This window comes from Taudactylus pleione, unplaced genomic scaffold (assembly GCF_031769625.1).
Source record: "Taudactylus pleione unplaced genomic scaffold, aTauple2 ptg000242l, whole genome shotgun sequence".
Classification (NCBI taxonomy): Eukaryota; Metazoa; Chordata; class Amphibia; order Anura; family Myobatrachidae; genus Taudactylus; species Taudactylus pleione.
This window is the reverse complement of record NW_028284644.1, coordinates 1,076,965-1,149,053: the sequence shown is the minus strand read 5'-3', so window position 1 is coordinate 1,149,053 and position 72,089 is coordinate 1,076,965.

The window sequence follows — 72,089 nt, the reverse complement described above, 5'->3', positions numbered from 1 at the left end:
CTTGTGTACTTATAGTCTGTGTTTGGTGTTCCGTGCAGGGTAAATGTTCAGTTATTGTTATACATGTCGCACTACACACACTGTAGGTTGTCATTTTAGTATGTGTAGTTGCGTGACATAGGTTTAGGCCCTGCACGGCTGTATTGTGTATCTCCTTACAGGGACCTGTAGGCGAGTGAGTGGACGAAGAGCAAGAGTGGACACGGTGAGAAATATCTGTGTGTACTGTCTCTCCCTGTTTGTTTGTCACTACCTATCCTTCCTTCCTTCTGGGCGAATGGTGAACCTTGCAACCCGGTTCAAGGACGGATTTTCACCTGGTGCGTGAGTGCCGATAGGTGAAAATTCGGGATCTGAGGACAAAAGTGCCAATGATGATCTTCACTTAAAACCTGAATTTATCCCTCGGTTCAGTAGGGCGTGTCGGTCAATGTGAGGAAGGATGGTACTCACGTCGTCTCCTTCCTCCTAGGTCATCATGTCCGTGTCCTATTTGGGAGTTCCAGGACCATCCGTTCAACACACGCCTGAAGGTGAGAGGGTGCGACGCAAGGTAAGGAACTGAAGTACACCTGCATGGCAGCAGGCACTGCACCGCACCACTCTTACAATAAGGCTGAGCATGCAGGGATTGGATGCTGCGGTCAGCTGGTCTTGGGAGCAGCGATCTGAGTGATGGAGGAGTCCAACATGGCTGCACCCATACTGTTGTTTTGGAGGGAACTCTGTCATACAGCCTATGTACTACCATGCTGAGCAAGCACACTGTGAGCAGAGCACTGTGGGGAGCCATCTCCATGCTCAGACAAAGAACACTGGGAGCAATGTGCAGCTTGAGCAGACCTCTGCATCATCTGGGATCGATGTGCCATCACAGCGTGAGCGGACCTCATCGCTAGCCGGGACAGACACTGCAGAGGTAAATAAGTGTTTTAAATGTCCAGAGCGTGACACTCCTTTAGTATGCAAGTGCTTGTAGAACTACAAGTGCCAGTTTACCCATGGCTGCTAGAAAGCGGTATTGTCTGCACGGTCTCTTTACATTTAAGAAATTTGAGAAGAGTCTATTCTTGCTTATATCTGGCTAATTACAAACAGCGCAGACCGCATGAATTTCAAATCAGAACTTTTCCGTTTCTCTATTTAATCTTAATGATACACTAATCCAGGGGTTCCCAACCACGGTCCTCAAGGCACACTAACAGTCCAGGTTTTAGGGATAGCCATACTTGAGCACAAGTGACTTAGGGCCTGATTCAGACCCACTTGCAAGCGGCTATCCGCTCGCAAGTGGGTCAATGGTGTGCACTGCGCATGCGCACGACGGAGGGAGCACCGTCGTGCGCATGCGCCAGACGCGACGAGCGAAGGAATTTCCTTCGCTCGTTGTGTCTGATCAAAGGGGGCGTGCTGTCGATGTTGATTGACAGCACGCCCCCTTTGGTGGGCGTGCCGGGGGCGTGCTTCCCAGATGGGGGCGTTCCCAAGGGAACGCCTACCGTCAGAAGCCGGCCCACTGACATCACTAGTGATGTCAGTGGGAGTGATTTTGGCTCTGATAGAGCCAAAATCACTCCGGGCCTTGCGGTTGAGAAACTCAACCGCAGGCTCCGGCTCACAGTGGCCATCAACCTGCACGCTCGTATAGGCTGTGAGTGGTGACCCACAGCTATACGAGCGTCCAGGAGGACGCTCCATAATTATGGAGGACGGCCCTAATTCAGAGCGTGTGCTCTGCTCAGAGCGTCCGGTCTGAATGAGGGCCTTAATTAGTACCTCAGTTATATTGATTTAACCATCTGTGCACAATCATTGATATCACTAAAACCAGGACTGTTAGTGTGCCTTGAGGACCGTGGTTGGGAATCACTGAACTAATCCTTTGACCTTTAGGGGGTATATTAACTAAAGTTAGAGTTTTTAGAAGAAAAGATGTTGCCCATGGCAACCAATCAGATTTTAATTAACATTTAGCTAGCACCTTTTAGAGAAAATTATAGCTAGAATCTAATTGGTTGCTATGGGCAACATCTCCACTTCTAAAAACTTTCACTTTAGTAAATATACCCCTTAGACTTCTGGCTGACTCTGTTTCAAACTGAGAAACTGCACATCTATATCTTTCCCTGCTGACTTTAAACAACCAGAAAGGCAGAAAGAGATTATTAGAGATTAGAAAATAAATGATAAAATGTCATAGTTAATCTATCAGTCTACTATACTATTAGAGTTTCCTCTTATTATTATTTAGATTTATTTTCTTTATAACTTTAAAAGCTATTGGTTAGTTACAATCCCAAACAAATAAAACTTTACCCAATACATGGTTGCACAAATGCATAATATCTGGTTTGCTTTTAGCAATTTAATCTTCTTCCTTGCCCAGGGGTTCTTTAAACCTTTGTCCGTTACAGCACTGGCCCAATGCCTGGCTGAATGCTCACATCAAAGAGAGAGGGACGGTCACACAAGAGATGATGACTCATATATAGAGTACTACTGATAGAGCTTAAGGGCACCCAGGACGCTATTTTAGGTTTCTGGGGTACAGCACAAGCCAAGATTTAAAATGAACATCGCAATAAAACCTCAGGCATTAAGGATTCTGCAGATCTATGCACAGTTATCAACTGATTCTCATCCACATTCAACGGGAGGCAATTCATTCAGATGAATTTCCACAATAAAAATCTAGTGCTTCCCATGAAAGCATCATTGGCAAACAGCCTTTCAAACTGAGCACACGAGACATGGAAAAAAAGTCTGTAAGTCTGCGTTATATTGGAGAGAACCGTATAATTTACAGATATGGGGCTAAATGTAATAGACTGCTAGTTAGTGCCGCTGCGGGAATACAGGCGAGTATATGCATATTTTTATAGCAGCAAGCATGTTAAAGGATAAACCAGCTTGGTTTAGCCTTCAGCATGCTTCCTGCTTTAAAAATACAGTCATACTCGCCTGTATTCATGCAGCGGTGCCGGCTAGCAGTCCAGTCTATTACATTTAGCCCATGAACTGCTGATTGGTTCGTCCAGTCTGTTCTCATATATGTGTCCGAAAATGCTTCTAAATTCCACTAATTTATCAAACCACTGATGGGAGACATTTCTTCTAATGGTCCATGGTCTTGTAGAATTGTGCTACTGTAGGTCTTACTGTTCTTTGTTAAGAAATTGGACAATTTCTATTATAGTTTAATTATAGACAGAGAATGGAAACAAATAAAGGTGAATATGCGGATTTCCAATTTAAAACCTTCTTTACAAACTAGTTTGCTTTTATCACAGGAAACAAATGATAGTTTTGTGTTTTAACAACTGTAACAATGTTTTCCTATGTTGGACATAAAGATGGAGCCACCCTCATCGTTGCCGCGATGTGCCCGCACGTGCACATGCATCGCAGCATAGCACAGCAATTGCCAGGCTCCGAGCACTCGCAGCCGGCGATTACACCATTAAAGTCTATGGTGTGCGCGTGCATATGCACGCAGCGCTATAGCTGCGGGCACGCTAGTCGCACCATCCATGCTGCGATGCGCTCGCATCGCGGCATAGATGAGAGTGGCTACATCAGTATTAAAGACAAAACCTTCTTTATAGAGAAATCATGGTGTTTCTCATATGACGTTAGCAGTCCCTCTTCTGCATGGAGATCTATAAAAAGGTTAAACTCAGACACTGTTCCCAGTGTCTGGCTGCGGAATTATGTTGTTGGTAGCACTTAGTGCAAGAATTGCTGAGCCCCAGGTGGTGATCCCATCTGCCAAGCATTATTTTAAATGGCTTTTTAGTTCTACCATTGTAGCTATATGGATTTTCCAATGTTATCACACTCTTTACACATGGGGAGTAAATGACAGAATTGCTATAGACCTCAATTTGCCATAGCACCAGGTGCTGTCTTGATGTTACTGAAGTCCAGCTTGCATAGATTAGTTGAGAATTGCAAATTAAAAAAATATGTATAATGCATGCAAAACATAGTGGGGTCAAATTATATTTTCACTTGCTTACACCTGATTTTCTATCATAGAGGGGTAGATGTACTAAGCCTTGGAGAGAGATAAAGTACCAACCAATCAGGTCCTGTCATTTTTCAAACACAACCTGTAAAATGGCTGTTAGGAGCTGATTGGTTGATGCTGTATCACTCTCCACTTTATCTCTCTAAAAGGCTTAGTACATCTCTGTTTATACTCCCTGCAGATGAACCTTCCTCATGACATTAACAGCCCAGATTGGCCATAAAAGTAAGAATTCATTCATGCATCGGTCCTTAATCGCCTATGAGGCACACACTGTATTTTAAATTCCTCTATATTCTTAGGTAAGTTGCATATTGAATACTTCACAACATTAACCAAATATCTAACTACCATCAAAAATAATAAACATAACCACACCAGTTTACCATGAGGCCCAGCCTATTTTCTGGTGGTCCATAGTATTTTTGATCCCTGAAAATCATTTCTTCTGAAAATCAGGATGGTTGGGAAGTATTCAAGTAAAGCCAGTTCCTTATAAATGCAAGGGTTGGGTATGAGCTCCCGGCAGTCGGGATGCCGCCGGTCAGAATACTGACAGCGGCATCCCGACAGAATCCCAACACCCGAGGTAAGTATATTAACACTAACCCCTACCCTAACCCTAATGCTCCCTCTCCAGTGCCTAAACCTAACCTCCCCCCCACCAAACCCTCCCCCCTTAGTGCCTAACCCTCCCTATAGTGTCTAGCCCTAACCCCTAACAACTAACCCCCAATACTTACCTTCAGGATGCCAGCGTACGGGATACTGGATCCGGGATCCCAACACTGTCAGAATTCCGGCGCCGGTATTTAGACCTTCGGCATGCTGCATGCCGGGATGCTGACTACATCCCCAATGCCTACTCTCCCGGGAATCGCGGGAGGCTTCAGATTTTTCAGGTAACCCTCCATGATCCCGGAAGAGTAGGCATATCTCCTGCATCCTGCCCACTTCCTATTGAGGTGTGTGAAATGTATGCGCAGTAGCCGCACGTGCATCAACAAAAGAGCAGAGCCAAGCGTGCGTCTGTGTCATAATTCAAGGGCCGGCTGGCTCGTCTGTTAAAGGGTGGTGTAAGCCCTAAAGTGCGCTTCACAAAAAATAAACAATTCTTTTTTTCTGTGTTTGTTTGTGAAATGTCTGCGCAGTAGCTGCATGTGCATCAACAAAAGAGCAGCGCCAAGCGTGCTGTGTCATAAGTGGAACCCCCACAGTGCACTCCCAAAAAATTTGAAAATTCTTCTTTTCTGTGTTTGTGTGCGCCTTAGCCGCATTTATATATCAATATAACATAAAAACTTTGTCTGATAAAAATAAAATAGGGAAAGATCAAGAATCACTAACCTCCTTCCACTTCCTGAAGCTGCTGCCACTAGTCATGACATAGACAATAAAATGCCATTAACGTTGTCTGCCAAGGTAGATGCCTAATGTCATAGTAGAGGGCATATAAAATCCCAAATGACAAAGTTCAGGAAAATGACCTGAAAAAAAAACATTTAAATCATCTGAGGAGAAACGTAAACTTGCCTATATGCCATTTACGACACGGAGTGGCAAAGAACGGCTAAGGTCTTTCCCTATGTTCATGACTAGTGGTTCAGCTTCACATGACGATGGAAGCCCTCCTCCCACTACAAAAATCAAACGAGTTAAGCTGGCAAAAGCACAGTGAAGAACTGTGCGTTTTAAGAAGATATCACAAATCCCCAAGGAGAGTTCAAGTGTGGTGGCGGTTGCGATGCCTGACCTTCCCAACACTGGATGGGAAGAGGCGGCTCTTTCCACCATTTGCACAGAAGACCACGGAAAACAACTGTGGTGGATGACAGAAGAATTATTTCCCTGGTGAAGAAAAACCCCTTCACAACAGTTGGCCAAATCAAAAACACTCTGTCCAGGAAGTAGATGTATATGTGTCAAAGTCAACCATCAAGAGAAGACTTCACAAGAGTGAATATAGAGGGTTCACCACAAGATGCAAACCATTGGTGAGCCACAAAAACAGGAAGACCAAATTAGAGTTTGCCAAACAACATCTAAAAAAGCCATTACAGTTCTGGAACAACATCCTATGGACAGATGAGACAAAGATCAACTTGTACCAGAGTGATGGGAAGAGAAGAGTACGGAGAAGGAAAGAACTGCTCATGATCCAAAACATACCACCTCATCAGTGAAGCATGGTGGTGGTAGTGTCATGGCGTAGGCATTTATGGCTGCCAATGGAACTGGTTCCCTTCTATTTATTGATGATGTGACTGCTGACAAAAGCAGCAGAATGAATTCTGAAGTGTTTTGGGCAATATTATATGCTTATATTCAGTCAAATGCTTCAGAACTCATTGGATGGCGATTCAAAATGCAGATGGACAATGAACCGAAGCATACTGCAAAAGCAACCAAAGAGTTTGTTAAGGCTAAAAAGTGGAATGTTATGCAATGGTCAAGTCAATCCCCTGACCTGAATCCAATTGAGCAGGCTTTTCACTTGATGAAGACAAAACTGAAGGGAAAATGCCCCAAGAACAAGCAGGAACTGAAGACATTTGCAGTAGAGGCCTGGCAGAGCATCACCAGGGATGAAACCCAGCGTCTGGTGATGTCTATGCGTTCCAGACTTCAGGCTGTAATTGCATGCAAAAGATTTGCAACAAAGTATTAAAAAGTGAAAGTTAGATTTAGGATTGTTTAGTTTGTCCAATTACTTTTGGCCCCTTAAAAAGTGGGAGGCACATATAGAAACCGTTGTAATTCCTACACCGTTCACCTGATTTGGATGTAATTACCCTCAAATTAAATCTGAAAGTCTGCAGTTAAATCACATCTTGTTTGTTTCATTTAAAAGCCATTGTGGTGGTGAATAGAGGCCAAAATATGAAAATTCTGTCAATGTCCCAATATTTATGGACCTGACTGTATATAGTGTTCCTGGCGAGATTATGTTTATCATGAAATGTTGCAACTGACATTTTAGTATCTGTCTGGTTATATACTTCATTATCCAGACTCTTGGAGTGCCACTGATATTTGGAGATTTATATATATTAGAAGGGCACAGTCGTGCCCTTATATTAAGGCTGCATGTAAAAAACTGCAATAGATAATTCCGGAGGGGGGGCATGGTGTCTAAGGGGCTACACCTCAAAAGCTATTGGAAGTGCCAAGCTGAAATTTGGCATGGGTGGGTAGAATTGTCGCGCTGTGTTGCATGCCAAATTTCAGGGCATAAACTTGAAAAATTAGGACTTGGGAGTAATCTAAATTTCCAACTGTCACATTTTTCTGACATTCTCAATTAGGACTACTTTTCTGCTGTAGTCTATGGGGGTTTATTGGGAAGGCATAACTCAGGGTAGGGGGCAAATTTAGACTTGGGGTTTGTTTTATTATGTAGCTATTGTGTCAGGGTACATGCTTTTGGGGTTCAGGTAAATTAGACAGTTATAGTTTTAAACTATTACCTCAACAATGCGCCATTGAATACATAGGACTTTTCAACTTGTTGTGCAGCCTCCAGCAGGTGTATTCTCTGTGGCTTCACTTGGGTGTACCAAGATGGCTGTCATTTGTGAGCTTTAGCAGTGGTGGGCTCGGGGGAAGGAAGCTGGCATAAGCTGCAGTGGGACCCAGGGGAAAGGCGCAGGGGGGGTAGCAGGAGTTAGCTGAGGCCAGGACCCCGGGACTGTAGTGGCCCATAGCGGTGGTGGTGCGGGCGGCAGTGGGGCAGGCATTAGGAATACAAACCCTAGTCTTTGCTTGGTATACTGGTTTGTAATTAAGGGTGTGCACCGGCAACTTTTCGTGTTTTGTGTTTTGGTTTTGAATCTGGATCTTTCTTCATGTTTTGGGTTTGGATCTGTATTTTTTTGGAAAACAACATAAAAACAGCTAAAATCACAGAATTTATTTTTTATTCATTCCTACGCTATTATTGACCTCAATAACATTCATTTCCACTCATTTCCAGTCTAACCTGAACACCTCACACCTCACAATATTGTTTTTAGGCCAAAAGGTTGCACCGAGGTAGCTGGATGACTAAGCTAAGCGACACAAGTGGGTGGCACAAACACATGGCCCACCTAGGAGTGGCACTGCAGTTTGAAAAACTAGGCGCCAAACAGTACATAATGCAAAGAAAAAAAAACAGGTGCAAGATGGAATTGTCCTTGGGCCCTTCCACCTGGTGGTGAATAGAGGCCAAAATATGAAAATTCTGTCAATGTCCCAATATTTACGGACCTGACTGTACGTCACCTGCAGTGCATTCATAAAAAGTTACTGTCAAGTTCAGAAACTTTGGTTAAGACCGTAAGCAGTAAAGGGATACCTAAATCCCTTTGTCCTGTTGTATCCAAGTGTCTGCAAACCACACTGTCAACTCCCTCCTCGTCAATTTCCTTCTTAGTCAGGATAGGAAGTAGTCCTGCAGGCCATGTCACTGGCATGACTTACTCTCCTATCTGGGATTCCTCCGGAGGATCCTGCATTGCTACGCCTACTGCTGCCACTGCTGCTGTAGCTACTGGGAGTCGTTCATCATCCCTGAGAGGAAGTAAGATCACCACTACTTTTACTAAACAATTGACCCTCCAACAGTCCTTAGCGAGGAGGATGAAGTATGACAGCAGTCATCCTGAAGCAAAATGGATAACTGAAGCTTTGACTGCTATGTTGGTGTTAGACATGCGTCCGGTATCAACCATTAGTGCAGTGGGATTTAGACAATTGATGGAGGCAGTGTGTCCGTGGTACCAAATCCCATCTAGATTCCACTTCACTAGGCAGGCGATACCGAGACTGTACAGAAACATCAGAAAAAGTGTCCTCAGTGTCCTAAAAAATGCGGTTGTACCCAATATCCACTTAACCACGGACATGTGGACAAGTGGAACAGGGCAGACTAAGGACTATATGACTGTGACAGCCCACTGGGCAGATGTATCACCTTACGCAGCAATAACAGCAGTGTAACCAGTAGCAGCATCTCAGAAACGCCAGCTTGTTCCAAGGCAGGTTACGCTGTGTATCACCGGTTTCAGTAAGAGGCACACCGCCGACAACCTCTTAGAGAAACTGAGGGAAATCATCGCCCAGTGGCTTACACCACTTAGACTCTCCTGGGGATTTGTGATATCTGAAAAAAACACCAATATTGTGTGGGCATTACATATGGGCAAATTCAAGCACATCCCATGTTTTGCTCACACAATAAATTTGGTGGTGCAGAATTTTCTGAAAAACGACAGGGGCGTGCAGGAGACACTTTGGGTGGCCCAAAAAATTTCTGCCCATTTTTGCCATTCAATGACTGCGTGCTGAAGACTGGAGCACCAGCAATCACTCTTGAGCCTGCCCCGCCATCAGAGGTTGTGACACAGTGGAACTCAACCCTCTATATGCTTCAGAGGATGGAGGAGCAGCAAAAGGCCATTCAAGCCTATACATCCACCTATGACAAAGGCAAAGGAGGGGGTATGCACCTGACTCAAGTGCAGTGGAGAATGATTTCCATGTTGTGCAAGGTTCTCCAGCCCTTCAAACTTGCCACACGTGAAGTCAGTTCAGACACTGCCAGCTTGAGTCAGGTCATAACCCTCATCAGGCTTTTGCAGAAGTAGCTGGAGAAAGTGAAGGAGGAGCTAAGATGGAGCGATTCCGCTCGGTATGTTGGACTTGTGGATGAAGCCCTTCATTCGCTTTGCCAGGATTCCAGGGTTGTCAATCTGTTGAAATCAGACCACTACATTTTGGCCACCGTGCTCGATCCTAGCTTTACAGCCTACGTGGTGTCTCTCTTTCAAGCTGACACAAGCCTGCAGAGGTGCAAAGACCTGCTGGTGAAAACACTGTCAGCTGAAGCGGAACATGACATGTCAACAGCTCCTTCTTCATTTTCTCCTGCAACTGGGGCTGCCAGGAAACAACTAAGGTATCCTAAGCAACCTACTGGTGGTGATGCAGGGCAGGCAGGACCAAGTTTGGACATCTGGTCTGGACTGAAGAACCTGGCAACAATTTCTGACATGTCTACTGTCACTGCATATGATACTGTCACCATTGACAGAATGGTGGAGGATTCAATCAGTGACAGCATCCAAGTAGGTATGTCAGACAGTCCGTACCTGTACTGACAGTAAAAAGAGGTAATTTGGAGACCCCTGTACAAACTGGCTCTATTTTTTCTGAGTTGCCCCCCCTCCAGTGTGTACTCCGAAAGAGTGTTTAGTGCAGCCGGGAACCTTGTCAGTGAACGGGGTAGGAGGTTGCTTCCACAAAATGTGGAGAAGATGATGTTCATCAAAATGAATTATCAACTCTTACAGGGAGACCAGCCTCCAGAACGTACAGAGGGACCTGTGGTGGTGGATTCCTGCGGGAACTAATTAATACTCTGTGAGGATGAGAATGTACACAACACTGAAGAGGGTAAGGAATCGTTGGATGAGTAGGATGAGGACAACAACTTGCATCCATAGAGCCAGTTTGTGCAGGGACAGATTAATTGGCAGCTTGTTTTGTGGGGGCCCAAACGAACCAATCATTTCAGCCACAGTCGTGTGGCAGACCCTGGCGCTGAAATGATTAGTTTGTTAAAGTGTGCATGTCCTGTTTATACAACATAAGGGTGGATGGGAGGGCCCAAGGACAATTCCATCTTGCACCTCTTTTTTTCTTTGCATTATGTACTGTTTGGGGCCTAGTTTTTCAAACTGCCATCCTGTCTGCCACTGCAGTGTCACTCCTAGATGGGCCACGTGTTTGTGCCACCGACTTGTGCACCATGACTCCCTGGCCCTTAACCCTCTGTGTGTCCATAACACACAAGTACTGTGGCTCTGCAGTGAGTAGCAATGTTTCCTAGATGTGCTTTGAACTGCAGTGTCTGTGCCGCTGCTCTGACGCTTAGTAATCAGCCAGCTCACTACAGCCTTTGGCCAATAACGGTGAAAACAATATTGTGAGCTGTGAGGTGGTCTAAGTTGACTGTAAATGACTGGAAATTAATGTTATTGGGGTTAATAATACTCTATGAACAAAAAAAGCGCAAATATGTGATTTTTGCTATTTTGCCAATTTTTGTAAAAAATCCAAATCCAAAGCAGGTTTGGCAAATCCAAATCCAAATCCAGGAAAAATTATCCGGGGCACATCCCTAGATATTACTAAGGGGTTTGAGCAGCTGCCAGGGGCAGATTGGGTATTTAAAGTGGCCCTTGAAAAAAATATGAAAGTGGCCCTGAGTGTGTGCACCTCAGACTCGTGCCCGAAAAAGTGGGTGTGGCCTCGTGCCAAGGGCTTTGGCCTAATATGAAATGCCATGCCCGCAAGCCACTCCACTTGTTTTTAGCATGCTTGGGATATGACCACCACTCCAGGAGCTGATGGGCATGCCCACAGTCCCTCTCTCCCAGTGGCGTAAGTTCATCCCAGATGCCCGGAGGCAAGTTATAATTTGGTGCCCCCCGTCACACCCGCTGACACTGTAATGTAGTAATTCGCATACAGACAGGCTATAGATAGATGAAGGCAGCAGCTGATCGTGTGACATGGAGCTCTCCACTACTGTGGTGGCTTCTCAGGTGTCCCGGGAAAGGGTGCAATGTATTGGGCGACTGTGATGGTACACTCCAGGTACATAGTTACAGCCCTAAGTGGGGTGTATATGTTGTGGACAATGGAGGAGGTGCCCCCTTCAGAGCTGGAGCCCGGCGGATGGCGCCTCCATTGTCTCCCATAGTTCTGCCCCTGCTCTCTCCAGTGAATAAGCACAGCAAGCTTGTAAATAACAATGAGTATTTTCTTACCTATATGATTTCTCTGCAATGGGGCTTCTCAAGAAATTGATCCTCCCTGGACAGGCAGTGTCTTGAGTCAGTATTTACTATTCATGCAGGAGATCACATGGTCTTGAAGCTACCTGTTTGCGTAGGAATATAGCCAATGTCATCCTCATTCAACAGATGTTCATTCATGATAATATATAGTAGCAAGTTTTGGGGCAGGACAACATGTGGGTTTCCCTTATCAAAAATGTTAGATTAGTAAAATATATTTGCTCATTTGGTACCATTTGCAACAGTAATATGGTTTCATTAGAATTGTTGTCTTACTGAAGGTTACTGTCCCCCAGTCTTTTCTTCTAATAGTACCAGTGGTCCTGCCATCCTATTTATGTGTCTCCAACACCATCACCTTGGTGTGTCTCCAGCCAATCTCTCCCCCGTGTGTACTCCCAGTGCTGTCCCCCTACACCTCTCAGCGAAATCACCCTGCTTCTCTCCACCACTATCATTCTGAGTCTCCCCAATGCCATCACCCTGCGTCTCCCCAATGCCATCATCCTGCATCTCCCCAGCGCCATCATCCTGCGTCTCCCAGTGCTATTATCCTGCCCTAAAGATCATCATCTCCACTTAGCACAGTCACCCCCTCCCCCACACACTGATTATCTTCCCTTAGTACAGAATTCCCCCCCACACACAAACTGTGCGGCCATGAAAGTTATTTTATTTCTTTGGTGTTAGGGCTCAGCCAGGGCCCCCCAACACCACAGGTACTATAAGATAAATAACATTAATGGCCCAGCATAGGCCCACAGGTAAAAAAATAAATCTTTCATGGCCCCTGGCCGGGCCCCAACATTACACAGCAGGAAAAAATTAACATTAACCTGGGAGTAGGGGTGCATAGGGGCTCCTTCCCTAAGGGTGGGTTTGCAGCAGTGCTCCTTCCCTGGGGGTGGGGGTGCAGCAGGGCTCCTTTCCAGGAGGTAAGGGTGCAGCAGGGCTCCTTCCCTTGGAGTGCAGCAGCAAGACTCCCTCCTACCCAATAGTTTGGCACTGGCATTTTTTTTTTATAGGCACCTGGCTGACTGCATGAGTCCACACTAGCCCCCACAGGCACAGTGCTCCGCTCCATCCTCCTCTGCTTAAGATGGCTGCGGGCGCGGCTGAAGAAGGATGGGCAGTGTCGTAGGTGCTGTACAATGCCAAGTGACCTCTGACATCATGACATGGTGCCGCGCACAGCCGAACAGTCAGGCAGTGTCTGAGCCAAGTACTCAGAGCTCAGCGCTGCCCGGCAATAAACAAGGCCATTGCGCATATGCCAGATGATGCCGAAATCCCGGGATTGGAACATCTAATCCAGGGATTAAAATCTCGGTAATTTTGAGGGCCAAATCCCGGGGTCCCACCGATCCCGGAATTGGCCTCCCTACTAGCCAGGCTGGCTGGCAGCAGCTGATGCTGGCCCTGTGACTTACCTGCTGGCCACGGACTTGCTCTTGCTCCGTGGTGCTGGTGCAGCTCCCTTCCTGCTGGGTGGAGACTTCAAGCCTCTTCTCCAGATAGAGGCAGGCCACAGGCAGCTCTACTAGCTGTGAGAGGCATCCGGCGCCAGGCTGACAGCCAGGTGATGAGTTTCGGGGGTGGGGCCACAGATGAGAAGTGACCCCATAGTCCAACCGTCCCACCAGGAATCTTCCCGCTTAAAGTAACAGTCAATCTGCCCCTGGCAGCTACCAATATGCATTGCAGTTCTAAGAGGTATAGATGAGACCAGCGTTTGGAGGGCATGCTGGTTCCTGTAGTGCCATTAGGAGGACCTAGGTATGACTCCAAAGTAAGCTGGCTCTCATTATAGATATGTTTGTGTATGTGCCATTATTATGTGGCCTTATATTTGGAAATTATATGCCCCAGATTGTCTGTTATAATTTTTAGGGATGAGTTTGCGGCGCGGTGCTCCATGTGTTGGTATGGCTGGACTGCTTTGTGGTGGCACACTATAACACTCTATTTAGCACTTTCTTAACACTTATTTTTCTGCTAATACTACTTTTATTTAGCATTTTAATTGCTCCCTTCACCTGTGTATCATCCTTTAACACATAGCTTTTGATTTATTAATATTATTATTAGGGGTGAGCGGGTTCGGATTTCTGAAATCCGAACCCCCCCGAGCCCCCCCGATCCGAGTCCGATCCGAATCAGGCTCGACTTTTCCCGCCTGACTCGGATCTGAAATCGAGGCAAAACGTCATCATCCCGCCTTCCGAGTCTCGCGGGTTTTGGATCCTATATAAGGTACCCACGTCGGCGCCATTTTCTCACTCGGCTGTGGACAGTGAAGAGGGAGGGTGGGAGTTAGGGCTGTGTAGTGTAGTGTAGTGTAGTGCTGCTGTTGTCCACTACTTCAAAGTCCATAGGGGCTGGCTGTGTTGTGCTGTGCTGCTGTTGTTAATAGGGGCTGTGTCCACTACTTCAAAGTCCATAGGGGCTGGCTGGACTGTGTTGTGCAGTCAGTTCTCCATAGGGGCTGTGTCCACTCCAAAGTCCTGTGCAGTGTCCCAGTCCTAAAGAGGTGCTGTAGTGTTGTCCAGGGGGTGCTCTGTCCATCAGGGGTGCTCCCCCCAAGTGCTAAACAAATAATATATTTTCTGTGTTTGTGAATTGTGTGTGCAGTAGCCGCACGTGCATCAACAAAGTAGTGCCAAGCGTGCGCCTGTGTCATAAGTAAAGGGCCGGCTGGCTTGACCGTTAAGGGTGCTGTAACCCCCGAAAGTACACTCCAGTCCAAACAAAAAAAAAATTATTTTCTGTGTTTGTGAATTGTGTGCGCAGTAGCCGCACGTGCATCAACAAAGTAGTGCCAAGCGTGCGCCTGTGTCATAAGTAAAGGGCCGGCTGGCTTGACCGTTAAGGGTGCTGTAACCCCCGAAAGTACACTCCAGTCCAAACCAAAAAAAAAATTATTTTCTGTGTTTGTGAATTGTGTGCGCAGTAGCCGCACGTGCATCAACAAAGTAGTGCCAAGCGTGCGCCTGTGTCATAAGTAAAGGGCCGGCTGGCTTGACCGTTAAAGGGTGCTGTAACCCCCAAAGTACACTCCAGTCCAAACCAAAAAAAAATTTATTTTCTGTGTTTGTGAATTGTGTGCGCAGTAGCCGCATGTGCATCAACAAAGTAGTGCCAAGCGTGCGCCTGTGTCATAAGTAAAGGGCCGGCTGGCTTGACCGTTAAAGGGTGCTGTAACCCCCAAAGTACACTCCAGTCCAAACCAAAAAAAAATTTATTTTCTGTGTTTGTGAATTGTGTGCGCAGTAGCCGCACGTGCATCAACAAAGTAGTGCCAAGCGTGCGCCTGTGTCATAAGTAAAGGGCCGGCTGGCTTGACCGTTAAAGGGTGCTGTAACCCCCGAAAGTACACTCCAGTCCAAACCAAAAAAAAAATTATTTTCTGTGTTTGTGAATTGTGTGCGCAGTAGCCGCACGTGCATCAACAAAGTAGTGCCAAGCGTGCGCCTGTGTCATAAGTAAAGGGCCGGCTGGCTTGACCGTTAAAGGGTGCTGTAACCCCCAAAGTACACTCCAGTCCAAACCGAAAAAAAATTATTTTCTGTGTTTGTGAATTGTGTGCGCAGTAGCCGCACGTGCATCAACAAAGTAGTGCCAAGTGTGCGCCTGTGTCATAAGTAAAGGGCCGGCTGGCTTGACCGTTAAAGGGTGCTGTAACCCCCAAAGTACACTCCAGTCCAAACCAAAAAAAAAATTATTTTCTGTGTTTGTGAATTGTGTGCGCAGTAGCCGCACGTGCATCAACAAAGTAGTGCCAAGCGTGCGCCTGTGTCATAAGTAAAGGGCCGGCTGGCTTGACCGTTAAAGGGTGCTGTAACCCCCGAAAGTACACTCCAGTCCAAACCAAAAAAAAATTATTTTCTGTGTTTGTGAATTGTGTGCGCAGTAGCCGCACGTGCATCAACAAAGTAGTGCCAAGCGTGCGCCTGTGTCATAAGTAAAGGGCCGGCTGGCTTGACCGTTAAAGGGTGCTGTAACCCCCAAAGTACACTCAAGTCCAAACCAAAAAAAAAATTATTTTCTGTGTTTGTGAATTGTGTGCGCAGTAGCCGCACGTGCATCAACAAAGTAGTGCCAAGCGTGCGCCTGTGTCATAAGTAAAGGGCTGGCTGGCTTGACCGTTAAAGGGTGCTGTAACCCACAAAGTACACTCCAGTCCAAACCAAAAAAAAAATTATTTTCTGTGTTTAGCCGCACGTATATATCAAATCGATATAACATAAATGGAGGACCAAACTTTCTCCGATAAAAATAAAATAGAGAAAGATCAAGAACCACTTCCTCCTAGTGCTGAAGCTGCTGCCACTAGTCATGACATAGACGATAACATGCCATCAACGTCGTCTGCCAAGGCCGATGCCCAATGTCATAGTAGAGGGCACATACAGTCCCAAATGGCAAAGTTCAGGAAAATGACCTTGAAAAAGACATTTAAATCAGCTGAAGAGAAACGTAAACTTGCCAATATGCCATTTACGACACGGACTGGCAAGGAACGGCTAAGGTCGATCCCTAGTATGTTCATGACTAGTGGTTCAGCTTCACATGACGATGGAAGCCCTCCTCCCACTAAAAAAATCAAAAGAGTTAAGCTGGCAAAAGCACAGCGAAGAACTGTGCTTTCTAAGAAGATATCACAAATCCCCAAGGAGAGTCCAAGTGTGGTGGTGGTTGCGATGCCTGACCTTCCCAGCACTGGACGGGAAGAGGTGGCTCTTTCCACCATTTGCATGCCCCCTGCAAGTGCTGAAAGGAGCACCCACAGTCCACTTGCTGATATGCAAATTGAAGATGTCACTGTTGAAGTACAACAGGATGAGGATACTGGTGTAGCTGGCGCTGAGGAGGAAGTTGGCGAGGAGGATTCTGATGGTGATGTGGTTTGTTTAAATCAGGCTCCGGGGGAGACAGTTGTTGTCCGTGGGATGAAAAAGCCCATCACGGTCATGCCTGGGCAGAAGACCAAACATTCCACCTCTTTGGTCTGGCAATATTTCTATCCAAATCCGGACAACAACTGTCTTGCCATATGTACCATATGTAAAGGTGAAATAAGTAGGGGTAGGGACGTCAACCACCTAGGAACATCCTCCCTTATACGGCACCTGCAGCGCGTTCATAAAAAGTTACTGTCAAGTTCAGAAACTTTGGCTAAGACCGTAAGCAGTCCAGGGACATCTAAATCCCGTTGTCCTGTTGTATCCAAGTGCCTGCAAACCACACCGTCAACTCCCTCCTCGTCAATTTCCTCCTTAGTCAGGATCGGAAGTAGTCCTGCAGACCATGTCACTGGCATGACTGACTCTCCTATCCGGGATTCCTCTGGAGGATCCTGCATTGCTACGCCTACTGCTGCCGCTGCTGCTGTTGCTGCTGCTGGGAGTCGTTCATCATCCCAGAGAGGAAGTAGGAACACCACTACTTTTACTAAACAATTGACCCTCCAACAGTCCTTAGCGAGGAGGATGAAGTACGACAGCAGTCATCCTGAAGCAAAACGTATAACTGAGGCCTTGACTGCTATGTTGGTGTTAGACGTGCGTCCGGTATCCACCATTAGTGCAGTGGGATTTAGACAATTGATGGAGGTAGTGTGTCCCCGGTTCCAAATCCCGTCTAGATTCCACTTCACTAGGCAGGCGATACCGAGACTGTACAGAAACGTCAGAAAAAGTGTCCTCAGTGTCCTGAAAAATGCCGTTGTACACAATGTCCACTTAACCACGGACATGTGGACAAGTGGAATAGGGCAGACTAAGGACTATATGACTGTGACAGCCCACTGGGTAGATGTATCACCTTACGCAGCAACAGCAGCAGCGTCACCAGTAGCAGCATCTCAGAAACGCCAGCTCGTTACAAGGCAGGCTACGCTGTGTATCACCGGTTTCAGTAAGAGGCACACCGCCGACAACCTCTTAGAGAAACTGAGGGAAATCATCGCCCAGTGGCTTACACCACTTAGACTCTCCTGGGGATTTGTGATATCTGACAACGCCACCAATATTGTGCGGGCATTACATCTGGGCAAATTACAGCACGTCCCATGTTTTGCTCACACAATAAACTTGGTGGTGCAGAATTTTCTGAAAAGCGACAGGGGCGTGCAGGAGACGCTTTGGGTGGCCCGAAAAATTTCTGGCCACTTTCGCCATTCAGCGACTGCGTGCCGAAGACTGGAGCGCCAGCAAACACTCTTGAACCTGCCCCGCCATCACCTCAAGCAAGAGGTTGTGACGCGGTGGAACTCAACCCTCTATATGCTTCAGAGGATGGAGGAGCAGCAAAAGGCCATACAAGCCTATACATCCACCTATGACATAGGCAAAGGAGGGGGTATGCACCTGACTCAAGCGCAGTGGAGAATGATTTCCGTGTTGTGCAAGGTTCTCCAACCCTTTGAACTTGCCACACGTGAAGTCAGTTCAGACACAGCCAGCTTGAGTCAGGTCATTCCCCTCATCAGGCTTTTGCAGAAGCAGCTGGAGAAAGTGAAGGAGGAGCTAAGACGGAGCGATTCCGCTCGGCATGTGGGACTTGTGGATGAAGCCCTTCATTCGCTTTGCCAGGATTCCAGGGTGGTCAATCTGTTGAAATCAGACCACTACATTTTGGCCACCGTGCTTGATCCTAGGTTTAAAGCCTATGTGGTGTCTCTCTTTCCGGCCGACACAAGCCTGCAGAGGTGCAAAGACCTGCTGGTGAACACACTGTCAGCTGAAGCGGAACGTGACACGTCAACGGCTCCTTCTTCATTTTCTCCCGCAACTGGGGCTGCCAGGAAAAAACTTAGGTATCCTAAGCAACCCGCTGGCGGTGATGCAGGGCAGGCAGGACCAAGTTTGGACATCTGGTCCGGACTGAAGGACCTGGCAACAATTTCTGACATGTCTACTGTCACTGCATATGATACTGTCACCATTGACAGAATGGTGGAGGATTACATCGGTGACAGCATCCAAGTAGGCATGTCAGACAGTCCATACCTGTACTGGCAGGAAAAAGAGGCAATTTGGAGACCCCTGTACAAGCTGGCTCTATTTTACCTGAGTTGCCCCCCCTCCAGTGTGTACTCCGAAAGAGTGTTTAGTGCAGCCGGGAACCTTGTCAGCGAAAGGCGTAGGAGGTTGCTTCCACAGAATGTGGAGAAGATGATGTTCATCAAAATGAATTATCAGCTCTTCCAGGGAGACCAGCCTCCAGAAGGTACAGAGGGACCTGTGGTGGTGGATTCAAGTGGGGACGAGTTAATACTTTGTGAGGATGAGGATGTACACACTGAAGAGGGTGAGGAATCGGTGGATGAGGAGGATGAGGATGACATCTTGCCTCCGTAGAGCCAGTTTGTGCAGGGACACATTAATTGCCAGCTTGTTTTGTGGGGGCCCAAACGAACCAATCATTTCAGCCACAGTTGTGTGGCAGACCCTGGCGCTGAAATGATTGATTTGTTAAAGTGTGCATGTCCTGTTTATACAACATAAGGGTGGGTGGGAGGGCCCAAGGACAATTCCATCTTGCACTTCTTTTTTTTCTTTGCATTATGTACAGTTTGGGGCCTAGTTTTTCTAACTGCCATCCTGTCTGCCACTGCAGTGTCACTCCTAGATGGGTCACGTGTTTGTGCCGCCCACTCGTGTCGCTTAGCATAGTCATCCAGCTACCTCGGTGCAACCTTTTGGACATGAAAACACTATTGTGAGGTGTGAGGTGTTCAGAATAGACTGGAAATGAGTGGAAATTAAGGTTATTGAGGTTAATAATAGCATAGGAGCAGAGAAACCAACAAATTCTGTGATTTTAGCTGTTTTTATGCTTTTTAAAAAAAAAATACAGATCCAAAACACAAAACCCAGAACCCAAAACACGGAAGGGTGGTTTTGGCAAAACCAATCCAGATCCAAAACACGAAGAAAGATCCAGATCCAAAACCAAAACACAAAACACGAAAAGTGGCCGGTGCACACCCCTAATTATTATTAACACTTATTAACACAGGGGCGTATCTATAATGGGTGCAGGGTGTGCAGGGCACATGGGCCCCTGGGTCCAGGGGACCCCCGCACTGCACGCCCTGCACCCATAATATACTTACCTCTCCAGAGTCCCACATCGGCGTGGGAGTCCGGCGCTGTAAAAACATCTGGAAAATTCCCTAACCAAATGTAGTTCTGCACATGTGTGGCACCATTTTACCATTACATATGAGTGATGCAGTGGTACATGTAGTATACCACTTGGTTCCAGTGAGACACATGATTTACATGCTCCAAAAACATTTCCAGAGTGATCCTGCACTGCTACCTGCATCCTGCATATACTCACTGGCTGGTGAGATGTATAACACCCCATTCAAGCTCCACTCATTCTACCAGTGTTTATCTGAGTGAGTACTACTGTACCCATCACTTCTTCAATAAACCCCTCCACTGGTTAAGCAACTGGGCTGTTCATAGTCGTAAGGCATCCGCTGATGTGTGCAGTCAGTGCCGTAACTATGGTGGTGCAACCAGTGCCTGTTTATTATCATTATCACTTGTAGCTTCCTCTTATTTTATCCCCAGCATCTCCTGGCCTCCCCTATCTCTTCCCCATGAGGCCATGAACCTTTTCCAGGTGCACTGTCTTATGTCCCTATTTAAAAAATGGGGGGGGGGCAATGCTTTCTCTGGTACAGGGCACCAAAAAGTCTAGTTACAGCTCTGTGTGCAGTTGCACTGCTCCATCCATAATCCAGGTTATGGGCCATAGAAAGTTTAAGTACACAAGCCCTAAGCTACTAGGATGCCCAGAGCAGCACTCAAATGCCATCTTAAGCACATGTACAGTACAGATGGCCATAGAACACAGGACCTCATTCAGAGTCGGTCGTTGTGGCCGCACGGTCGTAAGGTAAAAAGGGGCCGGATATTCAAATGAAGCGCTCGCAAGTTGCGTCGTTAAGATGAGATCGTTAGCTGGACGAGTGAGGGGAGGATGCGGCCGTAAGACTAAAAATACGCCCCCTTTTCGTTCGCATTACACGTCATCTCTGGGCATATAAGGATTAATCGAGACCATCGGGAATCATCGGAGCTGGTCGTAGAGCTTAAGGTTGACCATACCCTCTCTTAAGCACTACGATCAAGTCAGTGAAAAAACCTCCCATGTCACATGTGCCATGACACTACTTTTTTAATTATGCAGTCCCATAAAACACCGTTTGCATAGTCAGGCACGCCTGTGTTCGGATCTCCACTCCCCCGTTCACAAGCACCTTCCCCTGTTACCACCCACAAACGCCTCATCCTGTCACTCAAACTAACGACCTGGCCAAGCTGAAGGAGAGAGCAATTTCTGATCGCAATAGCTAGTTTGCGCACGCGCATTGCGAATTTTACGCATGCGCAGTTTAGCGAACATCGGTGGCGTACGACCGTGCGTACAGAGTGGAGGCAGCACAAAATGTTTCCAGTGCAGTGTAGCAGAAGTGAAGCATATTAGAGCATATAAGATGCACAAATATATCTCTAAAAAACATGCATACAGGAGCTACACCCATAATGGGAATTACAAGCTAAAAGGTGCAGAAAATTATACAACATGGAAGTTTGCTATGGAAATGCAATTAAAGTGTGAAAGGTTGTGAAGGGTCACATTAGACCCAGGTGCAGTTCCAGGCTTAGAGGATATGGGGCTCTATTTACTACAATCTGCAGTTGTAATGCAGATTGTAGTGTGATATTACCGACTGAATTCACATTGCGAATTCAGGCAATATCACAGCGATTTACTACAAATCCCTTGCAGGGACAGAGCTTGCGATAAAGCTCTTTCCCCCACGAATCCCCTCCAGAGCCTTCTTACGGTATTTTCGCAAAATACCGTGACAAGTGCCCTGCGCATGCGCCGACCGGCCGCCACTGCTACCCCCGTCACCAAGCCCTGCCCCTGTTGCTAAGCCCCACCCCCATTATCGCAGACCCCCTGTGACCCCCCTTCCCCCCTTGCGACCCCCCCTCCCTTAATTATACTTACCTGCAGTTATCAGGCCTCCGGTGATGTCCTCTGTCGCTCCGGTCAGTTGACATCCCATACTGCACCGGGACCCTGTCAGGTGATGACCGGGCCCCAGTGCAGCATGGGAGACCAGCTGACTCTGTAGACTGCGGAGAGGTAAGTATAGCTATATATGGGTGCAGGGGTGGCGCTGTGTAGATGCTGGGGTGCTGGGGTCCCATTACAGGATGGGATACCAGCTGACCAGAGGGAGGACATCACCGGAGCCCCGATCACTGGTCCCTGGACTTGGGTAACTTTTTTGTTTTCCTTAGATATATATATTTTTTTAGCAGTGATCAGCATGTGGTCTGTTTAGACCACACAGCTGATCACTGGGGCTGGCTCCGGGCTCTACTCTGCCCGTTATAGCGGTGTTATTATCACAGGGCTTTCCCCGGTATTTTTTCACATTTTATTTTTAGTAACTTTGGTCAGATCACATTTCCCATTACAATTATAGGAAATGCGATCTGCTTACTAAAAATAAGTGATAATTAGGGCTTGGAGTAGAATTTTACGAGTTCTACTCCAATTGCCCTTTAGTAACTGTAGGTGATACTAAAATAATGTGAAAAGGGTGTGAAAACTTTTACTTTATTTAAGTAAAAATAATGTTAGTAAATAGAGCCCATGGTGAGAGACATGGGTACAATATACTTAGAGTGCAACATTTGTATAATAAATGGAAAATGTAAACAAATGATTTGTGCACAGCACTACAAGCAGCACATCAACATAGATGTCTCATGAGAAAAATACACTTAAGACATGTATTGTCCAACATCAAAATTGAGTGAATGCAGCAGTATGATTGACTATATTGACAAAATGATGCCCGTTTCCAGCAATTAACGTCTGCTGGAGTGTAAGTGGATAATGAAAATATTGCTATGGTAAAGCAACGGGACTTAACTCCTGAGTTTAGCTTTGGCATTGGAAGCAAACACAGCAAAACTAACCACAGACACAGCCAGAGAAAAGTTACTGCAGTACCAAGAATGTGTGCTCTGTGAGTCAAATGCTGAGACTACTGCATTACATACAAAAAGTGAAACATTCCGAAAGTTAAAATTCAAGTGCTACAATTGTCACAAGATAGGTCACAAGGCATTTGAGTGCAAACAAAATGTGAATTCTAAGCAAAGCATGAAATGCATCGGTAAAGGTAAGTCAGCCCTGAGTGTCACAGATAGCTGCAGAAGGGATTGCTGGTATATTGAATCAGTCACAACAAGGCAATTCAGCAACAAGGAATGGCTCACTGCTTTAGCTAAATGTGGTCCTATCACTATCAAGGGAATTTGCAATCAAGTACTTACAGATACTAAAGTTTGAACAATTAAAACCAACTTGAGAACTGCAAAAAGAACAAAAAATGTTTTTGGACCAGAAAAGGGGATAAATCTTATAGCCATCAGTATCCTGAAACAGATAAGCCACAAAGTTTAATTTTCTAAAGAGTGTCATGTGCAGAACAATAGTGGGACCATCATAGCTACAGGAACAATGTGTCAGCAATTGTACGTCCTTGAAACACAGCATTGTTATGCAATGTTGGCAACTGATTCTCAGTCATTGGAACTCTGGCATAGAAAATTTGGTAACCTTGGATATGACAGTCTTCAAAAGCTACAGAATGGCATGGTCACAATAATAATAGTGACTAATGCATATAAATCCGTATGTGAGAGCTGCATAGTAGGTAAACAAAGTCTTCAGCCATTTCCCAAGTCAGCAAATAGAGCTACAAAACCATTTGAGATCGTGCATTCAGATGTGTGTGGTCCAATGGAAGTAAATACTTTGTGGTGTTCATAGATGACTTCACAAGAATGACACGTGTACTTCACTTCATCAGAGTAAAATCTGAAGTAGCAAAATATATTGTAGACTACAAGGGACTTGTGGAGAATCAAACCAGTCACAGACTCAAGACTCTGACATCTGATTATGGTGGAAAAACATAAATAGAGAAGGTTGAATAATTCTTGAGAAAACATCTAATAGAACTCAATTGACCATTGACTACACTCCTGAACAAAATGATGTAAGTGAATCATACACAAGTAGAGAAACAAAAGGACACAGACCTAGACTAGCAGTTTTTGGGGGAAAGTCATGTCCACAGCAGTTTATCTAAAGAACATTCTCCTACAGTTGCCCTGAAGGACATACTGTAACACCTATTGAAGCATGGTGAAAGAGAAAACCAAGTGTAAAACATCTCAGAACTTTTGGAAGTATTGCCTACAATCACATACCAAAAGAAAAAAGACACAAGCTGTATTCAAAATCTGTAAAGTGCATCATGGCTTGGAATCTAAGTGCCTTAAAACACATCAAGTCTAGCAATGTCATATTTAAAGAAACAGTGTAAGTCATAGAAAAGCTGGAATCTCATATGCAGAACAAGTGTGGGTCACTGGACATGTCAGCAGCTGGAGATATATCTGAGCAAGAGACTTCCAGTGTGGAAGTTCAACTACAAAAAAGATCTTCTGCAAGATCATATATTGGGACACCACCTAAGAGGTACGATGAAGAATTTGCGAATATGGTATTCAGTGAGCCTCTATAAACCCAGAAAAAAAGACAAGGTCTGACTCATGTGAGTGGAAGTACAAGATAGGCAAAAGGATGTTGCAAGATGTAAAGGTCACAAGTGAGAAAGACATCAAGAATCATGACAGTGACAGAAATCCCAAGTTTGTGAGTCAAGAGACTGTTTCCTGTGGTCCATGCTGTCAGTGAAGGGAATCTTTCTAATGTATCTGCTAAGAAAACCATACCAAAGTCACATGATATGTCATGATATGTTGAAGTCTCCTTATGTGTGTTACCCTGTTTCCTTTTCAGGTTTCTACAAGAAAGCTATGACTGAATGTTTGTGTAACATGGAAAAGCTTGTAATGAGGGGGGTGTTGAAAATGGAGTGCTCTACTGCATAGACTCCATGCTAGTTCTTATGGGGAGGTCACACTTATCTTCATTGGGAAAACAGTAAAATTCAAATTGACTTTTCAATTAAAAAAAAACAAATTGATTTCTAAGGCCCCATTATTTCTAATGGGGCAATGACATAGTAACTGTTCAACTATATTTGTAAATTTTTTTTATCTTTTAAGCTTTTTTAAAAAAATGTCTGTTTTTAAAAAAACAACAATTCTTTTTTTTACTATTTGTTGTTATTGCAGCCATTTCCTATTTGTTCTTCCAACTGCCATTGACACAATATTCATGCATCATTATATGCTTTATGTTTTGGATTCAGATTTCACACCAAAGCAATTTTAGTTAATACCAATTGATCAACACATCAAACAAAAATTGGTGTTTTTACAAATGTCAAAAGCAATTGGTAATTTAATTGAGACGAAGACATTTTTATAAATAACACCCTTAGCTCTTAGTCTGCATTGATCTCGTCCATCTGACAATGACAAAAAGGCTCAAATTTACAGAACAGCAGTTATTTAATTCTTGAGTAGTTTGCAAAATAGTAATTTTATTGAATTCTACTGGTTCCATTAATATGAAATGAACCTGCAGGCACTTTCCTGACATCAAATTCTATTTTTCTGTGCTGAATATTTTGTACATTTTATAGATAGTTTTATATGTAGTTATGTAGATATACATTTTACATTTTTTTAGTGATGTTTCCTCCTTGACTGAAAATTACTGAAGATCAGTGAATATCCATGATTAGATTAAAGTGACCCTAAATATCTCATCTACTGAGCTTAGCTGTCACTTGGTTTCTAACATGTGTTGCTATGAGTGATAGAGAGATTATCACAGTCAACTTTAAATTATATTGGAACATGACCTTAAAGTAAAGGTAAAGGGATTTTGGAAGTTTAAATATTCCAGTGTAACTAATGCCATTCTCATAAAAGTGCAAGGAAAGGATAAGGATAAGTTTATTGTCTCATATATGGTCAATACTGAGCCAAGGTCATTCAAAATCAATGGCACTCAGGTTAATCTCCAGCATGGGTGTCTCTGTGTAGATTGTCACGAGGCCACTGATAACAGCACAGAAACAGGAAAACAGTGGAAGCTAAAAATGATAAATAATCAGTCATTGATAGAAAATGTTATGGAAACAGTATGATGTGTTTATTCAAGTTCTATATAAACCTATTTTATATGCATAGAAAGGTTGGAAGAAAGGCCCTCATTCAGAGCCGTACACTCTGAGCAGAGCGCAAGCTCTGAATGAGGGCCGCCCTCCATAAAAATGGAGCGTCCTCCTGGACGCTCGTATAGCTGTGGGTCACCACCCACAGCCTATACGAGCGTGCAGTTTGATGGCCGCGATGGTCTTGAAATCAGCTTGTGTGTAAGCCTGAGAAATCGTCATACAAAGCCATACAGCCAGAGTTTGTTTGTTAGCTGGCCAGCCTCGCTTATGACAGCCATAAATGTAATAAGATTTCCTAAAGGAGTAGGTATGATTCACGTAGACACGTAGGGCACGCACCACATCCAGAGAAGCTTCACTTACAGAGAGGTCTGAAGACTGGAAGGCTGGAACCACTATTTCTTATTCATTTACATGAAACCGGGATACTACCTTAGAAGGGTAACCCGCCCTGGTACGAAGAACAGCTCTATCGCGGTGAAAAATCAAAAAGGGAGAGCAACAAGAAAGTGCTGCCAAATCAGAGACCCTGCGGGCAGAAGAGCTAGCAAGAAGAAAACTGTCTTCACTGTCAACCACTTGAGGTCTTCTGATTTCAGGGGTTCAAATGGGGGAGCCTGTAGAGCCCTGAGAACAAAAGACAAATCCCATAGAGCTACCAGAGGGACAAAGGGAGGCTGAACCCTCAGAACACCCTGAAAAAATGCCCTAACATCAGGCAGAGGGGCGATCCTTCGCTGAAACCAAACTGAGAGTGCAGACACCTGAACTCTCAGGGAGACCCAGGTCTAACCCAGCCTGGAGAAAAGCAAGCACTCGTGAAACCCTAAAAACTTGAGGATCATATTTTCTATGACTACACCATTGAAAATACAGGTGGCAAATTCTGTAATAGATGCGGGAGAGAAAGGCTTTCATGTCCTAAGCATCATCTGAATTACAGAGGCAGTAAAACCCTTGGTTCTTAAGATTAAAGATTCAAGAGCCACACCATCAAAGACAGATGGGGAAGGTCAGGATGCAGGCAGGGACCCTGTGTTAACAGGTCCAGCCTAAGAGGAAGAGGCTATGTAGTGTCTATGGAGGGACTCTGAAAATCGGTGAACCAATAGCGTCTGGGCCAAGCAGGGGCTATCAGTATTACTGTGCCGCCCTTCTGCTTGAATTTTCTGATGACCCTTGGGAGGAGGTAGATCGGAGGAAAGGGATATGCAAGCCTGAAATCCTACTTCACTGCTAGAGCATCCACAAAATTGGCTAAGGGATCCTTGCTTCTGGACTCGTACGTGAGGACCTTGTGGTTGTAGCCTGAGGCCATGAAGTCCTACCTCTGGTAGTCCCCAGTTGCCCACTAGAATCTGAAAGACATCCGGATGAAGAGCCCATTCCCCGTTGTGTGTGTGTGTGTATATATTCTGATGATTTAGGAAGTCCACTTCCCAGATGAGGTCTCCTGGTAGGAATATTGCCGAGATTGCTGGAAGATGACATTCTGCCCAGATCAGAATGTTTGTCCCTTCCGCCATGGCTGCCAGACTTCATATGCCTTCCTGATGGTTGAGGTAGGCTACTGCGGTCACATTGTCGGACTGCATCTGGACAGGCCTGCCCTTCAGTATATCCTGTTTCTGAACAAGTGACCTGAATACTTCACAAAGTTCCAGGATGTTTATGGATAGATGACCTTCCTTGGTCATCCATCTTCCCTGAACAGTGTCACTGTGCCCCATTTGCGGAGGCTGGCATTATTAGTGAGGAGCACTCAATCTGGAATCCAGAAGGGGCAACCCCTGTTCATATGAAACGTCTGCAGCCACTATGAGAAGGAAAGCCGAACCTCTGGAGGAAGACGGATCATCTGTGACTTTATTAACTAATACTCCCCGCTCCACCGGGAGAGGATCAGCTTTTGCTGGAGTGGAACTGAGCCATTCCACCATGTCAAAGGTGGACACCATGGTCCCCAGAACCTGCATCACTGCGTGGATAGACACTCTCTGATAGCAGAGAAACCTGCAAACCCGTAATTAAGGGCCAAACTCTTGTCTCCTGGCAGAAATATCATCCCTGCCAGATAATCCAGGAGTGCACCTAAATGCACCATCTGCTGTACTGTAGAAATAGATGACTTTTTCAAATTTATGATCCAGCCTTGCCTGTGTAGGCAGGCAATCGTCAGTCTGAGATGATGTTGTAATACATTTGGATACTGTGCCAGAATCAAGAGGTCATTCAAGTATGGCAGTATTCTGACTCCCTGACGCCTGTGTTAGGTCGTCATTACCCCCATTATTTTGGTAAAGACTCGCGGGCCCATTTACAAGCCAAATGGCAGTGCCTGAAATTGGATATTTTGCTGCAAAACAGCAAACCGCAGAAACCTTTGGTGGGAAGACGTAATTGGCACATGCAGATATGCATCTTGAATGTCCAAGGACACCATATAATCCCCCGGTTCCATTGCCAGAACAATTGATCGACAAGTTTTCTTACGGAACTTGGGCACCCGGATAAATCTATTGAGGCCTTTCAGATTCAGAATAGGCCAGTGGGACCCATTGGGCTTCTGGATCAAAATTTAGATTGGAATAATACCCCTTTCTTTGCTGATCCAAAGGAACTGGGAATATCACCACTGAACCCAGCAGGAAACGAATGGCCTCTTGGAGGGCTAAGGCATTAGCTGACTCTGAAGGAGGAGCTGTGCAAAATAAACTTTGGGAGGGGAGGAACCTCCCAGAAAGTCGGGGAGTACCCTTGAGGGACCACTTCTTGGACCCAGGCATCTGTTGTCTGATGCCAGGTATCTGAAAACTGAAGAAGTCGGCCTCCTACCCTGAGATTCCCTAGGAGGAGGCCCGCCCAATCAGCCTGAGGGTTTGTCATTTTGACTTGGAAGCCAGACATTTGATTGCTCAAGATCTCTTAGTTTGCTGTCTCATATGAGAACTGGATTGTCTAAAGAAAGACTGTCCTTTTGCTTTTCCTTGCAGGCAAAAGGCTCAAAACAATGACTGCCTAGGGGTAGTCGTTGAAGGCAAAGCATCAGCTTTAGTAGCTGCCAGAATAGCCACATTCTTATCCAATTCTGTGTGAAACACTATGCCTCCAGCAAACGGCAGGGATTCCAAAGCCTTTTTGGGACCTGCATCTACTTTCCAGGTCCTAAACCATAGGGTAGCAACAACTGAGGTAACTGATGCCTTAGAAGCTAGAATGCCAGAGTATAATGCCACCTCCCCAAATAGGAGGCTGCCTCCTTGATATAGGAGATAAATGTCAACTGCTCCTTGGAAGCCTCTGGAAGAGTATTTTCCAGTGTCCCTGTCCATTCTTCAATGTCCTTGGACACCCAGGCCGTAGCCATGGCCAGACGGGTAACAGCTCCTGACAGAGAAAAAAACACCTTGATACAGTCCTCAAGTCTTCTATCTGTAGAATTCTTAAGGGAGGATGCAGATGGTATGGGCAATGTGGCGCTCTTAGCCAGATGTGCCACATGAACACCCACAGTAGGCAGAACTTCCCATTTAGCATATTCGCCAGGTGGGATGGGGTTTAAGGCAATGGGGATGGATGGTTTGCACACTCAAAGTAACCTTCTAATTATACCATTAGCTGCTCACTCTCAAGGGTGTTCCAAACTCCTTAATACATCAAATAATAGTAAAAGAGAGATGCTAAGTGCTCTATGATATGGGGGGGTGTGTGTCAGCTATAATTTTAGTATATTTTATATTAAGGCCTCGATATAAATTGTCTGTTTTCTATTAATAGTTCCTGTGTCTTATATCAGGTAGGCAATATCTGTGGGCAGGATGCTCCGATGGTTAAATAAGAGGTAATATAGTCTTATGGTCTGGTGGGCAAAAACTTTAGGCAGTATATTCAGATGATGATAAATTCTATATATGTATTATGAATGTTTGTATTCCAATGATCCTTGTTAACAAAGAGTCTTTGTGTGCATCCTCCTTCCTTTCTATACATCATCATGAGTACCTCAAATTAATGAATGCAATATCAGGGTAATTGGACACTATGGGGTATATTCAATTGGCCGCGAGGTTTTGCGAGGAAAAAACCTTGCGCCCCTTGCGGCCAATTTCGAAATCCCATGGGTATGCGCGCTCCAGATACCCGCGGGATTCAATAAAAAAAACAGTGGGCGCAGGGTTTTCATCACTGAAAACCACGCACCGCGTAAATTTAAAAAAAAAAAAAGTCACTTACCTGTCCGGGTCTCCGCGGCTCCCGGCGGCCTCCCCTCTCTCTTCTTACTGGAGAGGGGGCTGCTGGGAAACCCGGGGGCTGATGGGAGGAGCAAGGGCTGCTGGGAGATGTAGTTCTCCCAGCGCCCATTCCGGGGGGGCCACACACACCGCACCGGGTGTCACACACACACACTCATGCACTCATACACACACACACTTAACACAGTCACTCATACACACTTACATACACCACACACACTGACATACTCACCGCTGCTGCAGAAGAGCCGGCTCCCGACGCTGGATGCAGAAGAAGATGAGAAGACAGCGCTTCGGAAGGTGAGTAATTAAGGACTAATTAAGCTAATTGGATACTTCCAATTGCTTAATTAGTCCTTTGGGGAGGGGGGGGGTTGTCAGAGCAAGTACACGTGATTTTTCCTAAGAATATTGATTTCTAGATAAATCACGCTTGCTCAGGAGGTGCGCAAAACAAAACCTCCCGGCGCGCGTTTTTATAAAAAACACGCACCTAATAGAATAGCAATAAACCCGCACCAGCAGGAAATACCTCGCAGGTGCGGGTTTTTGGCTTTCCTCGCAGCCTATTAAATATACCCCTATAAGTACAGATAGTCAGTAGGTTGGAATGTACTCACAAAAAGTGGCTGCTGCTGGTCACCCTGGTTGCCGGCTCGTAACTCTGTGCATGTAAGTGTGAGGATAAATGATGTAGAAATTGATAACGAGGATGCTTAAGAATAAAAAAAACATTTATTTCTATAATCAAAATGCAGCAAACAAATGCTGCTGGTGTACTGAAGTCTCTTTTTAAAAAAGGCAAATGAGGGTAATGACCTGGTGGACCCAACGCATTTCATCCCGGTTTGGGACTTTTTCAAGGGGGTATAAAGCTGTAACCTTCTTTGTAACATGGAATCGTCTATCAGGAGAACTCCATGCTCCGCCATAAGTTCAGAGAGGTGCTTAGATTTTTGAAACTCAGCCTTAATGACCTTCTGGAGCTTGAACAACTGAGCCTTCCTAGGTGTTGACTCTTCACTTTCTATGTTTAAAATAGTTTTGACCGCCCTAATCAAGGAGGGAACATCCACTGCTGCCAGATGGTCCTCCTCTCCTGAGAGTAGCCCTGTACCTCTGCAAAATCATCTGAAGATACATCAGAATCTACATGCTGGACGGACTGATAATAAGAAGCAGACCTCCTTCTGGTTTTAGATACTACCGGCCTGCCTGCTTGCAGCATTTGCTGAATTGCAATAGATGACAGAGCCATAATCTGGCTTGAGTGGGCATACATATCCATCCAGGACGAATGCATAGGAGGCATAAACATAGCAGGTTGTTACTGCTGATGGTACCCCATAGTAGGGGACGGCATGGGTGTGGATAAATGGTTCACAACCTGCGCAATAACCTGCGAAAAGGAAGCCCAGGGTGGTTCCTGCCCAGGAGCTGGTAGGCTGAAATGATGTGGTGGCTCCTTATAACAGTGACCACACAATCCTTCCTGTATGAAATCCTGAGGGGACAAGCCTGCCTGACAGGCCATACATGAAACCAGCACAGGGGCTATAGCCTCCTGCTTCTCCTTATCTTTAGATTTAAAGGTAATGTTATGCAATGCAATACAATGTGACAGTGTTCAACCCCAAAACAACCCACACACCTGTAGCAGTGGGCTATGAGGAGAAATATAAAAGGCAGTATAACACACAGCAAAACTTACATAAGTCACATACAATGCAATAATATATATATATATATATATATATATAGTGTGTGTGTATATATATATATATATATATATATATATATATATGTGTGTATATAATATGCAACAGGCTCTAAGACAACTACGAAGTGCACAAAAGCTTAGTAGGATATTGAGCTCTGTATAACCTGGCCACCAAAGGAGAGATATACAGAGAGACACGCCAAACCTCCTGGGATTTGCATGTATAATAGAGCACCTGAAGGTGGTCTCTGGGCATCTCATACACCAGGGAAGCAGGGAGGAGCAACCCAGATGCCGGAAACCTTGTCTCTGTATTAGCGTCTGGGCTGGGGGAGGGGCTGCCAGGGAGAGCCTTCCTCCCCTAGGCTGCATCAATCCATCGGGCACACTGCCATGTGGTTTTCCGCAAGTGGGTAACCAACCACCTTACCTGCATCCCCGTGTCTTCAGGCTGCAGTCCCGGGCCCAGCGTCTAGTGAAACTCAGCTGGCGCTCACGGAAATCACCAGTTCCTTCACTGGTGTTGCTGTGACGGAGGGGGTAGATGGAGCAGCAGCACGGGCATCCATCCGAACACCTAGCGCTGCTTACTAATTTATTTAAACAAAAACAAAACTTAGGATTTCCCTTGTCTACAAGGTGCACTGGTCCTGCGCACCAAACAAAAAACTAAGTGCCTGTAGCCAGGGGCAGGGTATACATGGAAGAGGATCCAGTGCATTCTGGGAGCTAAAGCTTATAACTGTTTGTTGTCTGGATAACTCCAACCACATACTCCAAGGTAATTCGTGCGGACCCTACGGAATCTGAAGAAGAAAAACATACCTTACATTTGCAGAGTTTCCAAAAGGGAGGAAACCTTTCTAATTTGGGCCCATAGTTGTTTCCCAATTTGTATAATCCAATCAATTAATGTGTGGCTCCAGGCAGTGACGTGCGGTGAGGTAAATGGCTGGAGAGGCACTGGCTAGTATTAGAGCCAGATTTACAGATACATATACAGTATGAGCTAAAGATGTGCTGTTTGGTTTTACTTGGATTTACTCAGACATGTTCGGCTCTCAAAAACGGCATCATATTAGCTATCCGGCTGTCCCGTGTTTTCAACAGCCAATAAGATAAATCCAAACTAATCCAAACTTGCGATAATTTGGCGATAAGAACCGAATAAAGTCAAACCCGCACATCTCTAACATGAACCCAAGGGTACACGTTAATCAATGATATGCGGAAAAGGAGGCAGTGCCTCACCTGCCATACCCTTTTTAATCCAGAGTTTTGAATATAAAAATGATTAGCATAATACAAAGAAGATATTTATAATATGTTCTTTAAATTTTTTTTATAATTTTTAATATGTTCTTTATATTATATTATATTATATTATATTCTTTATATTATATTATAATTTATATAATATATCATATTATAATTTATAATATGTTCTTTACATTTTTTTTATCATTTTTAGATTAAATCTGTGGAGTGTACCTAAGTATGACAGGAAAGGCTCTGCCTTATCTGCCTCACCTGACCGCACATCACTGGGTACAGGTATTGTTTTAATATATAATTAATTTGAGTAATTCCTCTCACCCACCTACATTTCATGCCATAAGAAGCAATGTGCTCAGTTTATACATATCCTCCCATGCAGAAACCCAAGACTTGTAAGTATGACCTCTGGGCCTGATTCAGACCCGGTCGTAAGCACTGTGCGCTCGCAACCGGGTCGATGGTAGGCCAATGCGCATGCGCACGACGGAGCCAGCTCCGTCGTGCACATGCGCGAGACCCGGATAGCAACGGGCACTCCGTCGCTCCGGGTCTCATACCAAAGGGGGCATGATGTCGATGTTGAGTGACAGCACGCTCCCTTTGGTGGGCGGGCTGGGGGCATGGCTGCCCAGACAGAGGCGTTCCCATGAGAACGCCTGCCATTTGGGGGCAGCCCCACTGACATCACAAGTGATGTCAGTGGGAGAGCTCTCGGCTCTGTTAGAGCCGAAAGCTCTCTGGGGCTTGCGGCAACGAGACCCTACCACAAAGGTCTTGTCGCAAGCCCGATGGTCGCGATGGTTCTTGATCATCGCGACCATCATCATGGCCGCTCGCTATAGCTGTGGGTGGTCACCCACAGCTGTGTGAGCGGCCAGAAGGCTGTTCTGAAAAAAAAAATGCCCGGCCCTGATTCAGAGCGAGCACTCTGTCAGAGCATCTGGTTCAGAATCAGGCCCACTGTATCTAGAGGCCATTTTCTAAAACTTTACTATTTTATCTGCAGTGGGTAAATGATATTGTGAGCAGGGATGAGCGGGTTCGGATTTCTGAAATCCGAACACCCCTGAGTCCCCCCGATCTGGGCTGGGAACAGAGGCCCTGATTCAGAGCTGGACGCTCTGACAGAGCGCTCGCTCTGAATCAGGGCCGTCCCTGCTCCTGTTTGGAGCGGCCTCCTGGCTGCTCGCATAGTTGTTGGTGACCACCCACACCTATAGCGAGCGGCCAAATGATGGTTGTGATGGTCAAGACCATCGCGACCATCAGGCTTCAACAAGACCCTGTGGTAGGGTCTCGCTACCACAAGTCCTGGAGTGCTTTTGGCTCTATCAGAGCCAAAAGCACTCCCACTGACATCACTAGTGATGTCAGTGGGGCCAGCCCCAGATGGTAGGCGTTCCCATGGGAATGCCTCTGTCTGGGCAGCCATGCCCCCGGCACGCCCACCAAATCACCATCGACAGCACGTCCCCTTTGGTGCTAGACCCTTAACGACGGCTTGGCTGTCATTATTCGGGTCTCGCGCATGTGCACGACGGAGGCGTTTCGGACGTGCGCATGCGCACTTGGGCACCATCGACCCGCTTGCGAGCACTCACCACTCGCGAGCGGGTCTAGAGTCAGGCTCGGTTTTCCCGCCTGGCTTGGATCTGAAATCGAGGCAAAACATCCCGCTGTCGGATTCTCGCGGGTTTTGGATTCTATAAAGGTCATGTGATCGCTGCCATTTTTCATTCCCGCTGTGGAGTGTTCAGAGTTAGGGAGCTGGGAGCTCAGTGTTGTGTGTTAGACTGTAAGACTTACTTATAAAAATAAAAAATAATAAAGTACTGCTGGCTGGCTACTGTAAAGAGGGAGGGAGGGAGCTTGGAGCTGTTGCTGATGCTGACCATAGGGGCTGGCTGGTTGGCTGGCTACTGTTGTCCATATACAATACATAGGGGCTGTCTGGCTACTGTTGTCCTTGTCCATATAGGGGCTGGCTGTTGTCCTGTCCATAGGGCCTGGCTGGCTGTAGTGCTGTGTTGCCCATGGAGTGCCCTGTCTGCTGTAGGGGTACGCTCATACAAATAATTTTTACAGGGGGTGCCCTGTCTGCAATAGGGGTATGCTCATACAAATAATTTTACAGGGGGTGCCCTGTCTGCTGTAGTGGTATGCTTATACAAATAATTTGTCAGGGGGTGCCCTGTCTGCTGTATGGGTATGCTCATACAAATATTTTTTACAGGGGCTGCCCTGTCTGCTGTAGGGGTATCCTCCTACAAATAATTTTTACAGGGGATACCCTGTCTGCTGTAGGGGTACGCTCATACAAATAATTTTTACAGGGGGGTGCTCTGTGGGTTGTATGCTGACCTTCGTCAAAATAATTTTTATAGGGGTTGTCCAGGACAAAAGTCCATGAAAGATGATGTTTGTCAATGAAAGATGCCATTTTGCCTCTTTCTGAGACACGATTTTAGGCGGGAAAATAAACTAATCCGAGCCTGCACATCCCTAGTCTCTGCTACTATGGCAACTCTCCTTTTGATAAGGATGAGAGCTATGGCTTCTACTGGATCAGTGGCTGGAAGATGAATCACATCTGTGTGGGGGAGAATGATCAGATCCATGACTGTACCAACTTTGGTGAGGCGGATAATGTGATGGCGAGTAACTGGGTTGGGCCCACATTGCTGTGCTGGATCCATGGGGGGTTTCTGACCTATAGAAGCCTATAGAAGTTATTCATCATTGCTTGTCTTTGAAGATTGTCTGGAGAAGAGCAAGATCTCTGATAGTTTGGAACAGGAGGTGAAAGTTCAGAGTATTTTGTTGACTCCCCATTGCCATCATGCCTGCGGTCATGTGTTGATGAACTGTTTCCAGTGAAACTGCCATTTCCTTGTGGTGAGTAGGCTGCGCTATTTGCTTCTCTGGAGCCATGGCTGCTTCCTAATCTGTATTGAATTTTCAGCGGCCTCCCAAAGAGTTTGATTCCATTTAACAAACTCATTCCATAGGGAACAGACTCCTCATGTTTCAAATTGACAAAAGCAAATTGTTTCGACTATCCATCCTTGTCCTTTGGAAATTTAACATTAATTGCAGGACCCTGCAGAAACAGCTCGACAGGATCTCCTCGGTGGCCCTGGGATCTAAGGCCCTCATTCAGAGCCGCACGTTAACAACAGTACGCTCGTTGCGTTCCGAAGTTGACTAACCGCGCATGCGTCGGTGTTACACTGCGCATGTGCGTACGGCAGATTGCGTTTTTTTTTTCTCTCGTTCCTAAAATAGCGTACAGGAAGTGACATGTCAAATGTGATTGACAGAACAGGGCGTTTTTGGGTGTTGACGGGGGTGGAGATGAAAAAACGCAGGCGTGGCGAGGCGTTTTTGGGGCGTACATACATTAGCAGATGCGAACGTCAAATGTGTTCGGACCGTCTCATACGTCACTGAAACATCCGCTTTCCCTTCAAAATGCTCGCACAGCTTAGGGTCAGGATTACTCGACCACATTGGCGATGGCATTCTCCTCCGTCCCGGGACTCCACGATGGTGCTGCGATTAATCGCAGCTGGTCAGTAAAGTAATTAGTGTTGGATTGAAATCCGGCTTGGTATGTGTTTGGAAAGCAGTTTATTGGGATAGCACAAAAGCGTACGCAGGTGGAAATCAGAGCTGCTAATGTCATGATTACACAATCAATTAGCGTACATTTTTGGGGTTTTATTTTGGCCACAATTTGTTGGTTATGGCCTATTGTAACAATAATGTCATCATCTTTTAATTAGCTCCCCTTTTTTTTGGTTTACTGTGGAATTTGCATCGCTATGTGATTTTTGAAACGTTCCTTAAAGAGGCCTTTTTTTTGTTTTAAGAGGGTCAGTTTTTGCCTTTAGGGCCAGGATTAAATGTAACCCATTTGTACAATAATGTCACAATACAATGTCAGTTTTTTGTTTTTAATTTATTGTTTAAACACAAACAAATTGGCCTAATATTTTTTTGCCTTTTTTTGTGGCAAAGATATTTGATCAAAAAAAAAAAAAAACATAACTGCTAACATAAGCGTAAATACAAAATTTAAAAACATTTCACAAGAAAGGAGAGGGAAGTTTTGACCAGAAAGGAATATGAGCCAAGCACAGAAGGAGTGTGGGAAAAGTCGCCATTGCTGTCACCGTTTTCTCGCCCGTTTGGCTGGGTGAGGGTGGGCGCCAGACCGGGTCCGGGATGCCATCGGGCTGGCCTGTCCAGAGGCAGATGTTGTGGCCTCTGGACTAGGCACAGGGCTAGGCACATTTGGAGGATTGGCTGATGTTGTGCCAGAGGTGGAGGATCCGGATGTTCCGGCAGGAAGGGAGGTCGGCTCCACCATGTGCTGGCGAACGAGCTGCTCCAGGGCATCGGCGATGCGGATGTTGGCCCTGGTATTTTCCGCCAGGGCCTGAGCAATGGTCATGTTGGCCGCAGCATTTTGCTCCAGGGCCTCAGCCACCCGTATCAGACTGGCGTCCATCCTCTGCAGAATCTCCGTATGGAAATCCGATTTAAAATTGAGTTCTGTGAGGAGGCCCACTGCCTGCGAGGGGGCACGCCCTGGACTGGCTTCTGCAGGGTCCTCAGCCGGATGTACTGGTTCCTCCCCTGCAGAGCCAGCAGAAATTCTGTGGCCAAGGCTCCCCTCTGGAGCAGACTCATCCGCCTCTGTCTCTGTTAGGAAATTTGAGAAAAGACTCACATTAGAATCTACATATTGGCACAATTGCATTTCAGAGTTGGTGACATCACAAGACTTACCTTGGCCAACATGAGGAGCCGCAAAGTCTGGCATGTCCGTATCCATGTTGGACACGCCAAACACCTCCACAGCCTGCACACACCCCTGTGCCATCTCTTCTAAGTCTGTCAACTCCAATGACACAGGGGTGGGACCCCCACCTGTCCCCCTTGCATGCCTAGCCCTGTCGGCAAGTTTTTGTTTGAGACGATATTTGAAGTCTGCCCATCTGTGGAATTAAATTGGAACCATTATCCTTTTTTTTACAATGGGGTTTGTTTATAGGATGGGAAAGTGTTTACTTACCGCCGTTTGACATCCCGGGCTAGACGGACATAATCACCCACCCTATTGACAGCAACGGCGACCTCCTCCCACATTCTCCACTTCTGGCTTTGGCTCATATTCCTGGCTGCCTGGGGCAGGATGTCAACGCACTTCTGGATCAAAACCTCCATCTCCTTGCTTGTGAAATGTGGCTGCCTTTTTTTTTGGCAGCTTTGGCGGGTTGACTGGGGCCAGCAGTCTCTTCCATGTCATCCTCCTCACCTATTTGGGTAAATATGCAGATTTAGCCACTTCACAACTTGACCAATATATTTGTTTTAAAATAATCATGGAGACAAAATGCATGAAGGCCTTACCGCCGGATTTTTGGCCATTGTTTCCCTGGTCTGAAGCCATGTTTCTGCTTCCAGAATGAAATCAACCAGAAATTCAATGTGATTTCGTGACGTATTTATACATGCGTCCTTTGTTTGCGGCCGCATCATTGATTGTGCGTCCCTATGATTCATCCTTAATTTGTGCGGGAAAATAAACACTATTTATGGCTTGGTGTGTGTGGAGTCGAGGTGGGGTTGTTGGATTGTTGGCGGTTAAGTTGTTTGGATTTGGTTGTTTGCGGTTGGAGGATTTGGCAGAGTTGGTTTTTTGTTTGTTTTTGCTACAGTTCTTTTGTTTTTCCATTCGCATTTTTTTCCTTTTTTCCACATCCTTTCCTGATTTGGTAAGTTTTGTGCAGTCAAATTTGTGGCCAATTGGTGTCTTCTTCTGTTTTGTGGTTAGTTAATTTTTTTATCACTAATTTCATCTTTTTTAGTTTTTTTTGGCTTTCGGACCCAAAGACCTTTTTTTTGGAAATCTTATATATTCGAGTTGGGTAAGTCCATTTTTTGTCTTGCATTTGCGAACTAATTACCGCATTTTTGACTGTTGGTGTAGTGACTTGCATTTGCGAATTAATTACCGCATTTTTGACTGTTGGTGTAGTGACTTGCATTTGCGAATTAATTACCGCATTTTTGACTGTTGGTGTAGTGACTTGCATTTGCGAATTAATTACCGCATTTTTGACTGTTGGTGTAGTGACTTGCATTTGCGAATTAATTACCGCATTTTTGACTGTTGGTGTAGTGACTTGCATTTGCGAACTAATTAACGCATTTTTGGCGGCTTATTCATCATGTAATCCAGTTTTGCTTTTCCCTTTTCCATTTTTGGGGTCCATTTGAACCCTATTTGACGTACGGTGTGCAATGTCGTTTTCATCGATGGCCAAATGTGTGTTTCGGCTATTTTCTGTGTTGGCTTGCAACAATTTGAAAAAAAAAAATTCACCCTCTAAATTTTTGAAGTCTCATTTTTGGCTTTTTTACAGTTTATACGTATCATGACAATACCCCGGCATGTAAGCAGCTATGGATGGTATCAGAAAGCTAAGTTGATTTTTCTTACTTTTGGGGTGGCTCAAAAGCCTTACATTGTAAACTTTGAATTTCAGGTAGATCTGGGGCGAATTGTTCTGGCCCTGCTCCCGGAAGACGACCAACCTCAAACTCGTCCCAGGCGTAGGCATCGTAGGCATGCAAGGCCCCAGATATTTCGAACACGTGTCACCCTTTTTGGAATGCCCGATGATGAGGTTTTAAGACGCTACCGTCTACCTCCCAAAATCATCATAGACACTCTCTCATTAATAGAAAGTGATCTTGAGCGGCAAATTGACAGTCCAACAGCAATACCACCACTGACGCAATTTATGGCGGTGTTACATTTCTGTGCCTCAGGATCGTTTCAAACAACGGTGGGAATAGTGGCGGGCATCTCCCAATCCTCCTTTTCCAGGATCCTGAGGGCAGTGATGGAGGCCCTTTTCAAGCACCTCCATCATTTTATTCAAATGCCTTTGGATATGGGTGCCCTTAGTGTGGCCAAGGCCAATTTTTACAAAATAGCTGGCTTCCCACACATCATAGGGGTTGTGGATGGTACTCACATACCACTTCAGCCTCCAGTACGGCTGGAGGCAATATTTAGAAACAGGAAACACTATCACTCCCTGAATGTAATGGTGGTATGTGATGCCTCCCTCCAGATCCTGTCCCTGAATGCTAAATTACCCGGAAGTGCTCATGACTCCTTCGTCATCCGGCAATCAGGGATATGGCAGAAATTAACCAACCTACAAGCTGGTGATGCGTGGCTTCTGGGTAAGTGGAGACCTTTAGTACATAACAATGTTAAGCTTGATACACAGTGTTCCTGATGTGGTCTATTTTTGTTCACAGGAGACAGTGGATACCCTTGCATGTCCTGGCTGCTCACTCCTTATTTGGCTCCCACACCAGGGCCACAAAGTGCGTATAATTCCGCACTTACAGCCGCCAGGCAAGTGGTGGAGTGCTGTATCGGCCTTTTAAAAGGCCGATTCAGATGCCTCCACCGCTCTGGTGGCGAGCTCATGTATGTGCCGGATATGGTGTCTAAAATTGTGGTCCTGTGTGGGATATTTCACAACATTGCCATAAGGAGTGGTGTCCCAATGCAGCCAGAGGATGCCTTACCTGAGGATGGCCCCCCCGAGGTTGGTCGAAGGTCAGTATGTGGGGGGGCCATACGCGATGATGTGGTGGCCAGATTTTTTAGGTAAGTTTGAACAAAACTCCAGTGTTTATACCTAATGTGTTTGTGTTTGTTTGCGAACATCTAATTTATTTTTATTTTTCTCACCATCTTCTGTTTGTTCACATAATCTTTGGCACTCCAACGCTCACTACTTCCTGCTACCCTTACCAAACCTGGATCTGGTCCTTTTGGGCATATATTCTGGAACCCATATCGCAACGCCATGTTTGTGGAATCATGTTGGCATGGTCCTTCGTCAACCAGTTCTTGATTTTGTGTTTTTATTTAATTATTTCTTGGTATGTGTTGTATTTGAATTTATCACTGTGTTTTTTTTTTGGGAGTGACCACTTTGTTTTCTCTGTTATGTTGTGAATAAATGTTTGGAGAGTGAAATGGTCTTCCTTTTTTGGGACGTTAACAGCAAGTGTAACCAGGTTAACACAAGTTACATTTGACTAAGGGGTAAACCAGTACTGACGCCAGTTGAGCTAAACTGAAATATGTTTTCAGCTTCCCAATCCACACCAAAAGGAAGCCTGGCCCAACCTTGGGATTTGTAAGATTGGCCTAAGCAGCTTGCGCACCAAGTAGGAACCTGGAAAATGTAGAAATATGTAACTGACACTACACCCAAAAAGGGAAATGACATTGTTACTGTAATGTGTTTCTTGTGTCTGTTTGACATACAAAGACAAAACACAATCTAACTTTTAAAAAAGGGAAATCCTTGCAGGAACAGTCTACTTATGTCATGCTAAACTATCTTGGTTTGGGTTTTTAAAAATGAGCCACAACGTATATTTGTCTTAATAAATTTAATTGGAAAATATAACAAAAATAAAAAAACTAATGCCGAAGGAGGCCAGACAGCCGGTCGAGGGCCACCAGAATGCCGATGACATGTTGGCGCATCTGCCCCACAACATCCGCCACCTCTTGCCGACGCCTCTGTTCCTCTGTGGGTGAGAAAAGTGTGTGGGTTAATACAACAATAGGGAATCCACATAAAAAAAAAAAAACACAACCAAATCACTCCTAAACCCAAAACCAAAAAAAAAAAGGGGGGGCTGGCAAAAATACAAGGCCTAGGTACAAATTCCCACAGGTATGATATGTGTATGTTTAAATCACCAGGAAGAGGTAAAGGCAAACCTTCACAATCACCAAAAGTCAAGCCACAAAAACACGAAGAAAGGCACGACACATGATTACATACAAACAGTTTGTGCTTTAAAAAAAAACAAAAAAAAAACATACCGGGAGACAAAACGGGAGCTCCGGGCAAACCTCCATGATCCTCCTCGGAGGATCCGTCATTCCCCAAAGAATGGGGCGGAGTTATGATGGACTCCGGGGAGGGGGTAATTGGAAGAGGGGTGGGTGGAGGAGAGGGGGAAGTGGGACGGAGGGGAAGGAGGCCCGACATTTCCGGGAGAGGGTCTGGGAAGGATGGGGAGGAGTGGGGAATAGGGGAAAGATTTGGGGTGGAGTGTTGGCTGGGGGTTGGGGATAGTGGCCGGGAACGCCGTCTGGACGGACGGTGACGGCGGAGTCTTGGCTGTCCCCCTAAAATATGTCAAAGAAATTGCGTTTAGTTTATGGACAAATCCGGGCAACCAAACTAAAAAAATAAAAAAAAAATAAAAAAAGCCAAATAGCAGTAGAATTAATAAATCAGAAATAGAGGGGAAACATGCACACGCAGATATGAGTACAAATAATAAATAGAACAGACAGGAAAACATGCACACGCAGATATGAGTACAAATAATAAATAGAACAGACAGGAAAACATGCACACGCAGATATGAGTACAAATAATAAATAGAACAGACAGGAAAACATGCACACGCAGTTTGCCACACAAACACAAACATTAAAACCACAATACATAACACTTACTTGCCAGGATCTGCATGCGAAAGCATGCCAGCAAGCGGGGCGTTCGCCGTTGCAGGTCGGACCACCTGCGCTCCAGCTGCCCGATGTTGCGGCGTGAGCCGAAGGACCGCAGGCGGGACCGTGCCTCCGCATACGCGGAGCGCTTCTGCCGGTTGGTCATGGGTTGAGGCTGGCTGGTGATCCGGCGATCCATGACCTCCGTAAGCACCAGCAGCTCGCGCCTGGTGAATGCGGAGGCTCTCATGATGGCAATGGTGTTTTTCTTAAAAATCATTTTTGATAAAGTGTGTAAAAATTTTCTGATTGGCTAATGTATTTTGGAAATTAACAGGAGCAATTTTATTGGTTAGTGTATGAGTCATGTGTTCGACAGGGCCAGAAATCTCTGGAGAGTTAGGATAGGCTTGATGCAGTGACATGCGTAAGCAAATTTAAATAAAGAAATGAACCCAGGGAAATATGCGGGGATCCACAGCAATAGTACAATTGTTTAATTGTGGTTCACATGTTTTTTGAACAATAAAAGCGAATGTTTCATCCGTACGTATTCTGCGGGTAAACACAAACACGGACAAGAGTAAAGTTTCTTGCATTGTGTTGAAAAAAACAAACAATTAAGCTAATTGATACATTGATTGGCATGATACGATTGATGGAGGTAGGCAGAATAAAGGAGCAGGTAATCGACATCTGACAAGGCCACTTCCTGTTTATACTTGTGCGTGCGTTCCTTTCAAGGCATTTCGGGGATGTACGCTCGCTATTTCGTACGCTCGTTAGTTAGAGGAGGGGTCGTCAGAGTTTTGGGAGGAATTTTAGATGCGAACGAAAATACGAGCGAGCCATTGAATTTAAATATTTTTGTACGTACGCCTAACGTACGTGCGCCCGCTTGCGAGTGGGTCTGAATGAGGGCCTAAGTTCCCCACAAACAGCGTCATATCAGCCTCGGCTTGCCCATCTCTCTCCTGAGTCCTGTCTTGTGTGCCCAGCAGCAGCAGTCGATGGGTGATGCAATAAGGCACCGCACAGCACCTTTTGGGGCCTAGTTTTTCAAACTGCTATCCTGTCTGCAACTGCAGTGCCACTCCTAGATGGGCCATGTGTTTGTGCCGCCCACTTGTGTCACTTAGCATAGTCATCCAGCTATCTCTGTGCAACCTTTTAGCCTAAAAACAATATTGTGAGGTATTCAGAATAGACTGATATGAGTGGAAATGAATGTTATTGAGGTTAATAATAGCATAGGAACAAAAAAAAATAAAATTTTGTGATTTTAGCTGTTTTTATGCTTTTTTTTCCAAAAAAATACAGATACAAAACACAAAACTCAGAAGGGTGGTTTTGGCAACACCAATCCAGATCCAAAACCCGAAGAAAGATCCAGATCCAAAACCAAAACACGAAAAGTGTCCGGTGCACACTCCAAATTGTGAGGCACACATGAAAATAATGGATGTGTACTTACATAGCAACAGGAAAATGCTTAAAAACTTAAAAGGGAAGAATTTGTGAGGGACAAGGTGAACTTTGAAATAGGTCATGTATTAATTATACAAATTGTTATTCTGAAATACCTCAGCAAACACACTATAAACATAAGAAGGGACATAAACCATCAAGAAAGGAAAGCAAAGTGGATGGAAATGTTGTGGTCTGGGGCTGACAATAATTTATTATGTGAATTTGAATATGAATGTGAAAACCAGTAAACTACTATGAGATTGGATGGTGTCAAAAAGTATTATGAAATGGCCTAATTTCTTAGAAACATCAGTATTTTAAAAAAGGATGCATGGGAAGGGTCCATGGAATTAGCCAGGCCATAAGTTAAATGAAGAACCAGAGCAGAAAGCGCCACCCCAGGCAGGAAATAGGAACTGCACAGGTTGAGCCAGAATGAGCACTATACTGTATATACTGTATCTACAGTGTGATTGCACTTTTGCAAACAAAAAAGGTGTTGCTCTTTTTTTTTTTGCTTCTGTAAATTAATATTACTGTTACTCTAGTAAATTGATAAGCTGTATTCACTTTAGTAAGCTCCTAGGAAAATAATAGGCTGCTTTCCCAAAGACCCTAACCTTATCGAAATGACTGTCATTTTTTGTAGGTTATAGGTACACTTTAAATGTCGATGAATGATGAGGTTATAGTTATGTCACATATTAGTAGTAACTATTAATAATACACTGACAGGAGTAGTGATATTTTAGACAGATGGAGGGCTCATCTCATAAACCATTAGATAAAGACCCCCACCCACGGGTACAATATTTTATATCTAGCAATTGTAAACAGAGATCTATCTACGAATGTATTGTATGGATGAAATTTGGGTACTAGTCATAAACACTTTCTTTGGCTTTTAAAGAAATAATGAGAAATAAAACCCTAAACCAAAGCCTTTGTATGTTAGACTGATTTTCGGTATTTGGTTACATTATGAATTCGACCAGTATAGTAATGTAAATAAGGGGCAATGGTAATCCAATCTGATTGGTTGCTATGGGCAACATCTCCACTTTTAAAAACTCTCACTCTAGTAAATATACCCCAAGTAGTCTATAGTAGTGGAGAAACCAGAAAGTGAATGTAAACTTTCACCAATATCCCTTTGATTGCCGGCAACTTTCAAAGACCCCCAAGTTCAGATACATCTTACTTGCATCAATTATTTGAAATGTAGACATGCTTTATTGATCAGTCCACTTTTCTTAATAGCCAATTTGTGCAGAATCCCCCTGCTACCTTAAACTGAACCCAGACCCCATTTGAACTATTCCCAAGTGCATAGACCATCCCACATTGCATAAAAGCTCCCATTTGCACAGACCCATAATTACAGCTAATTCACATTTAGCTGCCTATGCACAAATTCCAGGCTGCTCGTATCCCCTCATTACAAAGATAGCTTCCATAATTACTAGGAGAGTAGACCAGCAGGTGGAGTCCAATGGTGCATTGCACTGCTTTCAAGAAGCACCATAACAGCGTGGTCTGTGCTTCTACATAATTTACTGACACGTTGTAGGTCTCTTGGCAGATGATTGTGGTCCAGAAATATTAAAATCTCTACTGATTTTAGTGGTTCCAGGAAGTACTATCCTAGTCTCCAGTTGATGGAGTAGCCTGACAGAAGAATCTGGTCCTGGAACTAAATATTGTGCTGAGGAGAAAAAAAAATAGAGATGTTAGTTCCCTCACCAATACTAATTGCAGACGCTTTGTAGGAGAGAACTCCTAAGACAATCAAAGCAGTGGTGGTTGGAGGCACTGTAAATTCCCAGGAATCATGTCTTGAGCCACAGGAAGGTGCAGTTTGCTCTCTAGGAGGCCATTGATAGGAGTTGCAATAAAGTGCTGCATCAGACAGACGGTGACAGACAAGTTGCATTGTAGATTGGTTTGCTTGAAGGCCTTAAGTTCAGCCAGCAGCAAAAAGCTGCATTGAATGGTGACTGATGAGTCTACACAGACTGTACATTGTTGGGCCGTGGCTGCATCAGCTATTACCTCGATGAATACCAGTGCTAGAGCCCTCAAAAGGGGTTCATGCTGGGGGCACTTTCCCCCCAAACTCCAAGTCCAGCCTGCACATGGCAAACCCCCAGTGATTTTTGAAAGGAACATGCTTTTGATATTGAGTCTTATCTGATTTTTACCAGCAAACACTTTTCCCTGGCACCTATGCCATTTTTTAGAGTGTTCTCCTAAGGGTTAATAATCTCCTAACAATCAGCCATAACAGTATGACTGGTTATTTCACTCTGATGCATTTGTACAAAAGACAAGTATAATGAAAAACCTCAAGGCTGCAATCATCAGTGTCAAAATAACAAGTGAATTGAAGCCGGCAGGGAACAAAAAAAATTAGACTTTTGGATGGAAAATGTGGCCTTAAAGCAGAAGAATAATTGTTGCCATGAATAGAACTGTTGTTAATTTTAAGGGCATGCAACCTGTCAATTATTACTCCCTCATCGACAATTTGTTTTTACATTTCCTATCTCATCCTGGTCACAAAATTAATTAGTAAAACATGTACCATATTTGTCTCTTTCTGAGTGCAAACTGCAAAGCCATTTTATTTTCCTGAGGCACTGTTAAAATATAATAGAGAGTGGAATTTTTAATGAAGCCTAATATTGTTCTAATTCATGTTATGGTTTTAATAATATCCATGAATAAATTCTTGTCTTTCTTCCCACTTATAGCTAAGCTGTAAAGCAGGGAAGGGGAATGTTTCAGAGACCAAAGGAAGCATTATATGCACTAATTTCTTTGGGCCTGATGCTGAGTCTCATACAAAAGTGCATGCAGCAGAATCTATGGGCGGTCGCCCATCTGCGACTTTATGCAAATGGCATACCATCTCCTTCCCTTGTGTACATCTATGTGACCGATTGTGCAAAGACTGAGATGCCCTCTCTTAGCGCCTGTGCACGCTGTAACAACGATTAGTGTGTCCTTGTACGTCACCATTGGTCGCACCGTTGAAAATTGCACCAGCTTTATGGCAGGTGCAGTTTTTCCGCCTGACCACGGCCTCCTATGCTTGTGGCTATTGATCTGTAAACACAGCCATTTGAATTGACACACCCATAATACACTCACTGAATGGACCATGTTTGTGCACACTACTAGCCACCACCCTGTCACCGTCCAGAAACGCCCATCTCTTTACTGCCTCCTTTCTTAACAGCACCTTTGTGTGTAGACTTTGTGTAATACTTGGGTCGTAGGGGTAGTCAGAACTTTTTCGTGCTTGCACAGTTGCAATTAATCGCTTAACGACCTGAACATCGGCATTGCAAGCGGATCGCGTGTGACTTTCTAAAGGTATCTTTGAAGACCTTAGAATCCAAAACAACATCTACAGTACACACCTTGCAGTATTTATTTATTTAAAAGGATTTGGATAGCATTTATGTACATTATAAAGCAAGCCCTCTCTGTGTAATTATAGACAGTACTAGAATACAATAATAAGATCATTTAGGGCAGTGTACTATACTAGTGAGACACCTCCAGCCTTCTCAAGTTTTTTTTCTTTGCCTGTCAAGTTCACTAAGAACTGAATAGCCTTTATATTATGTCGTCATATCTATAGCTACGTTGGGAGCTTGTAAGCCTGTTGAGATACATAAGACATGATATTACATTACTATTCCTGATGACTAGAAAAGCTAGTTCGATATCAGGTTATGATGTATGCTGATATAAAGTCATGTGAATGTGGACTACCATTGTGGGTGTCTGCAGGGATACTTTTGTGGCAGATGTGTTTATATTACTTCTCATCAATATGTCTATAATAATAAGAATAAAGGCTAAAGCCCCGACCATACATCAGCAATCAATTGGGGCAATTCTGTTTTGCAGATGATTGTGTAAAAAAAATCTACAATGTACTACGGGGTTCACAGATCACAGATTCTGACCAAAAATTTACTGGAATTGGTGACTCAGATTGTCCAACATGTTGGATTCACAGACTGCAACTAAAGCTGGGTGTTATGTGTGCCAGACCACTTTTGCTGGATTTGGAATTGGCTCTGATTCGTCATCCGGCTTTGGATTTGGATTTGCCAAACCGCTGTGACTGGATTTGGATTTTTTTACAAAAATGTACAAAAAAAGCTAAAATCACATTATTTGGGCTTTTTTTGTTCCTGGAGTATTATTAACTTCAATAATATTAATTTCCAGTCATTTACAATCAATTTAGACTACCTCACAGCTCACAATATCGTTTTCACCTTTATTGGCCAAAGGCTGCAGTAACCTGGCTGATTAATAAGCGACAGAGCAGCGGCTCAGACATTGCAGTTTAAAGCACATCTATGAAACATTGCCACTCACTACTGAGTCACAGTACTTGTGTGTTATGGACACACAGAGGGTTAAAGCCCAAGGAGTCACGGTGCTTGTATACACAGAGTGCTAAGGCCCAAGAAGTCATTGTGCTTGTATACACAGAGGGCTACGGCCCAAGGAGTTATGGGGCTTGTATACACAGAGGGCTACAGCCCAAGGAGTCACGGTGCATGCATACAGAGGGCTACAGCCCAAGGAGTCATGGTGCTTGTATACACAGAGAGCTACGGCCCAAGGAGTCATGGTGCTTGTATACATAGTGGGCTACAGCCCAAGGAGTCACAGTGCTTGTATAAACAGCGGGCTATGGCGAAAGGAGTCACAGTACTTGTATACACAGAAGGCTACGGCCCATGGAGTCATGGTGCGTGTATACATAGTGGGGTACAGCACCAAAAAAAACGGTGTTTTTTTAACTTTTTTTAACTTTTTTTTTGCACACACAGCCACTTGTGAGACTGGACACAGCCACTTTAATCAGCAGATTAAAGTGCAGCATACATCAGCGTGCAGTGTGCCCCCTATACACAGTCACTTTACCAGCACAGCCACTTGTGAGTTTCTGGACACAGCACTTAATCAGCATATAGTATAGCGGAGCATATATCAGTGTGCAGTCAGCAGAGCAGTGCGCAGCGTGCGGGTAAAGTGGCACCGAGTCCCATTCTCGGTGCCATATGTAGAGAATCCAACATTAGGAGGATGACGTTCGGCCTCGCACTGGAATCAGAGTCAGATGGGAACACCCTAGCGGCGGCTCGGGTGGACTCAAATTCCATATGTTTGGAGCAGTTCGGATTCCACAGAATCTGAACTGCTCATCGCTAGTGTTTAGTAGCACTAACCAGCATTTTCTGGTTAAAGTGCTGACTAAGATGGTGTTAGCATCGCAGGACACATAAGTTGGATTTCTGCTCACACCATCAGGAGGGTGCAAGCAGAAATCCTGTAGTTGGACATAACAGCGCGATTAATTGAATAGCTCCAGGAACTTCTTCCCAGGGCTATTCAACAAAGTGGTGAATTAAATTGACCCCATTGTTTGAATTAAAGTATATACAAATCTAGAAGATCTACAAATCTAGAAGATACATTACAATATGAAAATAGAACACATACCTTGTAACCCACAACACAGTCAGATTGTATAATGTAATAGGGTCGTAGTAAATAGGACACATGGTAGGCAGGTTCACAGGGAAACAGTGCCTTTTAATTGTAACAGACACTGCACATTAACATACACAGACAGAAGCCTGGTCAAAGAGGCACAGTAATTAGACATACAGGTGTACATAAATGACCGAGCACCAAAGTGCTACCTTTCAGTCTGCTGCAGTAGAATGCAGTCACAGGGCCTGATTCAGCAAGGAATGCAGCCACGATTGTTTCACACTGCGCATGCATCGCAGTGCGCGTGCGCGAACCGGCTGCTGCAATGTGGTAGCGATCGCAGGGAGCACACAGTTTCAAAACACATTGACAGGAAGTGACCATTTGGGGGTGGTGATGGGGGGGTGGTCAGTGAAACATAGATGTGCCAGTGCATTTGAACACCATTACAGGGGCATGCATAATTAAGCCCCTGTGACGGAAGACGCAGCCAGAGCTCTAGATGCACACGGGAAGCAGCCCAAATCCTGAGTGAGGCCAGGTCGACCACTATTATGCTAATGTTTATTAGCATATTTTCGCAGCAGCCGGGTGATTGCGTATGCAGACTTGCATTCCATGCTGAATCAGGCCCACAATCTGCTATGCTTCTTAGCACAGATACTGTAGTTCAAAAAAATCCCTGGCATTAATGAGACTCTGGTCTACTCACTGACTGCTGTTCAGCGCCAATGCCCAGAACACTGGTTGGATAGGGTTTTAAGCCCTTAATGTCATCCAGTGATGACTTCCAGCTGGGCCTGTGCAACCCAGAAAATCTGGAGTTCCAAACCTCCATTGCTGCTGCAGACTGTACAGGCTTTGCTTTAGTCTCCCCAGGTGAGGCAACCGCTCTCACCACACATTCCCCCCCCTTTCACTTCTCCAAGCTTGGGGAAGCGCACATCTTCATTTGTGATGGACGACATAATTTGACTTTTTCAAACTTTCGGGACAATGCCTCCACATTGTAACCCTGGGTTGACCTCTTTGTTAAGGTGTATCCATCTCAAGGGTGCGTTATCCGTGACTAGGACAAACTTTCTTCCCAGGAGATAATACTGCCGAATAGAGATGCGTGGTGTAGTCCCCTGCCGCCCGCTACACTGATCCACCTTGCAAGATGCCCACCCTCCCGGCTGTATAGCTGTTTGAATTACCAACAGTAACGGACCTGTTTCCACATTCACGGCAATTAGCCGCTCCAGACACTGCCGTTGCACCCGTCCAGAGGCTTTGACATCTTGGCTAACTGGCACGGAGTGGAACTGTAATTGAACCAGTTTTCTACAGGTATTTTTCTGCACTCTCTCATCAGTTTTGCTGATCACGGTTGTCCTGCAATGTCTATGATAACAGTATAGACATGGCCCAATGCATACTGACAGCAGAAGTGCTCTTTACCTTCCTTCCCACCAGCTGCCAACCCCGTTCTCTCATCCCATGTCCTCTGTGTGATACATGACGTGGAGACAGCAGAAACGAGGGGGACAATATCTGGGCACCTTTAACACCTGTGTATTATAACTCAGTATCTTTCTTTGTCTAATTTTCATTTACTCTCATTGAGCTTATCACCCTGTGGAATTTATACCACTAACCTATGACACAGTAAGAACTTCTTTCCCTTGTTTTAGGTGACAATGTGATACTCACATAGTTTTTTGATTCTTAATTCAGCTTTAAAGGTTAATTTATTTCTCCCCTCAGGTATGATTGTTTCAAATTCAGTTCAATCAACGCTGCAATAACTCATTGATATGTTTATACTGCATAAGTTAATCTCAATTCCTTCATAAGGTGGGAAAATTTTTTAAGGAATGGAGAGGTATATAACTGAGATTACATTTTAATTACATATATATACGATCCATTTGCAAGCTATACAATATCAAAATCTTTAGTGTCGGTTGGTTAATAGACAGCTGGGCCCAGCTGTCACGTTTGTCGAATCAGGAGGATATTTACTGATAATTGTGAATTTATTTCATGTGTAATTAAAATTAACCCTTTTTGTGGTATATATCCTTTTGGGCCATTGCAATTTCTATAAATATTCACCAGGACTTATAATAACGGATTAAGCTACTATTTTTAGAATTATCTTGGTGCAATTGGCACAAGTAAAGTTTCTTTCACTCCTGGTGAGCTATAAGCTACTATATCTAGAATTATCTTGGTGCAAATTGCACAGATAAGCTTATTCATGGTGAGTGATCACAAGGTCAGTAATTACTGACTAATGCGGTTTCTTTGTATGTTTGTATGTTACATGTAGTATATTGTTTAATATCTATTATATTATATAGGAATAAAAGTAAAGTTTTAAATTGTATACATCTAATCTCATAGATTTTCTGTTAGAGTACCCCCCAACAAAGAGTCTTCTTTCTCTCTCCATAATATTGAACTAGAAAGGTGCTCAGGAACCAGAGGGAAGGTGGTTTTCAAGCACACCCTGGGTCTCACCCGGGTTGGGTGTAACATTCTTGAGGGCAGCCTTATTTTGCTGGACCCAGGCAAAGGTTTGCAGATCTATATCACGCAGCAGAGAACCCCAATCCGGAGTAAAAGTATCATTTTCTGGCACTGGTTGCTCAGGGGTTTCTTCTCCAAAGAGCACTGGTCGTTTTGATACAACCCTCACCATTTTGTGAGATAGGGCCTTGGAGAGTTTATACTTGTTCTATCTCTGGGGTTCTTTCAAGAGCTTAGCAAGATCTAAGAATTTGCACCCCAATATAAGTGGGTAAGGGATCTTGGGCCCAACCGCGGCTACTACCTCATAAGTGCACCCATTTAGGGTGAGAATCATTTGTCAGTATTCTCCCCTGGCTGTTTTCTGTGGGCGCATCACCCGACAGAAACAGCCTACTGCCCGGCACTTCCCCCTGCCCCAATGCACCGCATTCCCGGTCAACCTCAATGTGTCCTTGTTGCCACAGACACGGATGCCGAATGCAACGCCGATCTGCGCCGACGTCACGTTTTTCACATTGGAGGCTCCGTGTCAGCTGGAAATAAGGACATGTTAGAGAAGGTTCCAGGTAATGGGACACAGCGCATTGGGGTGGGGGGAGGTGCTGGGCAAGGGATGCGATATCGGGTCAAGGGAGAGTGCCAAGCGGGGGGTAGTTGTCCATCACAGTGCAGGGGTGGTGTCAGGCTAGAGCCCAAAGACCCTCCTCCTATATAATAGTTCAGGTGGGAACAGTCACCTGAACTGATTAAAGAGAGCCTGAAAGTGGGGCCAGTATGTAGAGCTGCATAAAAAATATATTCTGTGTAGCCTGCAAGTGGAGATAGTTTCTGAGCCTCTAAGAAGAAGAGAATTAATATAAAAAGTGTTATTTCAAGTGTAAATCATTATAAGGTCAGGATATAAAACATTTTATTATTGCGAAGGCCCCCACTCGGCTATGTCTTTTCTGGGGAGAAAACTGCTCGTACACGGGAAAAGTTTTCTATGGATCCATGTACACAAAGCATCTCAAATAACCCTGACACTTTTTCTACTGGCCTTGGTAGTACAGCCTCTGAAATCAGTGTTAACTCACTCCCTGAATATATTAGAGCCAGTAGTTCTCAACCATCCAGCAAAACAGATTCCCACATCAATGCGAATCTGATGTCCAGGGGTACCATAGTACAGAAGGCTGGGAACATAGCGCCCGTGTTGGTCACACCACAGTCCATAGGCTCTGATTTTTTTGGACAGGTCTGCCATACATGACCTGGCTATCCACACTCATAGCAGATGACCACAGAGTCTACATTGGGGTCTCCGCGTATAGAGGGTGTAGATAGGGTCACAGGTCAGTGGGGTGCCAACTTAATGGGACGCACATTCCCTGGTCTTTTTTCCAGCATTTTTGTCATATTTCCTGAGGTTTCATACCTCTCAAATACTATAGCCAACTCCTCTAGGTTCTGAGGATTACCACCCAGTCCTGCATACTTTGACCAAGGATCCTTATGCACTGGCCAACAACTTCCAACTCTACAATCTGTGCGGCATTGTCGACCACCGGCTGGAGCCAACTTTGCCCCTGTCTGGCGAGTTCTGCAACTTGCATCAAATTTGGGACCCCTGGCAGTAGGGCCCACTCATGGAAGCGCTGTGCCTTCCCAGCTGGAGTGAGTCCTGACCAGGCCAAAATGTCACTTTTGATAAGGTCATATGTCTCTGCATTAGTGGAAGACAAATCAGCATATGCTTTATGTGCCTCGCCAGTGAGATAGGGGGCAAGTTTATTAGTCCAGGAAGCAACCCTCTCAAATATCAATAAATATGCCTCTGGGTCATCTGAGGCAGACATTTTCTTTAAATGCCCTGCAGCTGTCACTTCCACTGACTGGGTCACCAGCTGTAACATTTGTTCCTCTGTCCTCTGATGAGAGACCAACAAATTTGTCATGGTGCAAAATACCTCCTCCATTGTAACTTCTGGAAGTTTATGCAAGAGTTTAGGTGCTTTCAAATAAGGGCAATGAGAAGCCAGTGTTTTCCAACAATAAATATATAAGTGTGTAGACTACTTGCATACAGTAACTAAACAAACACTGTTCCCTCTTCCAGCAGCACAATAGTTAACAAGGTTCAGCATAACAAATCTCAAGCACCATATTAAGGGAAAGGAAAGTACTGCCCTTTCTTCTTCAGCAATGCAATGGTTAATGTGGTTCAGTAAACCATAAATTAGGCACCGCAGTAGAGTTAAGGAAAGAAACGCTTTCTTCTCCCGTACACACAACAGATTTTCCCACAGTGCACAGCAATTTATACCCAGTTCTTGATACATCAGCAGTTTTTATAACTCTCCAGCCATACTCACATATACCAGAACGTTCTGCCTCGTTAGTTCCTTAGCCATGCCAGAGGCGTCTGGCTTCTGTGCTATGACACAGCAGCACAGCTCCCCATACAGGCCACCAAATCCAGTGATGACTTCCAGCTGGACCTGTGCAACCCAGAAAACCTGGAGTTCCAAACCTCCACTGCTGCTGAAAACTGCACAGGCTTTGATTTAGTCTCCCTTGGAGGGAGCTGATCCCACAGGATTGTGGGTAATTCAGGTGAGAGACAACCCCTCTCACCACAATATATATATTTTGTTCGTTCTATTACGGAGTATAATAATTATATTAATGCTTATGTTTATATATTGTTATAGGGCAGTATATTTCTTCACAATAATATAAAATAAGATTTATTTTCCAGGGACTGTTTATTAAAAAACGTTATAAGTATGTAAAAAAGCACCTTTTTAACTTCATAATTTAAACACCTTCTGTAGATGAATAAAAGCCATCCGGTGTCACAGAATGTTAAACACTATGCTGTAAATATCACTATAAGACAAAACAAACTGAGCTAACAACTTGTATACTTTTGACACAGATGACAATACTGTATCCTTGCAAGCGCAAACTATTTTTATCCCACATCCTCTGTGTTATGTATATCTGCAAATTTTTTGATCTACAATTATAAGTGAAAGGTCTTTTACATTTTAATGTATTCCCGTGACTATTAGATAACAAAGGCGTTTAATATTTCAGTGAAAGCTAGTTTCTCCAAGCACTTGTCTTAAAAACAGAATAAAATATAACATCTTTTGTTTGCATTTGTTTGAAATTTTGTTACTGGTTTAAAACGAAAAAAATGTGAGGTTGCATTATGCATTCATATGTCAAGCAAGGTGTAAGACTGACAGTATAAATGGAACAGAATAAAGACAGAGTTGGAGATCTTAATGTTAAACTGACAGCAGAGAAAAGGGAATTATTCATGCACCCTGTGTAAAGAACAGGTAAAAAGACGTTCAAGCTGTGCTTAAATAGTGTATATTAGAATATCTCCATCAATCTCCTGTAAGCATTGGTCTTGATGAAGGAATTGCATACAGGCCTAAAGGGTAAAGCTGTCAGTGAATAGGGAAAAAAGCTCTGTTTTTCATATTCTCTGCGATCATGAGTTAACTGCTCTGCAGTGGCAACAGGAGACAAGTGAGTAGAAGAAAAGCATAAATTTACATGATGCATAAAGGAAGAAATGGTAGAACAGAAACATGCCCCCCCAAAGATTTTGGCCTAAGAAGATAATAAGATGGTAGTAGTGGATTTAGATGACCTGGGACCATACTTGCCTATGCTCTTAGAATGTCTGGGAGGCTACTAAATTTACTACGCCATAGTAAAGATGGCCTTCGGCCATCAATTGTTAACAGCCATTGATAGTTAACCACTGATGGCAGATGGTTTTCGATCCAATGGTTCTTTGCCACAATGTTATTTTTTTACTCATTGGTGCCAGGACATGGCACTTAGCTCCACACCAATAACCATCGGTGGGTTCCTCATCAACAGTTTTCAGCAATCAAGGTTAACTACTAATAGTAGCATGTCACAACTCATGGATAGATAGTGGATGCTAACCCATATTTTGGGAATGGCGAGACTGAGATGTGGAGTCTAACATGTTGGCAGTATTCACCAGGGACCCCCACAATGAGGTTTGGACTTAGCTGTGTCCGACACGCTGGTCACGGCCATCAGACTTTGTTCTCTTGTACAGGTGCTCGTATTCTCTGGATAGTAGTGGAGTATGATGAGACATACAATTAATTCAACAAGTTTGGTCAGAACCAAATGTATAAGATGGTACCATGAAGCAGACCTATGCAGGTCACAGCCAAGGGTCAAAAATGGAATACCAAGTGCAGTACCAGAGAGGCGATGGAGTCAGGCCATTAACAAAGCCAAAGTCTAGAATGAACAGTAGTATCACAGGTGAGAATACTGGAGTAAGTTTTGGGAGCCTATACTCTGGCACAGGAGTGTCCTCAGGAACCTCTTTATAGAGAAGGAGAATTGAATTTGACACCCATGTGCACCTAGCCCATTAAAGCTGTTTCTGAGTGGCCCATGTGGCCCTATGGGTGCCACAGTTGTTATGTTATGTTATCATGAAGTAGAAGGCAGGACCGACGGGACGTATCATAGCATGCCTCAAGTGGCTTCAGGGAGGAAGAGCCAGCCGGACACTGTAGCAGTGGGCACCGGGGACCTCCCGCCTGCTGCCTCATAGGATACCAGCACTGCTGGACCCGGTAAGCAGATGCCAGGATTTGGTGCACTGTGACATTTCCCTCTCCTCTAGGGGTAGGCACCGAACAGCCCACAAATGGCTTGTTGGGAAACTTTTGGTGAAATCTCCAAAGGAGTTGAAGGGCATAAATATCTGAGACCTTAACCAAACAATATTAATCAGCATCATACCCCTTCCAGTCTACTAAAAACTGAACTGTGCCTTGAGATATCCTGGAGTCCAAAAAATGTTCATGAAATAAATTATTATGGGGAATCTCAGCCCATGGTAGCAGAGAAACCCGATTGTCTAGATTGGCAGAAACATAAATCTGGATAATTTCTACAAATCTGGATATACGCTGTCTGGCCATTACCCTAACGATAGTTAACTGACGAGAAGCTCAGATTGATGCCAAAACACTTGCATAATGCTATCCAGAACCTGGTGGTAAACTGCGCCCCCTGTTCAGAAACAATGTCCTTGGAGAACTCATGCAATTTGAAGATTTCTCTTATGAATGTTTCTGCCAATTTTGGTGCTGTGGGTAGACCCCTTAATAGAGCAAAGTTAACGGATTTGGAAAATCTGTCCACCACCACCCAGATAGTATTGAACCCTTGGCTGGAAGGTAGATCTGTCACAAAGTCCATGGATATGTGGGTCCAAGGACAGTCTGGCACTGGTATGAAAGCAGGTGACATTACAGGTAGGGTGGTTGAACCTTGTATTGAGCACACATGTGATAGGTTGTCACAAAGTCCTTGACATCTTGACAAAACATTGTCCACCAATAGCTCCTGAGGATTAGCTTCAAGGTTCTTATAGCACCTGCATGACCACTAAAGAGTGATGAATGTGACCAATGAAAGAGCTTTGCATGGAGTTCGGGTGCTATAAACATTTTCCTTGGAGGAACATTGACCTTGCTATTTACTACTACAAAGAAGGCGGGGTTAAGAATGGGTTTATCCTCCTGAACTTCTTCCTCCTTGGCAGAAGTAAAACACCCAGGACAAAGTGTAAGCTTTTGTATTTTTGTTTCCCAGACGATTTTTGATGACCAGCTTTAAGTGATCAAAAAATAATGACCATCTGGACTGATGGTAGTTCAAGCAGTGGGCTGTCTTTAGATACGTAAGACTCTTGTGATCAGTATAAACCATCACAGGGAATTTTGCAAACTCCAGCAGGTAGCACCATTCTGGCAGGGCCAGCTTGATGGCTAAAAGTTCCTTATCTCCGATGGCATAGTTCTTCTCCAGAGCTGAGAATTTACGAGAGAAGAAGCCACAAGAATACCACTTTCCCTCTTCAGCATTATGTGAGAGCATCGCCCCAACCCCAACTTTAGAAGCATCCACCTTCAAGAAAAATGCTTGATCGCAGTTGGGCCGAGATGAAGCACTGCTTAAGACAAGTAAATGCTTCTACCACTTTAGGTGGCCATACCCAGGTAACTTGACCCTTCTTGGTAAGAGCAGTGATGGGAGGTGCAACAGATGAGCAGTTCCTGATAAAAGTTACAAAATCCCAGGAAATGTATCACCTTCAACCCCACTGGAGACCACTTGACAATGGCAGAAAGTTTTTCTGGGTTCATCAGAAGACTAGAAGCCGAAATGATATACCCCAGGAATGCTAGCTCCTTTTGCTCAAAGGAGCACTTCTCTAATTCACAAAAAAGTTGGTTAGCCTGAAGTCATGATAGGACCTCACATACATGTTTGCAATGTCTCACTACAGCTTCATAAAATATTAGGATGTCATCCAGATACAGCACCACATACTTGTATCATAACAGGTCTCGGGAAGATGTTATAAATGTACTTTTAGAAAACAGCTGGGGCATTGCTTAAGGCATGATCAAGTACTCGTAAAGACCATCTCGAGTGTTGAAGGCAGTCTTCTACTTGTCCCCAGATCAGATCCTGATTAAGTTAAGAAAACTCATCTTCTATTCGTCCCCAGATCGGATCCTGATTAAGTAAAACCCACGGAGGTCTAACTTGGAAAAAAATCTTTGCCCCCTTTACATGGTCAAAGAGTTCTGAGATCAGGGGTAGTGGATACTGGTCTTTGATGGTAATGGCATTCAAATCCTGGTAATCTTCCATCCTTATTCTAAATTAAGAAAAGGCCACCACCTGTAGGTGATTTGGATTCTCTTATATACCTGCATTCCAAATTCTCCTTGATGTATTCTGCAAGACTCTTCCACTAAGAGGCATTTTCCCAGGTAATAGATCTATAGCACAGTCCCACTCCAGATGAGGAGGCAGAATCTCAGTGGCTTTCTTACTGAATACATCCCTGAAGGGCTCATATGTAGCAGGAAGAGGATCATCTGGGAGATGGTCAAACTATGGATTATACAATGGGGAGATGGGATTGTTGGCAAGCACCTCTGATGGCATTGAGATCTCCATGACAAAATTTGGGTTTCTTTCCAGTCTAACTTGGGAGCTTTCTTGCATAACCATAGAAGTCCCAGGATGACCGGACTTTCAACTGATGGGAGATTTAGGAGGAAATTAATTCCCTGTGAAGAGTGCCATTCTGTATAGTAATCCTAGAGTCGATGGTAGTCATTGGAAGATAGTTCCCATCCACTCTGATACAGAGTGGAGTCTGAAGAGTTAGAAATTCCTAACTCCTGGACTTTTTGACGGTGATGAAATTACCATCGACACCTAAGTCTAAAAAGGCCTTAAGAAGTTCAGAGGTTTCTTCTAGTGACAGAGTCACATCAATAGTGAACCAGGAAGAAGCATTTTCTTTTGGGGTGTGCTGAAATGCACCTAATCTGACCACCCCTTGCTCAGTTAAGCCTTTTTGTTTCCAGAACATTTAGAACAGCCAGAGATAAGGTGTTCTGGTTCACCACAGTACAGACACAGCTTGTTCATGAGATGTGCACCTGAGATTTGTCTGTTTCTGTGCCTGCAATTAGTCTCATCAGATAGCACCTCCCATTATATATATTTAGGGTGTGCAGTCCTGGAACCTTTCCTACATACAGCTTGTTCATGAACCTCCTTTCCCCTCTCTGTGGCAGGAAGACATGACTTTCCAATCTGCATGGGTTCTTCTAGAGGCTCAACCAAAGCTGTGAAACATGGGGCGAGTTTGAAGCGCCAAGACAGTTCCCTCTCTCATGCTCTCTTTGTGGCGAAGGTCTACCCAGATACACAAAGATATCAGGTCATCCAGAGATGTTGGCAATTCCCTGGATGCCAGTACATCCTTGATTTGCTGTGACAGACCTTGCAAAAATGCAACAACCAGAATTTCACCCTAACTCTTAGGCGAGGGTTCGGAATTGCACAGCATATGTCCTGCAGATTGGTTGCCTTGCTTCAACTGCAGAATAGATAACCCTGCCGAGGATACTTGCCCGGTCTCATAAAAAATATTTTGGAGGGCTGCAAGGAAATTAGCGCTGTTATTAACCAGAGGGACATTTCTTTCCCATAACAGAGAAGCCCATGCCAATGCCTGTCCGGACAATAGCAAGATAACATAAGCCACATTAGTCCTCTCGGAAGGGAAGTTTGCCATCTGGACTGATTCAGAAATCCTCGACAGTATTTGGGATCCCCATCATACTTTAAGGGATTTAGAATCCATAATGAACGGCCACCACAGACATTGGTGCTGGTTGTACGGGAGGTGGCTGAGTGGCACCAACTCGTTGCATAAGCGTTTGTAGGCACTACATAATCTGGGCCTGGTCTTGTCAGGGGAAACGGGGCAATGGTGCATTTGGCAGCATGGCATCGCTAACGATATCCCCAGATTGTACTGCAAATACAGATGACTGGGGATAATGTTAATGACCCGCAGGAGTGTGCATCGTTAATGATATAGTGTGTACACACTAGACGATTAAACAACATTGTCATAATAAGTTCAGTACCAGGGAGGAGACAGTCAGGTCACGAACAAAGCCAAGGTCTAGAAAAAGCAGTAGTATCACAGGTGAGAATTCTGGAGTAAGGTTTGGTAGCTTGGACTCTGGCATAGGAGTGTCCTCAGGAGCCTCCTTATATAGGAGGAGACTTGAATCTGGCACCCATGTGATGGAAACTATGGTGCACCTAGCCTTTTAAAGCTGCTGCTGAGCAGCCTGCACAGCCCTATGGGAGCTGCAGCCGCTATCCAGAAGTAGAAGTCAGGACCACCGGGCCCGCACCACTGCATGCTCCGAGCAGCTGTAGGGAGGGAGCGTCAGCCGGACACTGTAGCAGCGGGTGCCGGAGACCTCCCTTCCACTTACTCATAGGATACCAACACTGCTGGACCCAGAAAGTAGATGCCGGGATCAGGTGCGCTGTGACCTACTGTAGCATCCATGGTGACCATAGATGGCTAACCAACCGATGGCCATCCCTACTCCATAATGAAAAAGGCAGGACTGAGAAGGGGTGGGGGGAGATGCAATTCTCAGCTAATCATGTGATCATGGCTTCGCTTTCCCTTGTTGTAATATGATTGGTGGCATTAAATTGCAAGAGGGTGCAGTCATGATTATGCAACTCACCCTGCCCTGCCACAGCACTGGCCAGCTACAATTCCCCTCCAAGGAACTCCCAGAGAGGATAAATGTAATTAAGTATGCCTGAGGCTCATATGCTGTATTTCTACCATGGGCATCTAACACGCAATTTACAGTACATGATGTGGAATGCCATGATGTGGAATGCCATGAATCTTCTTTCTATCATTCTCCTTGCAGTACTGGATAGCAATAGGTGGAGACCCCCTAGACAAAAGTCATGGCATACATACATCTTTATTAGAGTTTCTGTGGGATAAAAGCAAAACCAGCTAGAAGGAACTTTTAGAAACTATATTGCTTCCCAGGCCACCAGTGAATATGCATGTATTTCAGCTTGGTGGAAAATGACAGCATATAGTTGTAATGTATTGATCTTTGTCTTGCAAAGTGAAAGGATCTTTATTGTACTTTACTTGAGGAGAAATAGAGGAAGGCATATCTGTATATAAAACATCATACAAAGGTCAGTGAGACAAATAAGTAATACAGCAAAAACTCAATGTGTTGTATTCTACAGGAGCTAATTAACCCTGCGTCAGGCGCACCTCTGGGACTCCCAGGTTCGGGCGCAGTGCGCCTGACAGGCGCCTGTTATAAAATCGTCATTGCACCTAATTAACTCAATTCTAACATTCTTAAAGGGATCAGTGACCTTCATTAGGATGTACAAAGAGAGAATATATGGAAATATGATTCACAAAACCACATTTATTAACATTAAAGCAAGTAAAACAAAAAATACTAAATTTTAAGAGGCGCAGTGTGCCTAAGAGGCCACCGTGGACAAACCTACATATTTCTGCAAAATACACACAACCTTTGTAATTTTCATTCATAAAATGAGCAAAATACACAAATTCGTGAGAAAATATAAATAAATAAGTACCTTCAAAGTCGGACGAGTTCGGATGCAATGTGCCTGAGATGCCAGGAAGGTCACTACTGCACTCCACGCAGGCAGCGGGAAAACTGACTAGGGGGGTTTCAAATAGCACCTAGAGATAGGAAGGTACTAACAGGGGCAGGCCCCTGTGCCCGCTTACGACGGAGAGGTGAGCGAGAACAGCTTTGTGGCGCCTGTCAGGCTAGCTGCGCCTGACGCAGGGTTAATTTTCAGTATAATATACTGTACATTATTGTACAGTAACTTGTGATTCAATACATGATACAGAACAGAGGTAAGCCATACATGTAATGCAGCAGAGAAGTAATAATAAATATGCAGTGCTGACAAGATAATATATATATAATACAGCAAGGACTTTCATGACTGTATAAAAAAAATCTTTTAGTGCCTGATTCAGAGTTACACGCAATACCATCTATGTACAGATCTCAGGATGTTTAGCACTCTGTGCACAGGGGCTTGTTTATACAACTATGGGCAATTACAGGTGATTCAGAGTCACACGGATCTCGGTCAGATCTGCACTTGTGACTGAGTGGGTGTTACCAGCAATGGGGCATTCACACGTAGTATATGTATTCCATTGGTGTAATGATAGAAGTGCAGACCATTTAGAGGTATGCGTATGCAGAGATTAATCTTTCAGTCAGATAACTTGCACCAAGGATAGTACTGGTACAAATACAGGGCCTGATTCATCACAGATCACAACTGTAACAGCGTATGCAGATCGAACGATGGTACGTACTGTGCATGCGTATGTAGCGCAGTGCGAGTGCGTGAGCTAGCATTGCAATTACTTTGCAATCACTCCTGCAGAATAAATGCCATTGCAGAGTGAATGACAAGCTGTGAGCGTTTGGGGGTGGTGACGGGGGAGTGGTCGGAGAAACGCAGGCATGTCTGTCCGTTTCCTGGGCGTCCATAAATTAGCCACGGAGACTGCATACGCAGCTTGAGTACTTACTACGTTCAACAAGACTTGCAGTTTCAGTGGTAGGTCACACCTGCTGTAACTGTGCGTGAAGGGCCGATGTTACTTGATGTTACCGATGTATATGCTGAACTGAGAGGTATTGTGGATGTGAGATAGCCGTAGTGGGCGTCTCTATGCTGGCTGTGTGTTGGCTTTGTGATCGCATTCATTAGCATATTTTCGCAGCAGACCTCCGTGTGATTTCGGAGCTATACATGCTGAATCAGGCCCACAGTATGTACTGCTGCTGGCTGGAGGGGGATGGTTTGGTCACAGGAATGCAGCATGCTCTAAATAAACAATAAATCCACATTTATTTCTGTGTGTGTCAAGCAATCGAATCAGGCCTTGACTTTTCAGTGTGCTAAACTTAAGAATGAGGCAACCTGGGCTATCAGGTTTTTGAGTACCTACAAGTTCTAGCATACCTTGGCAACTACTGGCTTGCAAAGCATTCTGAGACCTTTAGTAACCTTTAGTGTATATATACACACTACAAAAATCTCTCACCTCAGAGTTTTTCCCGCAAGTACTGTACTAGATTTGTATTCAATTGTGGGAGAGATTTTTTTGTTTTGGGTGGACAATTTTTTTTGAGCACCTTCAGAGCAAGTCCAATTTTTCCTAAAGTCTTTATTTTTGAAAAAAACTGTTGGGACTTGCATTTGAACCCTTTGGATACCCTCCTACTGACTAATTAAGCAATTGGAAGCATGTCTGCTTCCCGACATGCTTCAAGTCTTCCTCTGTCTTCCCAGCATCTGCTGTGAGTGGTGCTGCTGATGTCTGTGTGCGTGATCCCCTATCAGTGTGTGTAACTCCCACTGTGTTAGAGATGCTGTCAGTCAGTTTCTGTCTGTGTGTGTGAGATGTCAGGTGTGTGTATCCCAGTCAGTCGGCAATGTGGAGCATGCATCGTCCGAAACACATTGATGAGTGCCTGCTGTTCCATGGCTGCATCCTTTTTTTCTCCCCCGTAGGATTTTGCCCTCAAAAAAATTTGCAACCATTTTTTATTAAATTGAATATCACATGTATTGGCAACGTGCATACCTGCTGTAATCCAAAGTTGGGTGCACAAAATTTTTTGCAGTTAAAATCCTGCACCCAATTAAATATGCCCCCAGGAGTGGGAGGAGGAGGAGAGCAAATGGCACACAATTAATATATGATTAGTCGGGTGGCATGCTGGTGTTCTCTCGCTTAAATATCTAGTTGTGTTTTTGAGTCTACAACATATTTTCCTACTGTCCTTATATGTCTGGGAGACTGCAGAATACTGCTAATTTCTTGGAAACTCCACATATTCAAGGAATTCTGGAGAGTAGGCACCCTCTTGGATCCTACCCACTTTCCTAGTGAAGCTGGTGGGGCCTAAGTGACATGTTTGGCTGCAAATCACATTATCACTGCTCCCCACTGCACAGTGGCACAAATTGTAGCCAACCATTGCCGAAAGAACAAATGTAATCCTCATAAGCCAAAAAGACAAAAAAATTTGTGTAGCACTGGGAAAAAGACAGTTATTGTTGGCTCCAGCTGGTATGCTGTGCTAGAACTGCTCAGTAGAGTTGAAGAGCATTGCCCCAAGTAGTTATTCCCAGGAATGAGATCTTTCCCCTGTACATACAAAGGCCAATGCTATATGTGCATTCTAGGGAGGTATGACTACATTCTAGGGAGGTATGTCATAGTAAGGGAGTAGTAAGCTCTCTGCTATTGGTTTGAGCTGTCACAATTCCTCAGATCATAATTGTGGCGGATGAGGCCAGAGGTATGGGCCTCTCTACAGCTCTATGTCCCAGGTGACCCCTTCATCTGCCAAGATATAAGGTAACAGTTTAAATTTGGAGGATGTGACATACTAAGGCTAAAATTGGAGCTGTGGCCCCATTCCCCATATTTACCAAGCTCCGAAATGTGATACTTTCCAAAGCTTGGTCCCATCAGGCAACGCAATCTATAAATGGAGTTGCCTAATAGAAGCCTTTAGGCTTCTCTTCTCAATCGGATCACTCCCAGTGTTCCATGGGAAGTCTCTCCCCCCCCTGGAAGTCTTGTCATTGCAAAAGACAGCTCTTTTTGGAAGAGCTCTCCTTTGCGATTTTAATCACACTAGGTACCCGATAAGTAGTGAAATGTACTTCATCCATAATGCGATGTGTAGTACATCCCTCCCAGACCCATTCAAGCTATTGTAAATAAAAATTACTTTTTAATGAACTGTAATTGTGTAATAATATTAAGCAATGTAAACTTTCATCCATGAAGTTAGAGGTGGTGACCAAGTGCATTAAATGCCCTTATCTAAAACTGGAATTTCATGTGCTAGGACTGAGTAGGAACACATGTAGATTTTATTTAAAGGAAATTTATTTAATAAGATACAATCCGATTAACAAAATTTATTTTTTTATTGAATTCTATTTTCAATAACATAGACTATTCAAATAATAGTTTGAAAGCAACAACTAACCTAATTAATTTTGTACAATATGCAAAATGCCTGTTTTAGTGTGGGCTACAAATGATTAAATATTTGAGAAAGAGAAAAAACAGTACAGTACATAGTAGAATAACTACAATGTGCCAGTTAAAATAAATGCAAATACAGTAGTGAGCAAACAAACCAAACTCAACATTTCACAAACCAAAGGAATATTTAGCAAGAATTACAGGAATATAATCACTCAACATCCTTTTCTGCTGACCCAGAATGCAAACATAATAAGAGTAAGGATGGAAGAAGAGGAGAGTGAGACAAAGAGCGGGGATATAATGTTGGCTAAAATATGACATTTGGGGTTTTATTTAGTAAATATAAAAACATCTTTTCTCCAGCATTTTAGCTGGAAAAATTAAATTTTTTCTCTTTTACCTATCTATAAAATAGAACATTTCTTAACTCTTCTCTTACTAATGCAGCCCTCATAGGTCTAAATTTGGACTGATCAGTTATGCTATTTATGGAGAAGAGAAAATCAGCTCCAAACTTTTCTCCAAAAGAGAACACCATTTTTATATAGTGTTATGGTAGGTGGAAGCAGAGAAACATACAAATAATTGAATTGGCAGACACAAATATATTAATAAAAATAAGAAGGAAATGAAAAAAGTATTTTTAAGTGTTAAGTTTTATTTTGTGATGTCTTCCCAATCCATCCAGTGGAAGACCCAGAACAGGCTCCCTAGGTCAAAGTTCTGCCTGGCGCACTCCACTGTGAGGTCCATCTGAGACCCCAACCACTCCATTAGGCATCCCAGACCAATTGCCACTCCTCTGTGAAGTTTGCATTCAAATCCATCCAGTGGAAGGTCCAGAACATGCTCCCCAGGTCAATGTTCTGCCCAGTGTACACCAACAAGAGGTTTGACCAGGACCTCAACTCCCTATTTGTCTTCTGGGATTCAATGCTACTAACTCTATGAAGTTTTCATCCAAATCCATACAGAGGAAGGCTCAGAATAGACTCCATGGGTCAAAGTTCTGTCCAGTGTACACTAACAGGAGGTCCGACCAGGTACTTAACCCCTCTAAAACCTGTCCAAGATCCAACGGATCCAATTGGTGCAGAGGTGTAACTTCAAATTATTAAGTTTTAATATGTGATGTCATTCAAATCCATCCAGTGGAAGGCCCAGAACAGGCTTCCTGAGTCAAAGTTCTGGCTGGTGTACTCTGCCATGAGGTCTGACCGGGACCTCAACCACTCCATTAGGCATTCCAGACCAATTGTCATCCATCTGTGAAATTCTCATCCAAATCCATCCAGTGGAAGGCACAGAATAGGCTCCCTGGGTCAAAGTTCTGCCCGATGCACCCCAACGGGAGGTCCGACTGGAACATCAACCCCCTAGTATGTCTTCTGAGATCCAATGTTACCACTCTGTGAAGTTTTTGTCCAAATCCATCTGAATAAAAATGAGAATCTTAGGGGGGGAAAGGAAAATACAGGCCTCATTCTCTAAACATTGGAATGTCCTTAAAATGGACCAGATTCTAAACACTATACTACCCTCAAAACCAGAAATAGTTTTCAAGAAAGTTAAGAACCTAAAAGGAATTTTAGCCCCCAGCATGCTTAGTACTGATTCCAGTACAGCTAATGTAGGTTGGTTAGTGAAACCTAAAGGGTTCCTTAAGTGCAACCATTGCTGTATCTGCAAATTTGCCAGCCGAGGACAAAAATTCTTCTATAACAATACAGGGAAAGAATTTAAGATAAAAGATACTATTAATTGTTCTACTACCTATGTAATTTATCTGTTTGAGTGTAACTGTGGTTTTAAATACATAGGGAAAACAAAGAGACCTCTTAGAATACGGATCCAGGAACACGTAAGAAGTATTCGTAATAAGTTTACCCAGACACTTTAATAAGTTTCAGACACTAAATGGCCGCTTTTCAAGGACAGACTGTATCAAGGTAGATATTCCCCTAGTATCCGTTGTATTGTATGCAGAGGACCTGTGGAAGTGACGTTACGACAAGTGCGGCTTAACCTGCACAGGATGTGACGTCCGCATGCCACTATACTTCAATCGGGACAAGAAGTAAAGTCCCGGCTGCAATTTGTTTCAGTGCCTATAAGGAAATTACTTTTGGGACAGACCTCTGTAGTAGGTGCTCTGTTTCCCCAAACCGGAGGGGATGTGATTAATGCTACACTCCCAGTTCCATTAGCGGAATGGCCCAGTTATATGGTCTAAGTAAATATTATATGTGGATGGGGCTCTATATGTTTAGGAATATTTAATATTTTATATGTTCACAATGTATTTTAAAGTCTTTATTCCAAATAGAAAAGTTTTTTTTCCCATGGTCTGAGGACAGGAAGTGATGTTTTCCCTGTCTGAGGACAGGAAGTGATGTTTTCCCTGTCTGAGGACAGGAAGTGATGTTATCCCTGTCTGAGGACAGGAAATTATGTCTTTTGTTTGGTCCATGTGGATCCTCCATTTTTAATATACAAATATGTACTTAAAGTAATATTTCATTATCCCCTTGAAGAAGTCTTATTTTACTAAGACGAAACATGTTGGGACCCTCTTATGATGGACAGATAAGCTTTTATAATATTTTGCGTTTGTACGTTGTTTACCTGCATTTAATCGTGGATCTTATTTTATAAATTAAACTGTGTTTTGTGTATAAATATTTGGAGTATTATTACATGTGAGGACTGACTATAGTTCCAATAACTCCTAAATTACACAGCGATGGATGTTTGATGCAGTATGAAGATGGTACACACAATGTTTTGCTTTCTTTTTTTCCTTTATGTTTGAATCATGGTTGGTCAGGTGACCGAAGATTTTCTATTGAAGATAAGTTGCTTTTCCATTTATAATCACGTATTTTTCACTATATCTTTTCGATCAGTTCACTTTCTGGCGCTTGGGATTTTTCACTATTTAATTGATTTATATATGGATTATCACTATATATGACTAATATATCCTAGCAGCCACTCATATACGAGCTAGGTGTACTTTATAAAAACACACATATATTGTCTGTTTGTAGGATTATTGTTTGTCACTTGTGCGCCCACTAATTTATTTTTATCATATATGTGTATATGTAGAAATTTGGCACTCTGGAGTCCAACTGATATACTGGCATTTCTTCCTGATATAATGGCTACTTGCAGGGATCCAATGAAGGAAAGAGGCATCACTTTGAGGGGAACCCTTACCCGATCCGGTAAGGGTCAGGGCATCACAGAGTGGCGCAGTCTGGATGCGAAAACCACCAATGATCTTTGGATCCTTGAGTGGGAGCTGTACCAGAGAGTACAGTGAGGCAGCAGCAGCTGATGCATGTGAATTGGAGATCAACCACACTTTAGAGAAGCAAGGCTGATTTCCTGGAACTTCGCCGACCAGACCTTTAGCGCAACGTCTGTCTAAAAATGAAATTTCTTTTAAAAAATGTGGTAATAGCTTTGAATAATGCCATAATAATATGTGGTATATTTTAAACTAAACTGCATTTTTTACAAAATAGACCCTTAAATTAGGAAAAAACATTTGAATCCTCCGATAGTGTTCCATGACAGGGGTTCAAATGCAGGGTTGTAGCAGTAGGTGGATTGTCAGCCTCAATACTTGTTTTGCGCTATATGAATTATACCTTATTCAGACAAAGTAAGATTTAAATATGTCCAAAAAAATTACAAAACATATTCTAAGTTATTGACAATTAGAATTCCATATACCATTACATATATTATGCTCCCTGCATAAAAAGTAAATAACTGTATTAGAGAGTTTACTTGTAGAGTTTGGTGTAGTTGTCATTGTATGTCTTCAATTCCCTATTATTTATTTTATGTTTCATCAGAGTCAGTCTTGTTCTGGTGCTGGGGGCATGTTGTAGGTTGGGTGGGTGACATAAATGAGTGTAGGACATGAAGACTAGGGGGTATATTTATCAAAGTTCGTTTTTATTTTCGTTTTGATGTTCGATTTAGCTCACCTCAAATCAAAAGTACAAATCCCTCTTCAAATCCCACATTTACGAAAATTCGATTTTAGAAGCCTTTTCTAAATTGAATTTGATTTGGTTCCTTTTTGAATAGTGATTTGCTGTTCATTTTTGCATGTTCATGTACAAATCGAATAGCAAATCCCACTTCAAAACAAACTTCAAAGCCCCGACTGAATAGAACTGCTTCATGCTTTAATTGTTAGCATGGGCAGTTCGTTTTGAAACAGATACATGCATACATCAGTGAGATCTTACTGTAAAAAGCTTAGAAAGAGTTAAAAAAAAATGATGTGGGTTCCACCCCTAAATACACAACCAGCCCTGGACTTTTCATAGCCATTCCTGGTTGTGTAAGTACAGGGAAAAAATTGCGTAGGGTTCCACTGTACTGAGCACAACCAGCACCAGGCTCTGATCTGGTCCTGGTTCAATGGAGAGCCGCAGGGTTAATTCTGTAGTTCCCACCATTGCCTTCAATGGTGAGAGCCGTTCATTGGCTGAGAGAGGCGTGGGCTGACCTCTCTCAGCCAATGAATGCTCAGACATGGCTCTACAAAGGGAGAAGCAGCGTCTGAGCTCTTCATTCGGAAGATAACAACCATCATGGCTGTTACCTAGTTCGTGGGTCGTGTTTCTCATTTTTTAATTTTACAAGACCATGGATGCCTACAGTCCAGGTTAATGTAGGTGAGTATGTGTGAGTGAGTGAGTGTGTGTCATGATTAGACTTGAGCTTGGACCCGGAATGGAGTCGGATGGTGTTTGTAGGCTTGCCTTTTGGTACTGGAATGCAGCCGGTCTTAGAGGGTATAACTCATGAATGGTAAGGGTGAAGAAGCAGACTTGATAGCAGGTGCACGTGGATCGAGAAAACAACTGTAGAGACTCCGGCAGAACTCAAGGAACTGGGGTCGGCAGGAGAACCAGCGGATGGAGGAATCAGGAGACACACTCTAGCAACCAGGAGTCAGAGAGATACGAGGCAGGATGTGGAACAACCAGAATGGCAGATACTAGCTGGAACTGCAGGCAATAGCACGGATACAAATGGGACCACAGAGAACTAGCTCACAGCATACGCTGTGAAAGACATTGCACTGGCAGCTAAAGGACTTATTGACAGCCCTTAAGTACCAAGAGACAGTGCAGAATTGGCTGCTAGAATTCCCAGGCCATGCTGTGACCGGATTGGCCCAACCAGTCACCTGACCCGAATCCAAGATGGTGGAAATCTACAGCAGTCTACAGCGCAGAAGTGCTGCCAGCCTCACCCCTTCTCACCTGCCTCCCGATTGAAGTCCTCACTCTCCAGAGCCTCACTGTACTTAGCACTGATCTCCAGGACCCTGCACCCCTGCCGGTAGGCCCCCGCCAGAGCGCCCGAACCAGTAAGGACTGCGTTCTCCACAGCCTCTCAGCCCCAGTCGTGACAATGTGTATGTATGTATGTATCTATGTAAGTATTAAACATATACTGTCATGGTGTGTGTATTGTATTTATTTTAACATTTTTCTTACAGGTGAACTACAGGTACCAGTGGGCCCTTAATGCCGTGGATGCTGGTACTTGTGGTTCTCCATGTGCCAGCATGCAGGGGAGGCTTGCTGGGACCTGCAGTTCTACTGTGAAGACAATGTTTGCATTTATCTTTTTTTACACTACACTTACACTATCAACCCGCCACCCAACGCCCAGGGGTGGTGGGGATAGCCACGGGCTATCAGCCTAGGCCAGCGGTGCCCTTTATTGGGGGAGTCTCCAACTACACAGGGATCCCTGGCCTGGGCTGACTAGTGGTCAGGAGTAATGATTTGGCTGAGGAACCCGGTGATAGCGTTTCTCTGGTTGTGACATTACCACCCCACTAGAAAGAATCCGATGCTGTTTGTGGCAATTACAGGGGAATACTAAGCATTTTTTCCCCTGTAATTCCAGAACCAGGACCAGATCAGAGCCTGGTGCTGGTTGTGCTAAGTACAGGAGAACCCTACACAATTTTTTCCCTGTACTTACACAACCAGGACTGGCTATGAAAAGTCCGGGGCCGGTTGTGTATTTAGGGGCGGGCCCCACATCAGTTTTTTTAAACATTTAACTCTTTACAA